Source organism: Microcaecilia unicolor, chromosome 7, assembly GCF_901765095.1.
Source record: "Microcaecilia unicolor chromosome 7, aMicUni1.1, whole genome shotgun sequence".
Classification (NCBI taxonomy): Eukaryota; Metazoa; Chordata; class Amphibia; order Gymnophiona; family Siphonopidae; genus Microcaecilia; species Microcaecilia unicolor.
In genome coordinates, this window is record NC_044037.1 from 266,919,668 (window position 1) to 266,991,756 (window position 72,089).

Below are 72,089 nucleotides of genomic sequence, written 5' to 3' on the forward strand. Positions count from 1 at the left end.
GAATTTTTTTTAAAAAAGCATATATATTCCACACCTGCAAAAGATTTAGACTTTCAAACTAACAGAAAAACTTTTGAATATTCCAACATTAATATCTACAATTGAAGAATAGCAACACCAAAGCTTCTTGTCCTATGTTCTTCATCTAGGTTGATAAATTGGAAATAGTCAAACATGTCCATAAAAAAAATTTAATTGGCAGTGAAAATGTGACAGACAAGCAATAAAGTGATGTCATGAGTTGGTAACTCTGTAGAAGTTGCTTTAAGAAGTATATGAACACGCCTGAATATAAACATTTGTAGGGCACAGCTATTTAAGTACATAGCAAAAAATAATGTGTATCTGTGTGAGGACTGGCGAGTAGGTGGGGTGGGGGTGAGAGAATCTTGCCACAGGATGAATAACTCCAGCTACTTCACCATTTTGGAGAGCACAACACTTTTGCCGACTTGAGACCAAAGGGAGAACAGTAATAACTGAATTGGATCTCTTTCAGGGAGAGAAAACTAACAACTTATAGCAGCAGCTTCAGAGAGCATTTTCCATCTCACAGATAGGCTGCAGAGAATACCTTCTCCTGCTTTAGACTTAGTCCCGCCCACCCTACCCCTCTACCCACCCACCCCTAGAGTGACATGTCTTATATAACCTCCCTATCAACCCACTCTTTACTTTTACCTCACCCATTTCTATTCTTCTATCACCTTCTCCCACAACTCCAACCAGAGTTACACCTATTCACACTGACCACCCTTCAACATCTTCTGTCCTTCTGTGACTGTTCTCTTGTGCTTGACTGCTTAAATATTTTAAATTTAAATGCTTTACTTTTTGTCTATTAGATTGTAAGCTCTTTGAGCAGGGACTGTCTTTCTTCTGTGTTTGTACAGAGCTGCGTACACTTTGTAGCGCTCTAGAAATGTTAAATAGTAGTAGTAGTAAATAGTAATTTGAGGAGAGAAATACCGATGGGCCTGAAGTTCTACAGTACTGTTTTCTAACCACTAGGTTACGTTGCTAGACAACTTTGGTATATATAGATACAGAGAGAGAGAGAGAGAGAGATCCTATGTGTTAATATCTGACTGATTTTATCAACTTATTCTTAATGACTCATGACTCATTATGATTCATTTACTAACATGCAGTAATGTATGTTATTTCCCCCAAGCCCCATTTCATGTATGGGGATCTATTAACGAATTCTGCACTTTAACAATCTTAGGGTCCTTTTACCAAGTGGCAGTAAAAGATGGCCCGAGGTGGCTATCCCACGCTCCAAGGCCACCTTTTACCGCAGTGTATAAAAGGGCATTTTCCAAATAGAGGCAGCAAATGGCCGCATGTTACTTAAAAATTTGACGCTCGGCCATTTACAACCAGAGCTCTTACCGCCTCCTATTTGGCAAGTTTCAAAGCGAAAGTGTGTGTTTGCTCTCTGATAATCAGTGCAAATCTCCTGGGTAAAAAGCATGCAGTCTCTTTCCAGGGGTGTGCTGGAGCGGGCTCTCACGGGCTCGCGAGAGCCGTTTGTTAATTTTTTAAGAATTTTGGGAGCCAGTTGTTAAAGTAGGCCTCCCCATGGCTACTTTAACAACTGACTCCCAAAATGTGGGCTTGGGCCCCCTCCTGAATTCTCGTTTACATTGCTGGCAGTGATGCTGGCCCCACTAGCCAAATAAATAGACTGCTGTTGCTCCCTGCTCCTTGTTTCTGACTCTGAGCATCAGGCTGGGACTTTTCATGCAAGCGCAAGAAGGTTCCATCATGCTGCTCAGAGCCAGAAACAAGCAGCAGAGAATGGTGGCAGTCCATTTATTGGCTGGTGGGGCTCGGCAAAGGTATACCTAGTGTGCCCGCACAAGGGAGGGGAGACTGAGACATGTATTCCCCCCCCCCCCCCCCCCCCCCCACACACACACACACACACACACATTTCAGGACCGGCTATGCCCGGAGAGAGAGCCCGTTGTTAAAAATTTACCAGCACACCCCTGTCTCTTTCCCAAATGTAACGGTTTGAAAATTGCCCTCATATGATTCCAGAAATCAAAAGAGATGTACCAAAGCCAAAAAAGGGTTCAGAATAAATATATATAAAAGCTGTTCAAAATATATTTTAAAAATGTGATAGATGTGCTCAGAAATAAGTAAATTGTGCCAACAGGGTAGCCTTATACAGAAGGGCAACCTACCTTTCAATCATTGCACATTGCAATAGCACCCTCAAAATTGCACTTTTCTTAAAAAGGAGCGCATCTCCACTGCAAAATCATAGTTACAGCTGTTGAAGATTTATGGTTGCAGTTCCCCTGAGGAAGCATTAGTGAAACATGGGTCCATGTTGGGTTATGGATTAAGTTTTGGCACTGAAGATGCAGCCACCTTGTTAAGCAATAAGGATACTGCATCGCTTTGATTTGGACACTATGATTTTGCAGCAAAGATAAACTTCTATTTAAGATATGTGCAATTTTGAGTGTGTTATTGCGGTATGCTCAGTGATTATCTATTGTGGTGTGCAATGATTGCCCTTCTGTATTGTTACACTATGGGCACAGTTAACTTTTTTGTGACATTATTTAAATATATTTTGTATATATTTATTGTGAACCTTTTTTTGTTTTTGATAATTCACTCAGTTTCATTGTTTTCAGTACGACTACTACTAATCATTTCTATAGCGCTACTAGATGTATGCAGAGCTAAACACTAATGGGCAAATGATCAAAAGCAAGCGCCAGCGCTAGAGGCTGCTAGCGCATACTAGCGCCAGCGTTTGCTACCGCCTCATGATCAGAGTCCTTGAGCGCGTGAAACAATGCGCTCTAGGGCTCTTTTGCGCAAGTAGCATGCAAATGCATGCTAAACAGGGCTTAGCACATTCATTGTCAATGATCAGCGGTCAGCGCGCCAAAATTTGGGTGCTGGCCGTGGCAAACCCTACACCAGCTCCGAGCTGGCATTAGGGTTTGCAGATCATTGGGGAGGAATGATGAGCCCTGTCCAGCATGCAGTTGCATGCTGGCAGGCCCCCGTTCCCCCCCCCCCCACAAACAAACCTGCCAACAGGGGGCTGGAGGTCCAGCAGACCTCTGGTTGCCATGACAATCCCACCCCCCCCCCCAGGTTCAGGGAGGGCTGGAGATCCGGTGGGTCTTCAGCCCCCCCCAACCCCCCCCCCCCAACCCCCCAGAAAATGGTCCCTGGTGGTTCAGTGGCCGTCGGCCAACCCCCTCCCCCTCCCAGTGAGCGACAGGGGGGTGGAGGTCTGGCGGACCTCCAGCCCTCCCCAACTCCCCCCCCCCCCCCAGCGTTGTCTTCTGAATCCCTGGTGGTCCAGCGTGAAAGAGAATCCCCTCCCGGCCCCCCTACATTAGTTGGAGTCTCCCATTTTCTGGGGATTTGAGGGGCTGGAGACCCACCAGATCTCCAGCCCTCCCTGAACCTGGGACCTCCAGCCCCCGTTGCTTGGGGCAGGGGTAGTCAGGGCCTGGTGGTCCCATGGACCTCCAGCCCCTGTGTTTGACAGGTTTGGGCTTTTGACAGCCCAGACCTGTCAAACAAGTGCGGGAGGATTGTGCTGAGCGCATGCTCAGGCACAATTCATCCGCACTTCTACCCCATGATCAGAGATAATTGCGCTGCTTAAATCTGCATGCATTATCTCTGATCATAGGTCTAATAGTGACCCGCGCTGTTTGGAACAGCGCAGGGCTTTTGATCATCTGCCTGTAAACGTGTAAGAGACAATCCCTGCTTGACAGAACTTACAATCTAATCAAGACAGGCAAACAGGACAAATATGAGATAAGGGGATTACTGAAGGTGGGAATGATAAAACAGATATGGGTACTGAACAAGTGAATAGGAGTTAAAAGCAGTCTCAAAAGGTGGGCTTTTAGCCTAGATTTGAATACAGTCAGAGACAGAGCTTGACCTACTCACTCAGGAAGTCTATTCCAGGCCTACATGCAGTAAAATAAAAAGAATGGAGTCTGGAGTTGGCAGTGGAGGAGAAGGGTACAGATAAGAGAGATTTACTTGATGAACGGAGTTCCTGGGGAGGAGTGTATGGAAAGATAAGAGTGGAGAGGTACCGAGGAGCTGCAAAGTGAATGCAACTGAGCTATACTCCTATTTTTTTAATTATTGTATATTCAAATATATGTTTAACCTTTGAATTTTATTGTAAACCAGTCAGGTCTAATAAGAGTGAGCAGTTTATCAAACTTTTTAAATAAACATATAATACCAAACATAAACTTTTGTTACAAAAAAAAAATCCCTTTCAATACAAAATACATCGGTCATTGCAGTTTAGGGTCCATTTACTATACTGCAGCAAGTTTTTGCATTTATTTATTTATTAAGATTTATTTACCGCCTTAGTTGCAAAAGCTAGTGCATGGTAAGTGCAAAGCCTCTGCAGTAAATGCAGGGGGTGTGTCTAATATCTGCTGTGAAGGCCACATGGCACCACTTTACATGCAATGGCAGATAGCACGGGTACCTGCATTATCACCGCATGTAACAGCCAAGCAAAACAGAAGAACAAAACTCCACACTTGCAGAATAACTACATTTATAGAATATATCACCCCACCTCCACCCACACACCTTCAGGCTCAGAGTGGGTTCTTATCACTTCCCATGTCCCATCACTTGCTAATGGTTGTCTAGTCAGGGTTTGTAGAAACGTTGGCAACGCGAGACTTTGCGGCAGTCTGTCCAGGCCTGCAGCTGTAAATCAGAATTGCCCACTCAGTGCAGGGCCTTGAGCACCCATGCGCTCAGGTTTGCTTTGACAGGAAGTTTGGAAGAGGCAGGACATAGCAGGCCTTGACCATGTATTGGGTGCTCAATGCTCCATATTGGCCACGTTGACTCTGGTTTAGAACCACAGGCCTGGAAGGACTTGGTGGGGTAGTGCAGTAGCAACTACAGTGCCCTAGAAAATATTATTTTCCAAACCCTTTATCTGTTTTAAACCTGCCTAATGTCTAGACAGGATACAGTAAAAATATACATAAATTGAAAAACACATGCAAATTTAGAATTTGAAATAGCAACAGAGGATCCTTAACTGGTTAAGAAGACGAGGACCGAAACCTAAGGATGAGAGGCTGATAGTTGCAGCTCAGGATTGTGGATTATGGACGAGATGGTTCATGGTGAGCATAGAACAAACTGGAACAACCAACATGTATAGATTCTGTAAGAGCTGGAAATGTTACTCATCTCATGGCTGGCTGCGAAGTGCTGACGGCAGAAAAGTTTTATACAGAAAGGCACAACAAGGTGGTGCATCTCATTCTCTGGAAACTGTGTAAACGTTATCCCCCCCCCCCCCCCCCCCCCCATTATTCAGTGCTATTTAACCGGCCAGGAATGGCTCCTGGCCTATTAAATAGCGCTTAACCGGTTATCCGTGAATATTCAGTGGGAGATAGCCAGTTATGTCCTGTTGAATATTCACAGTCCGCGATTAGCAGCTAACCGGTTATATCGTGATATAACCGTCTATCTGCTAATATTCAGCGCATTGCTGGCTACGTTTCACAGCCACATCGGGCCGCCAAAATAGCAGGCCTATCTTTGGCCAGTTTAAACTTAACTGACCAGCGTTGAATATTGGCTTGGCCAGTTAAGCTTAAACTGGCCAAAAATAAACCGGATATTCAGTGCCAGTCACCAGAAATGGCCCTGCATTGAATATCCAGTCTCGCCTCCGACTGCGGGAGTTAGCCAGGCTGCCTCCTGCGGTCTGAATATCTGCCCCTATATCATCAGTGTACTGGAAAATTGTAGAAAACAAAGATGTTGTGATTACCTGGGGTATCCTCATCCCAACAGATAAAAAAGCTGGATGCAAGAAAACTGGACATAGTAGTAAAACAGAAAAACATTAGGATGACATTACTCATAGAAGTATTAGTCCCAAGCAATTACTCTATGAATCACATGGAGAGGAGATCCTTAAATCAGGGGCATAGCTAGGTGGGGCCATGGGGGCATGGGCCCCCACAGATTTAGCCCTGCCCCCTCTACTTTTGACACCCCCCCGCCGCCAACCCCCCACCACCACTTTTGACCCCCCCCCCCTCCCGCCGCAATCCTGTATGTAGCCCCATGCAGGATGTGCATGCAGGACGTCAGGACTGACAGAAACAGATCAGCGAATGCGCCGGAGACCGGCGCTGAAGAAGACTTTGGCTAGTGGGGGTTAAGGACCCCAGCCAGCAAAGGTACCTGGTGGCGGCGGTGGGGGGGGGTCAAAAGTGGCGGGGGGGTCGGCAGCAGCCTAAACTGTGCCCCCCCCCCCCAGTTCGGGCTCTGGATCCCCCTCCCGCCGAGGTCTGACTACGCCCCTGCCTCAAATACTAGGAAATGTAGTCTGAGACCAAGAAAATGTGGAGCAAAGATACAGAAATATTTCCCATAGTTTTGGGTGCCACAGGCTTGATCAAAAAGAATTTCCCAATACATCTGGACAGGTTGCCCATACGTGTTACATCTTACGAACTCCAGAGGGTCGTTCTCCTTGGCACAATGCAAGTTCTATGACAAGCGTTAATAATAAATTTGAGAGACTGACATCATACTCCACATGCCCTGGCTTAGGAGTGAGGTTCATTCTTGTCAATGTGCAAAACTAACCTATTTGGAGAAACTGCCCCCCTGAGAAAGCGTAAATAAAATTAGATGTAGGGTGTCTTATGATGCTGCACTCAAGGCCAGATGAGTACTAAGATGAGTCCTAGGCAAACATTTATTTGTGGGCCTATAAGTGTGCATTGATTTTGTGCTTGTAACTTTTTAAACCCACTCACATGATTCCTGCCCCGATGATTATTATACCTTCGACCATGTCTCACAATCTCCTTATGCTCATTCCTCAATTTCCTCCTCTCCATCCTTCCTACTCCTTACCCCTCCCAATCTCTTCTCCTTTTGCTCATCCTATCTTTGTTTACCTCTCCATGCTCAATTTACATATCCTCAAAACCCTACTACTACTATGTTTACTACAACTTGTAACATTCTCCTTCAAGACTTTGTAATTCTATTTACTATGTAAGCCGCATTGAACCTGCTATGTGTGGGAAAGCGCGGGGTACAAATGTAATTAATAATAATAATACTCACTCACAACCTGCTGCCATACTCAGGACCAGTCCCTGCAGTTTCCCTCAGCTGCAGTGCAAAGATGGGTTCAGGGAAACTGTAATGGGAGCGTTAATGCAGTGAAGGAAGGCAGGCAGTGAGGAAACATGTCAGTTCAAGAGGCTTGAGGAGGGATTGGATCTATAAGAAGTGAGATAGAGGAGTGAGGCATGTTGGCAGCTAGAGATGTCAATGTTCAGCAGATTACAGGCAATCATATTAGCAATTGAAAAGGTTTTGCCAACCTCTGGCCTCCCTCAATTATAACAACTGATCGGCTACCCTTCCCTGATATCTGTCAAAAGATTACCATTCTCAAGCTGGAAACTTTGCAGATCTGTGAGCCCTAGGCACATGCCTGGTTTGCAGATGCATTAATCCTGCCCTATCTTTGCAGTCTGAAGGATAAATGGATACATCAGATGGGCCTTATGGTTTTATCTGCTGTCATAATCTGTGCCTGTGTGTCTAAGGTACCCTCATAACCTCTCTCAAATTCAATTAAAACTTGCAATTTGTAGTATAAGATTGATAGTATTGTAAAACAGAAAATCGGTATTAAAATCATCCTTAAAGTAACAAAGGATCAGTCAACTGCCTGAAATTAGGCATCAGGAGCCTCTACTCAAGGCAGTTGAGATGTTTTAATCTGCTTGTTTTAATAAAATGAATGTTATTATGAAGTAAAATGAGATGGTAAATAGTGGCAAAAAAGCTCATCCAAACTGGGTAGTCCATCCAGTTATCTTGTTCACACTGCTTAAGACAGTACTGAGTTACAGCTGCACTCTGTGTCTCTTCCACTGATGTCTCTCTGTCCCGCATGCTTCTCCACAGCCAATAAGAGGAGACAGTGGGCTGGAGTCAATTTCTACACCTCTCCTCTATTTCTCTCCTACAATGATTAAATGCCATCCTTTTTCTAATTTCCTTCTGTTGTATATAAACCGTTCTGTTGTTTTGTTGGGGGTTTTTTTTGGGGGGGGGGGGTTGTTGCTGTTGTTGTTATTTTATTTATTTATTTATTTATTTATTTATTTATTTATTTGTTACATTTGTATCCCACATTTTCCCACCTATTTGCAGGCTCAATGTGGCTTACATAGTACCGGAGAGGAGTTCGCCAACTCCGGTATGAACAAATACAAAGTGATGTTGTCACATTAGGGAATCGTAGAGTAGAAGAGTTATGTTATGTCCATTACGTGCTTTGGTTTCATTGTGTTGCAGAGTTCAAGCATTTAAGTTGGATCGGTAGAGTGTGCCTTTTTGAACAGGTTAGTTTTTAGTGATTTCCGGAAGTTTATGTGGTCATACGTTGTTTTCATGGCTTTTGGTAATGCGTTCCACAGTTGTGTGCTTAAGTAGGAAAAACTGGATGCATAAGTTGATTTGTATTTGAGTCCTTTGCAGCTTGGGTAGTGGAGATTTAGATATGTTCGTGTTGATCTGGATGTGTTTCTGGTTGGTAGGTCTATGAGGTCTGTCATGTATCCCGGGGCTTCGTTGTAGATGATTTTATGAACCAGGGTGCAGATTTTGAAAGCAATACGTTCTTTGATTGGGAGCCAGTGCAGTTTTTCACGGAGGGGTTTTGCGCTTTCAAATCACGTTTTTCAAATATAAGCCTGGCTGCCGTGTTTTGGGCGTCTGAAGTTTCTTTATGATTTGTTCTTTGCATCCCGCATAAATTCCGTTGCAGTAGTCTACATGGCTTAGTACCATTGATTGTATCAGGTTGCAAAATGTTTCCCTTGGGAAGAATGGTTTCACACGTTTGAGTTTCCACATTGAGTGGAACATTTTCTTTGTTCTGGATTTCACTTGGCTGTCTAGTGTAAGGTTACGGTCGAATGTAATGCCGAAGATTTTCAGGCAGTCTGAGATAGGGAGGGTGTAATTTGGGTTGTTTATAGTGTAAGGTTACGGTCGAATGTAACGCCGAAGATTTTCAGGCTGTCTGAGATAGGGAGGGTGTAATTTGGGATGTTTATATTTGTGGGGTTGTCCGCATTGTATTGGGATGAGAGGATGAGACAGTGTGTTATTTCTGTATTGAGTTTTAATTGAAATGCATTTACCCATGAGTCCTTGATGTTCAAGCTGAGCTTGATTTCGTTGGTGATTTCTGTCAGATCATGTTTGTAAGGAATGTATATTTTGACATCGTCTGCATAGATGAAAGGGTTTAGGCCTTGGTTGGATAAGGACTTGGCTAGTGGGGTCATCATTAGGTTGAAGAGGATCGGTGAAAGTGGTGATCCTTGGGGTACTCCGCAGTCTGCTTTCCACGATGATGATATGTTTGAATTTGATTTCACTTGATATGTTCTAGTGGTTAGGAAACCCTTGATCCAACTAAGTATATTTCCACCAATCCCGAAGTAATCTAGTAGTTTTAGTAGTATATTATGGTTTTACCATGTTGAATGCACTAGACATGTCGAATTGGAGGAGAAGTATGCTTTTTTACCTGTTGCTATTTCTTGCTTGAATTTGGCTAGGAGAGTAATTAGTACTGTTTCAGTGCTATGGAGGGGGTGAAATCCTGATTGTGATTCATGTAATATTGAGAATTTGTTTATATAATCGGTAAGTTGTTTGGTTACCATGCTTTCCATCAGTTTGACTACCAGTGGGATAGATGCTACTGGACAGTAGTTAGTGATTTCGTTTGTTTTTTTTCTTGGTATCTTTTGGTATTGGGGTGAGTAGGATGTTGCCATTTTCCTTAGGGAAGAGGCCTTGCTGAAGCATGTAGTTTAGGTGGGATGTGAGGTCTGTTATGAAGCGGTCAGGGGCAGATTTTATTAGGTAGCTGGGACAGGTATCCAGTTTACAGTGAGTGTTGGAGAACCTACTAATCGCCTGGGTAACTGTTTCGACGGTGAGGAGAGCGAAGTTTGACCAGGTCCAGTCAGTTGGGTATTCTCCAAAGGTTGGGTCCAAACCATTGATGAAGTTTTCGATGTCGGTATTGTCCTGAGGTAGCATGTTGCTTAGGTTTGCAGTTTTTTTCATTGAAGTATTTAGCAAGTTTGTCGGCAGATGGGATGTCTGTATTGGTTGTAGTGACCAGGGTGGTGTCTAGTAGTTTGTTCACGAGTTGGTATAATTTCTTCGCGTCTTTGTAATCTGGCCCTATTTTAGTTTTATAGTATGACCTTTTGGTCTGTATTTTTGCATAGTTGTATTTTCTTTATATTTGTTTCTATGCATTGTGTGTGTGTTCATCTTTTATTTTTTTTCCTTGCTTGCTCGAGTTTCCTGGATTGTGTTTTTAGTTTTTCAGACCATGGTATCGAGTTATGCCTATGTGAGGTTCTTGTTCGTAAGGGTGCAATTTCATCTAGTATGCTTCTGCATCTTTTGTCCAATTCTATGAGGTAGTATATGGAGTCCATTTGTGCTGTCCATTCGTTATTGTATATCTGTTGCCAGAATGTTTTAGAGTCTACTTGACCTCTTGTACTGTATGGTATGAACCCTTCTTCTGCCATTTTAGGGATAGGTTTAGTTTGTAGTGATCGATCCATGGTGTTTCTGTCCATTATCTGTTATTATTAGGTTCTGGTTTGGTGACAGAAAAAGGCAAGGTGCATGGTAGTCTCATAGTTAACATGCATAGGATTAGGTATAACTAGTCTGTTCAAGTCAAGAGATCTGAGTTGACCAGCAGGGGTTTAGAGAATGACCAAATTAGATAAATACAAAGGAACACCAGTGTGACACACCTTGTGGACTAAAGTGAGGATTTTGAAAAGAAAACAGAATTTGATCGGAAGCCAGTGTAACTGATATAATAAAAGGGATGCGTTTTCCCACCTATTAGTCTTACAAAGAAAATGAGCAGCACAATTCTGAAGTATTTGGAGCCTTTTAAGTTGAGATTGTGGTGAACCTGCATAAATCATGTTGCAATGATCCAATTGGGACACAAATAGTGTGGAAAGTCTCAATAAAACAAACATATTTGCTCCATATGCGACCACACCATTCATACAGCCCTTGCTATGGTGCTGGACCAGCTACAAGTGTGTCTTTCTCCTTTGTACTCTGCCATTTTGGCCAGAAGAGCTAACAAAATCCCCAGTTAATTCCTTCCAGCTCCCACTGATCTTTACCAGTGAAATCCTGAAAGGTTAAAAGTTGTTTTTAATTACCTAACTCCTTCGTGGGGGTTCCGGGTTGCCGTGGGTGCAAGAGAGCTGGTGGCAGGTTTAAGAAGCGACGGCATCGGGGCTGGCTAAAAAGTTGCCGCGGTTACTGCACTAACTGGAAGTGCATCTGGGTTTTGCAGGGAAGGGAAAAATAAATAAATATATTCCTGATTAACTGGGACAGGAATTGAGTTCTGGGGAAGCTGTGCGTGTGATTAGTTAATGTAATGAGCCCCGCAGTGATTTTCAGACTCAAAGCTGATTGAGTGAGTGAGTGTTGAGGCTAGTAGAGAAATATTTATGTTCTTAGGGAGTCTGATGACACTGTTAGAGGATCAGTTCAAGTATATAGAAATTTTTGTTGTGATTTCATGTATATGCTGATGACCGCTGTTCTAATACTAAGTGAACAAAATGTTAAGCTGCTAACTGACATATACACACAAACCAGGACTTGTAGCCACCAACTCAAAGAGAGTGCTTAAAACAGTTCACACCAGTATAATATAATACAATTTTTTATATATGTAGGGTACTCTACATATATAAAAAAATTTTATTATATTATACTGGTGTGAACTGTTTTAAGCACTCTCTTTGAATTGGTGGCTACAAGTCCTGGTTTGTGTGTATATGTCATTGGATGTTACCAGAGATATTGATATTGTGGATTCGTAAGCTGCTAACTGAGACATTTAACATTGATCCCATGAGAGGACAGTCCAAAAGATCTGCCCGTACTTCTCCTAACCTGCACTTCCCCAGCTGCAAAGGACTAAAATATAAACTAACACATGCGTCCAGCTTTTCCTACATGAGCACGCAATTGTGGAACGCTGTACCAAATCACCTGAAAACAATCAACGAAATCATTAACTTTCGCAAATCACTGAAAACTTACCTTTTCACCAAAGCCTATCACGAAAACCCATAACATATCATTACTCATTCCTCGCGATGATTGTCTTTTATAACCGCTTTATTAGACTAACTTACTATCCTGATATATCTGTCATATCAATTGTATTTTTTGTACCCTGATTTGGTGATGCCATAGCAGGTCTTTCTAAGCCAGATTGAGCCTGCAAATAGGTGGGAAAATGTGGGATACAAGTGCAATAAATAAATAAATAAACAGAACTGAGTGATCTATTAAAGAAATTAACTCACAGTGTGGTATGGAAGTGATGCTGTGAGGTGCACTAACTTGTGCTCAAGAGCTGAGAGTGCAGGTGAATGGAGCACATCTGAGTGGAGAACTGTCAGGCATGGCTGATACAGCAAAACAATTTGCTAGTTGTGAGGTTTAAGATAATAAGATCGGCGCAAGATTGGAAAAGAGAGAGTGTGCGAGATTACAAGTTGTACTAATGAAAGCGGGAGGGTAATCTTAAGGTCCTTGAAGTAACCTTTATTCTGGACAGAGCAATCAAAGGTTATTTTCAAATCTCTGGTGTCTCTAAACATCTTAGGAATATAAGTTTCTCTTATTAATTTGTGTTAAGTCAGGACAATAGGTACTCAAGTAGTCCAGGGACGCTAAAGAAAAGCGCTGGTACCCAGCGTAAAAGAAAGAAGAAGAGAGAAGATTTCCAAGAGAACTGGGAAAACAAAGTCAAGTGTCTACCACATAAAGACTAAGACTCGGAATTAATACAGAAAGTTGCTGGGAAAAACTGAAGGAGAAAGGGACAGACAGTTTGGAAATTTGCAACTTGTACTTACCTGAACCAGGGACCTGAGGGGTTCCTGTAGAATCTGAAAGACAAATAAACATAAAGTATCAAATTTTGAGAATTACTTTGCACTAAGAAAATATCTCCAGTAATATATCTACCAATAGAAAGTAGTACTTATCTGTCTTTTTGTAGACGTATGCTGTGATTGAGAATATCCTTGAAATCCGAAATATTCTTTGTGAGCAGTTCTTGCACCTAAGATGGAATGCACAAATGTTTTGACAATTGCTTGGTTCAATAATAGTTATGCCTTTACACCTTAAAACTAATTATATACTAAATATTTTAATGTTAAATTCTCTGGTTGGTGTGAGTTAATTTGGGGAAACCACTTTGACATATTTACCATCATTTTTCTGTAGTGTAATACTTTGCTTCACCACCAGGAAGTTTACACCAGGACTACTCTGAAGACTCACACAATCTTAACCAGAAATATTAGCATGGTTGCTGCATAAGCATCCAGCCTCCTAGGTCACCTGTGGAACCTGCCAGGCAGATCCAACTATGTGAGCACCTGTGTTTCTGTTAGGAAAGTGTATATGAGGCTATCATGCACCCTATACTCCCAGAAGACATTCTTGGATTAGGACAAGTTAGCTTTCAGAGCCCTAATTGGAATCACCATAGGAGGCCAGCAAAGTTCCCAGCCTTGCTAGTAGAAGAGAGGGAGGTGGTTGACAGCTGCAGCTGAAATTAGGAGCCGGTCAGGTTCCCACCCTCAATGACAGAAGAGAGGGATGTGGTCCACAGCCACAACAAGAACAAGGAGCCAGCAAGGTTGCTATTTTCATCAGAAGAAGAGAGGAAAGCGGGCCATAGCATCTACTTGAGTCGTCAAGGTTACTACTCTCCCTGGCAGAACAGAAAGACCTTCAGCAGTGTGGTTAGAAGGTAAGAGAAGAAAGGAAAGGGGATATGAACAGCTGTCTCAAATACCTCCAGCATTCAGATTCAGTCAGTACACAGTACACTATCCCTCCAGCATTTTCAATCAGATTTTCAGGATATCCACAATAAATATTCATGAGAGAGATTTGCCTGCACTGCATGCAAATTTCTCTCATGAATATTCATTGTGGATATCCTAAAAACTGGACTGGCTGGAGTGCCTCCAGGACCAGATTTGGGAACCACTGGCCTAGGTGGTTTCCATATAAGCATACATAATAAAACATATTTCAAACAACATACAAATAAACAAGGAATCTCATTAAAACCACTCTTCAATACATAACTAGTCAGAACAGCAAGGCATCATCATGTCCTCTTATAATCAGAAAAAGGCTGTCAGAAAAAGTTCTGTCTTGGAATATTTTTTTAAACTGTGAAATATTAGCCCAGAGACAGAGTTGGCCAGAAAGTGCATTCCGTAACAAAATCCTGCCACATCAAAGCCAGATGCTCTTGTATCAGCATGACATGCTTGCACCATTATATCCAGAGAAAGTCGCATAGCATTCTCAGACCTCAATGTCCTTCTTGGACGGTAAACATGCAAAAGTTGTTCAAAATTAAAAGGAGCGTTGGAATACAAAGTCTGATGCATTTGAACAGTGACGTTTCCAAATCTGGAGTGGAATATGGCTAATATAACAATATATTTTTTATATATGAGTACATTGAATAGACAAATCGTAGTTTTAGAACTACTGAATGAAGAAATTGCATATTTTTATTAAGTCACATTTGGGATATAATCGCACAGGAGAATGAAATGACCGATGGTGGTGACTGTCTTGGGATGTTGTATTCTAATGTTCAGTTTACCTATGCTTAATGTTTTCCTACTCCTGCTTGGTATTTTATTTATTTATGAAATTTATACCCCCCCCCCCCCCCCCCCCCCACACACACACACACACACACATTATCCCAAGCAACATCAGGTTCAATGTGGCCTACAAAGCACAGTGAAAACAAGCAAATGAAGAAAACAATGCATAATACATTACACCAAATAACAAAAGTACAAAACCATTCCAAAGATAACACAAACTTGTGTAGAACTGTATTCCTAAATTGAGCCTGGTGAAGTTCCCCTGCAGAAAGAAATTTCCTAAAGAGAAATGATTTCAATAATTTGTGGAATAGTAAGTAATTATCTTGATATTTGATGGTATTCGGTAGAGAGTTCCACCACACCTTGAAAAGAGAAATCAGCAGAAAGAACCAATATAAATTTGTGTGGAGGATTTTCATATTCCCTGGTTCTCAGGCATCTGCTCTAGCATTAGGCTACTCCTCTACTCCATTTACCTAGGAGGTCTTTTTCTAAAGCTTAGCTCGAGTTATCTGCAGCAGGGCCCATTTTATTCCTATAGGCCCTGCTGCAGATAACTCAAGCTAAAGACCCCCCCTAGCAGGGGCGTAGCCAGACATCCAATTTTGGGTGGGCCTGGGCCTAAGATGGGTGGGCAGAAGAACTCTGCCTTGTACCACAAGTGATTTGGTCTCTCTCTTTCTCTTGCATGCATGCCATATGGTCTCTCAAACATCCTCCCCTCTCGTGCATACCTTTTAAATAGCAGATTTTCATCGACAGCAAGCAGTAACTAATACACACTGCTCATGTTGGCCCCACAGCCTTCCCTCTGATGAAACTTCCTGTTTTCGCATAGGTGGGAATACATCAGAGGGAAGGCTGTGGGGCCGGTGCGAGCAGTATGTATCAGTCGCCGCTCACTGCAGGCGAAGATCTGCTATTTACAAGTTATGCAGGAGGGACAGTTGTTGGGCGTTTTCGGCTGGTGGGGATTGGGGATCACTGCCAACCACATCATAGGCGTGCTGTTACTGGGTGAGCCTGAGCCCAACGTGGGTGAGCCTGGGCCCACCCAGGCCCACCCTTGGCTACGCCACTGCCCCCTAGCTTGTTCTGAGAAGGGTGTTGTTTGGAGTGATCATGCTTGTGGTAGAGGGGGGGGGGGTTGCAAGGCTGAAGGTTTGTCTAGAGCACTTAATACACCTGCACCAGGCCTGGATCTGCCTTTGGAAACTGGGAGTAGGGCTTACCAGCTGCTCTTATCATGTAGATTATAGTGCAGTCATAATGGGCCCCTTTTACCAAGCTGTGACAAAAGCGGGCCAGCGCTGGCGTTGGCACGTGTTTTACAAGCGCACCGAGGCCCCCTTTTACTGCAGCTGGTAAAAGGGAAGTGTCACTTTCCTACAGGAAATGACCGGGCGGCAAGTAAAGCACTTGCCACCCGGCTATTTCGGAGGGGAGCTCTTATCGCCACCCATTGAGGTGGCAATAAGGGCTCCCACATTAACCCGGCGGTAACCAGGCAGCACTGCCCAATTACCGCTGGGTACACTGATGACGTGCTAGGGGTAGGAAATACCACCAGGCTGCTGTGGTAGTCTGGCAGTACTTCCTGTATAGCGAGCAGTAAGCCCGCTTAGTATAAGGAGCCCAATGTGATGAAAAAATCAGTTTATGAAATCTTGGGATTTCAGCAAATTTTGCATTTTTGAACAGGTGGTCTGGTGGAAGAGTTTGTGAACTTTATACGTGGAGGGGCATAATTGAACAAAAACGTCTATCTCCATGGGCGTTTATCTCCGAGAACGGGTCCGTGAAGGGGCGGACCGAACCGTATTTTCGAAAAAAATAGACGTCCATGTTTTATTCGACAATTTGTGAGCTGGGCGTTTTTGTTTTTCAGTGATAATGGAAAATGAAAGCGCCCAGGTCAAAAATGAATAAATCCAAGGCATTTGTTCGTGGGAGGGGCCAGGAGTCGTAGTGCACTGGTCCCCCTCACATGCCAGGACACCAACCGGGCACCCTAGGGGGCACTTTTACAAAAACAAAAAAAAAGGTAAAAGAGCTCCCAGGTGCATAGCACCCTTCCCTTGGGTGTTGAGCCCCCCAAATCCCCCTCAAAACCCACCGCCCACAAGTCTACACCATTACTATAGCCCTAAGGGGTGAAGGGGGGCACCTACATGTGGGTACAGTGGGTTTGGGGGGGCGGTTTGGAGGGCTCCCAGTTACCAGCACAAGTGTAACATGTGGGGGGGATGGGCCTGGGTCCACCTGCCTGAAGTCCACTGCACCCCCCTAATAACTGCTCCAGTGACCTGCATACTGCTGCCAGGGAGGTGGGTATGACATTTGAGGGTGAAAATAAAAAGTTGTGAAACGGCATATTTTGTGGTGGGAGGGGGTTTGTGACCACTGGGGGAGTCAGGGGAGGTCATCCTCGATTCCCTCCAGTGGTCATCTGGTCATTTAGGGCACTTTTTGGGGCCTTATTCGTGGAAAAACAGGGTCCAGGAAAAGTGCCCTAAATTCTCGCTAAAAACGCATATTTTTCTTCCATTATCGGCGAAAGGCGCCCATCTCTGATCGCCCGATAACCACGCCCCAGTTCTGCCTTCACCACGCCTTCGACACGCCCCCATCAACTTTGTCCGCATCCGCAACGGAGTGCAGTTGAAAACGTCCAAATTCGGCTTTCGATTATACCGCTTTATTCGTTTTTGTGAGATAAACGTCTATCTCCCGATTTGGGTCGCAATATAGACGTTTTTCTTTTTCAATTATAAGCTGGATAGTAACATAGTAAATGATGGCAGATAAAGACCTGAACGGTCCATCCAGTCTGCCCAACAAGATAACTCATTTTACATGGTATGTAATACTTTATATGTATATCCGAGTTTGATTTGTCCCTGCCTTTCTCAGGGCACAGACAGTTGAAGTCCGGCCTGCACCGGTTTTATTCTCCAAATGCCGGTGTTGCCACCCATGTCCACTAAGATTCCATAGATCCATTCCTTCTAAACAGGATTCCTTTGTGTTTATCCCACGCATGTTTGAATTCCATTACCATTTTCATTACTTAAACTTTAGTTTCTCTACCTCAACGACCTGCTATGGCATCAGCTCTTGCCTTTAGGATAACAAAAGTGTACCCTAATCAGAAGGTGTGAGCTTTAATTAACATTTTATCTGCTGCTCTTCTGTAAAACAATTGTCATGAGCAATACTAGCCCACCAGTTGCCCATTTACTCTGCATGTACTACAGTGCTACAGACAACAAAAAACAAAGGTTTAGAATTTGAGCTCATGTTTAATTTTGTGCTTTTCACTAAAGGTTTTAAAATAATAAGGACCCAGAGTCAGTAAGTCTTTTCTTAGTGAATTAGGCCCACTTTCTGAATGGAAGAAGGCTAATAAGGGCTAATGAGATCACCATGTCTGTGTTTGCCATCGCCTAATAGCTTTTTCTGGTTGGTGTCCTGTCCACACTACATTTTCAGTATCTAGTAGTTGAGAAGTAGGACCAGTTCCAGGCAGACTTCTACGGTCTGTGCCCCAAAAGACAGAGATAAAGAACACCAGTATTTAATCACGAAGAAGCAGAACCTGATTGGGGTGCCAGATTCAAGTCTGGCCACCTTGATGGGTAGACTGGATGGATCTGCTAACACTTACTATCAAACATATAAATGGCAAGAGGCGTACTCACTCGCAAATGCGCAGTAGAGACCCTCTCTGTCCCGCCCCCGCGTCAATACGTGATGACGGGGGCGTGACAGAGAGGGAACCTGCGCACCTGCCAGTGAGGGAACCGCCGTCGCCACCGCTCCCCCCCCCCCAGGGTTGCCGCTACCGCTCCACCCACCCACCCGGAGTCGCTGCCGCCACCCACCCTCCACCCGGCCTGGGTACCTGGCTTCACTATTCAAACCGCCGGAACGCAGCACACAGCTCATCTGAGCTGCCGTTGGCCTTCCTTACCTGCCTGTGTCCCGCCCTCGTCGACGTTACGTCACACGAGGGCGGAACACACGCAGAGAACAAGGAAGGCCGACGGCAGCTCAGATGAGCTGTGTGCTGCGTTCCGGCGGTTTGAATAGTGAAGCCAGGTACCTGGCCCGGGTGGAGGGGTGGCGGCGGCGACTCTGGGGGAGGGGCGGGGGCAGCAGCGACTCCGGCGGCGGCGGCGACCTATCCGGGGGGGGGCTTTCAACCCCCCCCCCCCCCTTCCTTTACTAGCCCGTTTTTAAGGGCTCAACGGCTAGTGTTACTATATTTCATTAGAGGGACCAAGTGGATTCTGATGGGGTGATTTTTTATGGGATCCACTTTAATCCAGAAAGTAGGCTCTATTCTTTCTGCTTGGAACTTCTTATTGTGTAGATTGAATAACTAGACTAAGGGGCCCAAAATGTAGTAAACTTTTGGCCTTACCGCACCTTTATTGCGAGAGGTGCAAAGCCTATGTGGTAATGTAGAGGGTGTATCCAGCATCTGCTCTACCATACAGGGTAGACACAGCACCACATTTGAAGTAGTGGGAGAAAGCATGGGAGCTTCTGTGACTGCAGAAAACATGGTGGGGGCCCAATCCATATATTAAAAAACAATGGAAAGCCATAGTGGAACACCCAATCAACCCCTCCAAACACCCCACCCCCCTGATATGATCCCCTTTCAATATCAGATGTCCCCTCCCAATCCACTCTTCCCTCCCCCCCCCCCCTCACACACTGAGGTCTGATCTCCTTCCATACCCCTTTTCTGGCAGGTCTGATCCCCCCTGACAATTATACCCCACCCCTGACAGTCAGAGGCAGGGGGCTAAAAAATTGTTCCATTGTCTCCCTTGCAGTGGCCATGGTGTAGTGGGTGGGGTTGGGGCATTAGGGGGTGTGTCACATTGCATGCATTTCCGTCTTGGGATGCTCCTGTTGTGACTACACTCCTAATAATGAATTACTCTGAACATATGAATGGTGTTCAAACCCCAAATGGTTCTATGAAATCATACCTGCAGGGGCATTTTTGAAAGAGAAAAGCGCCCATCTTTTGACACAAATCGGGGATGGGCGTCCTTCTCTCAGGGTCGCCCAAATCGGCATAATCGACAGCCGATTTTGGGTGCCCTCAACTACTTTCCGTCGCGGGGATGACCAAAATTCCTGGGGGCATGTCAGCAGCGTACCGAAGGCAGGACGGGGGCGTGCTTAAGAGATGGGCGTCCTCAGTCGATAATGGAAAAAAGAAGGGCGTCCCTGACCAGAATTTGGCTGACTTTACTTGGCCCCTTGTTTTTTCACTACCAAGTCTCGAGGGAGTGGACAGAAATCCAGAACTGCCCCAAAATCTCCAGCCTAGACCTGGGTAACTTGGCATATCTGCTCCCTCCCACCTTCCAGAACATCAGCAAATCCCCCCCCCCCCCCCCCCTTCCTCCAAGGATATCTCTGGGCCTTTCTGTCCAATCATTGGTGGCCTAAGGCGGAACAGGCAGAAATGAAGCCCACTCACCCCTGGCCATTACAACTGCCTCTTCAAAATGGCTGCCGCAACCTCTAGCTGTACTCTGCCCTTTAGATTACTTTTTAAAATAATTGAAATTATGAAAGCATTTGATTCACAAACAGTAATTTAAAAAGCACATTAAAACCCTTCATCTTCCTCAGAGTAGTCAACGATGGTGCAATCGTAGAACAAACTGTGGATCATAGAAGCCAGCTTTATGGGTGCTGAGGGTGCTTGACCACCCCCAGTATTGAACACACTGTTTGTGTCCAGAGAGAAGTGATTTCCATTGGGTTTAGCACCCACAATAATTTTGAAAAGCTGTTTCCTATGCTGTGGATGAACTCTGACTGGCAACAACCTCCATTCTATTCCAAATTCTCCTTTCCTATGGAGTCTGTGTGAAGTAAACTTGTGTCATTTAATTACTGTCTCTCTCTTGATGTGCTCACCAGTCATGGGTTAGTAACAATAACAGAAACAATAGCTTTGTTACTTTTCCTTTCTTCCCTTTAGAAGCTCCAGGACCTAATTAGAACCAAGGCATTTGACTTTATTTGATTTTCCTGGTTAACAATTAATGACCTGATTTAGGAAGCTTTCTTCCTACTAAATTGCCCTAGGCTGACTTTCTGCCATGTGCCCCGCTCAATTATCTTTCAGGACCCTAGACCCCCCCCCCCCCCCCCCCCCCCACACACACACACACACACACACACACACACCCTCTCTAATTGTTAATAATTAAAAATCAGTACTCATGATATCCCACACCTCCTCCCAGAGCAATTATATTAAAATGCATAATTGGATATAATACTTTAAAATATTAAACTTTCTTAAAATTAATGAGTATAGACCACCTGTGGCAAGTAAGACTCTCTACATAATCCTAGCTTAGGTATAGAGGAAAAGACTTCAGAGACTTGGTCACAGCTGATGTCTAGTTCATTAGAACAGCTGACCGGTTCGCTCAGCGTGTGTTTTAATCTTAATGCACACGCTGGCGAGTATCGTCATTAGTCTGAAAAACCTCTATTAACTATCTTAAATACAGTTTTATTCTGGAAAGTGCAATAGTACAATACTAGTACTTAGCTGTGGTCTGTATTGAGACTATTGAGAATGCCCACGCCCAACAGCTTGCATTTGGTCATTTCTGAGATGGGCGTCCTTGGTTTCCATTATCGCCGAAAATCAGAAACGACCAAGTCTAGGGATGACCATCTCTAAGGATGACCTAAATTTCAGGATTTGGGCGTCCCCGACCATATTATCGAAACGAGAGATGGACGTCCATCTTGTTTCGATAATACGGGTTTCCCCGCCCCTCCACCAGGACGTTTTGCGAGGCCGTCCTCAGCAAAACTTGGGCGTCCCTTTCGATTATGCCCCACCACATGCACAGATCACACCTTCAAAAAGGCTCTGAGCACATGTCTGAATCTTATGATCAGTAGCACCAATCGGCATGGTTCAGCATGACTGCTCACAGACTTCAAACATGTCTGTATATTTAAATATCAAATCAATTCCACTAATCCTTTTTAATTTTATCTAGGCATGGTGTTATTCGTTTCCAGTCTTAAAGACCAAGGAGGAAAAGCCTCAAGTGTCATGCAGTGACTCCGTTCTGCATAACTTAACTGTTTTCAAATTTACGGAGTACCCACTCTCATCATTGGCATAAAAACCTCCGTGCGTTCTTGTAGTCTCCTCAATATGTATTGTAACCAGGTGCCTCTCTTGTGCAGCCAGGCTCCCGGTACAATGAAGAAACAGATATCCACCAGTAACTTCAAACTCAAGGACTTTATTCCCTGCAGGTTTCTAGTACACAGTTCCAACAGCAGCATTCACCTTCAATCCTAAGCACCTATAAGCCACCTGAAAGTGTGTGGCCAGTAGTCCCCTTTAAGCAGACTGCTCTTAGCACATGTCAGGATTCAATATAGGCTACAGTCGGCTTCAGTCTAGGCTCTTTATCCAGGGCACCATAAACATTAGTTCAATTCCAAAGTCCATTCAATTCATCATCATAGTTAAATCACCAAGCAGCAGTTATACTTCTATTCTCTTCACCCTCATAAGGAGCTCCATATTTTAGGGACTTCTCACACCCAAGGGATTCCCCCTGCAACAGCTTCACTAGTAAGGTCAATACTTTAGGGACTTCTTCTTACCCAAGGATTCTCAGCCTGCCAATACTTCCAAGACTTCAGTACTTTAGGGACCTCCCTGCCCAAGGGTTTTCAGCCTGCAACTGCCTCTCAGACTTCAGTACTTTAGGGACCTCTCTGCCCAAGGATTTCCAGCCTGCAAATACTTCTCAGACTCCAGTACTTTAGGGACCTCCCTGCCCAAGGGTTTTCAGCCTGCAGCTGCTTTTCCCCTTCCTTGCTGCTCTCCCTGAACTGAACTGCTGAGACTCCTTCCCACCTGCCTAATCAATCCCTGGCTTCTGCCTTCACAACCAATCATTCTCCACTCATTAGCTTCTCTACACACCCATACCAGCTGAGTTGAGCATGAGCCTAATGAGGAGCTCCTGCACACAGGGCTTCCTCTCTCTCTTTCCCCCTAGGGGCAGCCAATCTACACATCCTGTCAGCTTATTCCCTTGTCTTCCCCTATTGGAGCTAGAGGTCCAGTCCGGGTTCCTCATCTCACCCCCTGGCTCCTTGCCTGCAATGCCTTCTGGGACTTGTAGTTCAGACTGAAACTGCCTTAACCCAACTATCCTGGATGTGACTATCAAAGTATAAGTACATAAGTACATAAGTACATAAGTAATGCCATACTGGGAAAAGACCAAGGGTCCATCGAGCCCAGCATCCTGTCCACGACAGCGGCCAATCCAGGCCAAGGGCACCTGGCAAGCTTCCCAAACGTACAAACATTCTATACATGTTATTCCTGGAATTTTGGATTTTTCCAAGTCCGTTTAGTAGCGGTTTATGGACTTGTCCTTTAGGAAACCGTCCAACCCCTTTTTAAACTCTTCTAAGCTAACCGCCTTCACCACTTTCTCCGGCAACAAATTCCAGAGTTTAATTACACGTTGGGTGAAGAAAAATTTTCTCCGATTTGTTTTAAATTTACTACACTGTAGTTTCATCACATGCCCCCTAGTCCTAGTATTTTTGGAAAGCGTGAACAGATGCTTCACATCCACCTGTTCCACTCCACTCATTATTTTCTATACCTCTATCATGTCTCCCCTCAGCCGTCTCTTCTCCAAGCTGAATAGCCCTAGCCTCCTTAGTCTTTCTTCATAGGGAAGTCGTCCCATCCCCGCTATCATTTTAGTCGCCCTTCGCTGCACCTTTTCCAATTCTACTATATCTTTCTTGAGATGCGGCGACCAGAATTGAACACAATACTCAAGGTGCGGTCGCACCATGGAGCGATACAACGGCATTATAACATCCTCACACCTGTTTTCCATACCTTTCCTAATAATACCCAACATTCTATTCGCTTTCCTAGCTGCAGCAGCACACTGAGCAGAAGGTTTCAGTGTGTTATAGACAACGACACCCAGATCCCTTTCTTGGTCCGTAACTCCTAACGTGGACCCTTCCATGACGTAGCTATAATTCGGGTTCTTTGGCAAAATTACTTTTTCTGATTTTTTAATTGCTTAGTAAACAGAAACTTATCTTTGCAGTGGCACAGTCATATTTTCTTCCCACAGCCAACAATGGCCAAGGTTTTGGGTCCTGCTTCAGGGTCCGTGGTCAGTGCGACTGGAAACAAATAACACCACGCCTAAATAAAATTAAAAAGGATTAATGGAATTGATTTGCTATAGTAATATGAGTATCCTTTTCCAGGCTCTGTCAGTGGTTTTGTATCAAACATATAAATGGCGAGTGACCGACTCACTCGCAAATGCGCAGTAGAGACTTCCCTCTCTGTCCCGCCCCCGCGTCAATACATGATGACGGGGGGGCGGGACAGAGAGGGAAACTGCGCCTCCGAGGTTGCTACCGCTCCCCCCCCCCACTCGGAGTCGCCGCCGCCACCCCTCCACCCGGCCCTCTCTTCCCTTCTGAACTTACACATCCATTCGCCGAACGCAGCAACGCATATCAGCTGAGCTGCAGTGAGCCCTTCCTTCTTTGCCTGTGGCCCCGCCCTCCTGTGACGTAACGTCAGCGAGGGCGGGACACACACAGGCAGAGAAGGAAGGGGCAGCTCAGCTGATGTGCGTTGCTGCGTTCGGCGAATGGATGTGTAAGTTCAGAAGTGAAGAGAGGGCCCGGGCCAGGTGGAGGGGTGGCGGCGACTTCGAGGAGGGGGGGGAGCGGTGGTGACCGCGGGGGGAGGAAAACCTCAATACCAGCCTGTTTTTACAGGCTCAACGGCTAGTATTTATATATAACAATGGAATACTTCTTTTCTGTGGCACCATGTTTATATATATATATATTTTTTTTTTATTTGTACCCCACACTTTCCCACTCATGGCAGGCTCAATGCAGCTTAGGTAGTTATTGGTACCTGGGGCAATGGAGGGTTAAGTGACTTGCCCAGAGTCAGAAGGAGCTGCTTGTGCCTGCAGTGGGAATTGAACCCAGTTCCCCAGGCCCAAAGTCCACCACTCTAACCACTAGGCCACAGGTGTTGCCACATCCAGTTATAGAGATATATATGTATATACAGACAGACCACAGTAGTAGAAAACAAATGGCAGTTAACTTAAAGGACCATTTGAAAACCCAGTAGAAGTGCTGTGTGAAGAGAGGCAGCTAGTTTTTAAAAATGGCACCGTGATATCACGTGACCTATGACTAGCAATCACAAATAGATCTTCAAAGACTGAATACAATCATAATGCTATCAGCATTTATCAATCAAATAAAAGACTCTCTCAACATCTATATTCAAGAAAAAGGCATATTAGCTGTCAAAATTGGAATAGCTGTGAAATTTAAAAGATGAAATTCTATTATAAGAAAGCTGGCCACTGAGCCTCCTGATTAATCCTCCAGGGAACAAACCTAACAATGCTCATGACAGGTCATTCCAAAGAGTGATTTTAACCCTGCCAACTTAGAATACTGATTTCCGGAACAACAACCAAAAAATCCTCTATGGAATGTGGTAGTTCAGGCCAACAGCAATGCAAGGCAAGACATTTGAAAAATTCACGCAAAGGAAATATTTGTTTCCAAATTTGTGAGTCAAGGTCTAAATGAGGTCTTTTCCTCCTATTTTTTTCATTTTTGTTTTAATTAAAAAAATGTTTTTTTTGAAGAATTAATGAATACAGACAAGGGAGAGAGTACTGAACTATAAGACCATATGAATATTATAGAAATTTCTCTACTGCACATGTATATGGTATAGGGATCCATATATTAGTTGGTTGTGTACAGGATTAGACAGCAGATTGGGAAACATTGGCCCTATATCAGCAGACATTTTAAAGTCTATATGAATCAGAATTGATCACCTAACCATGCACCTGCTCCTGTAGACAATAAACACACAAGTTTCATAGCTATAATTCATTATTATATAATGGTACAAAATGAGCACAGCGACCTCTTCATCTCATGTTAAACTACAGGTCACACTCGCCCTCTCCCCACCTCAGAATCAATTGGAAGTTGCTTTTCCATTTCGCTTAGAAATGATTATTTCTGGGGTGCGACTGCAATGTGCATTCTGATGGGGAAACCATCTGGCTCCAGTACAAAGGGAAGCTGGTTGCAGCACTGTCTACCCTTTTAGATTCTAATTTGAAAGTACAATATTCTGCAAACTTGATGCGGAAACTGAAAGAATGACAGCGCTTTGGGAGATAATTAAAGAGAGCTTGACTGATCTGTCCCAAGTGACTTGCTGCCAGGTCATTATCTTATTCGTAAAGCTGCCAGCATCCTGGATTAGCATTAGATTTTGCATGATACCATTAGAATTAAATCCAATTAGAATTGCCAGATGGGACCAAGTCGTCACACAGAGGCTGAGCCAGTCCTGGTTTCGTCCAGTAATTTATAGTTCTAACTACCCTATTAAAAGGAGACCTAAAGGCCTAGAATTTCTTTTTGATTAACTTTTACTTATTTCCAGATGTGGACACAGAGAAATGCTCTAGATCAGGGCTTCCCAATCTCTGGCATTCAAGAACAATTTCTTGTAAGAGGATCTCTAACCTATTCGGTGTTCCTCTTTTGATGCACTGGGCTGGACCAGTGCCATACTACATGCATTGACCTGCTCCCAGAAATAGTATTTCCCTTTCATGACTGCCAGGGGCTGGGGGGAGCTGGGCATATGGTACCTAAAAGCAAACACTAGGTCACAGAGCAGTTCCTTTATATTTTTAAAGCTCTTTTCTCATTAATGTACTGCATACTACTATTTCTAACACTACATTTCCCTGTTGAACAGTTTTCTATCTTCAAAGCGATTTGCCATTATCTTAGTTGAACCTAGCTGAAAAGAAAGAAGAGTGTTAATAAACCATAATGAATATTATTTTCAGGGGCAGCAATGTATTTTGCACACAGCCCTACACTGACCAGGACCCCCATTTCTTCTACTACCACCCTCGCTATGTATGCTGTTATCTCTGGGCAAATCAGGCCCACGCCTTCAATTCAGGGGCCAGCGAATAAAGCTACTGCAGGGAGAAGCATGCAGCTAGCGAGACGTCTGTGTGCATTTTATGGCCATGCAATGCAGAGAAGTGTTTTACACAAAAGATAATGTTGTACAAAGCCTTCTTTTAAAGATTAGCACCTGCAATGTTTAATCCCATGGAAATGCTGTTAGTAAACTAAACCATGTGAATGCAGAGAGGTATGGAGAAAACTGACAGGCTGAGCATCACAATGGGGTTGTAACACCAAGACAGAGGTAGCCTACAGCTTGCCTTGGGGCTCATCTGAGGTGAAGTGTGATACCGGTACTTCATCTCAGCTGACCCATATTCTAGTAGACCAACACCCCGACAACTTGACCCAATACATGAAAAGCGCAGCCCCCCAACCCAACCCACCTCCTCCCAACATAGAAAAATAGATCATATGCAAACTCTTTGTTTTATTTGCATTTCAAAATAGAACATTGTACAAGCATTTCACTTGAAAAAGAAAAATACATCTCAGAAATATCTCTCAATAATATCTCTAATATTAAACAATTATAAAACAGGGGTAAATCAATTTCAATATAGTTGTAATGTGTATTCCATACAATCTATTACAACAACTATGACTTATTGCAAAATCTTTATTACATACTGCAAAGTTTATATAAAAATAATGGAAAATATAAAATCACTTATATGTAGTGCCGTTATCCACACCTCATATATCACCACTAAATAATTGGCACCAAATACCCTTTACATTATACCAAATCCAGCCCACAACCCTTCTGCTCAGCGGGATAAATAAAAGTCTTAACAAGAGATGATGTACTTATCTCAACAGTCCTCAATGATTTCTCATGTCCACATCGCTCTGCACCAAACTGACGTGGTGCAGCCATTATATGTCCAACGTATACTCCATAATCAGTATATTACTCAATTGAGTCACTTTCAAAAGTGCAACAATCCCCAAAATGTTGTACTACTTATCATTTCTTTAGCGCTACTAGGCATACACAGCACTGTACACATTATATACAGGTACTTCCTCTGTCCCTAGTGGGCTCACAATCTTAGGTAATAAAAGATAAGAAATAAAGGAATGCCAATTGCAGATAGGAAAGAACAGATGGACTTTATCTAACTCATTCATACAAAGATCAGTTTCAAAAGCATTCATCCACTCCATTGAGAAAGCTAAATGGTCAAACATGCAAGCATACTCTGGACAACACAGGCATTCACACAACTGAAATCCAGCCCTAACCCACCACTGCAGAAACAAACCAGATCAATAGGTGAGTCTTTAATAGAGCACAAAAAGATGAATAGGATATTTCATTGAAGGTCTTGTGGCAAAGGGTTCCACAAAGCTGGCGAAATATAGTAGAACGTATTAGATCTTATGGATTCTCATCTGGCCTTCAAAGGGTGTGGGAGGACTAGTCTGTTATGTTTAAGAGAACTTAAGCAGGGCCACTGAGAGACAAGGCCGGGCCTGGGGCAAGGCCGCCCCACCTCCGCCCCCCTCCCCCCCCCCGCCGCTGCAGTCAGCGGTCTGAACTGCCTGACTCCACGGCTCCGGGCCCCCTGCATTCAATGCGGCAGTCGCAGATTGCCTCTCTTCTGGCCTTCCCTCCCTGTGTCCTGCCCTCATCTGATGTAACTTCCAGTTTCCGCGAGGGCGGGACACAGGGAGGGAAGGCCCGAAGGGAGGCGATCTGTGACTCCCGCTTCGAATGCAGGGGGCCCGGAGCCGAGAAGGCAGGCAGGTGAGACCGGGGACTGCAGCACCGGCAGCCTGACCCTGGTGTCGGGCCCTCCTTGGAGGCCTGGGCCCGGGGAATTTTGCCCCCCCCCCCCCCCTCTTGGTGGCCCTGAACGTAAGACATCAGGTGGTGTGTATGGGATCATTAGTGAGGAATGATATGCAGGAGAACCATTGTGAAGAACCTTGTGAGTTAATGTAAGGATTTTGAAGTTGACCCTAAATAAAATAGCTAGCCAATGAAGCTGTTAAAGGAACGGTGAAGCATGATCAAAGCAGGATGCTCGGCAAAGTTTACGTGCTGCAGTGTTTTGCAACGTCTGCAGTCTTCTGAGATTATATTTAGCAATCCCTTCATAAATAACATTACAGTAGTCATACCTAGAATGAAGAAAGGCATAGAACAGGGAACAAAGTACATCAACATCCAGCACATTACGAATTGATCTTAACTTATGTAGGGAAAAAAAAACCCTGTCTTAACCACATGAGAAATCTGAGAGCCGAATGATAAAGCTGAATCCAGAGTGACACCGAGATATCAGAAAGGTAAAATGGGAACAATGTGACTATCAAACAAATAAGGGGTGACAGTAATCCAACAGAGCTTCTATGGCATGATGCAGAAAGAGGTTTACTGTGGCAGTTAATTCGTGTAGTACGCTTGGTAGCACATTTTATTAAAATTAGGGCTGCACGTTAATTGCTGTTAACCCCGCAATTAATGAGTTATTTATTAGTCATGATGAAACAAATTAATTGCCGCTAATAAAATTAATCCACTCCTAGACTAACTGAGATAATATTTAACCATCTCTCTGACCTCATGTGTAACTTTCTTCAAATCAATCACCTTACTTTCAAATTCTTCCTACTTTCTTACACATCTATATGTTACAACTTTGCCTAACTCTTCACTACCAATTATAATGTTCTATTATTTATTGTGTGGTCATTGCAAGTAGTATACCATGCCATATTTTGTATTGTGTGGAGGAGTGGCCTAGTGGTTAGGGTGGTGGACTTTGGTCCTGAGGAACTGAGTTCAATTCCCGGCACAGGCAGCTCCTTGTGACTCTGGGCAAGTCACTTAACCCTCCATTGCCCCATGTAAGCCGCTTTGAGTGGGATAGCGCGGGGTACAAATGTAACAACAAAAAATTGTTACTTGCATATTTTTACTGCTGTAATTGCCTATTGCTCATGTTTGATCTATTCTTACTTTACACCGCCTTGAGTGAATTCCTTCAAAAAGGCGGTAAATAAATCCTAATAAATAAATAAATAATCACCCCACCCTGCACTTCCCTCCCTTACCGGCTCCCTCGTACCTTCCAAGTTGCTTAGAGAGCAGGGACAACATAGCAACGTCCATATGCTGCCTGCTGAGTGCTCCGGAGGCTCTCTCTGACCCATCCAGCACCTGAGAAAATAGGAAATTGCATCAGAGGGGGCGGGTCAGGTCACAGGGAGCCTCTAGAGGAGGCAGCAGGTAGCATATAGACATTGCTGCTCTGCCACTGCTCTCTAAGAAGCTTGAAAGATACAGGGGAGAGATGTGGACAGGAAGGAAGAGAGGGAGCGATGTTGGACCCAGGGGGGTGAGAGAGCAGATAGGCAAAGATATTGGACCTGAGCAGGGCAGAGGAGATGGAGAAGAGAGGGAGAGATGTTGGACCCAGGGGGTAGGGGTGGAGAGAAATAAAAATGTTGAACCAGGTTACAGAGGGGAAGGAGAGAGAGAGATGTTAGATAGGGAGATAGAGGGGAGGGAGAGAGGGAGAGATGTTGGATTGGGGAGGGCAGAGGAGAGGGAGAAAAATATGGACACAGGGCAGAAATAAGATGCTGGCAGACTGGACACGGGGAGGGAGGGAAGAAAGAAGGATAGTTGATGGACCAAGGGAGGTGTTTAATTAATCGTGTTTAAAAATTATAATCAAAATGCAGCCCTAATTAAAATGGATGGTAATGAGGCCGTTAGGTATTCCTCCGTGCTGCACCAAAGTAAACAGGCATACACAACACAAGAAATTCACAACCAAGTCCATGGCAGTGTACTGTAGAAGGGTTGGTTAATGCCAGTTATTCAGATTTACTGCCATTTTTTTTCCTTTCTTCTGCAACCATATATACCTGCAACTTTAAAAGACAGAATGGAAGTAACAGCTATGCAGGGCTGTAGCAGCAGCTTCACTGTATGCACGCCTGAAGAAAACGAAAGTGCCAGCACACATCAGTGCATGAACCAGAAGGTTGTTCTGCGTATAAATATTAGCCTCACACAAACTTTGTGTGCAAGAAAGTTTTGTGATGCTAACATTTACACTGATATGTGTGCTGGTACTTTCCTTTTCTTCAAAGATAGGCAGAGTGAAGCTGCCTTTTGTGTGCATGTGTCTGACAGGCTTTCCTTGGTTAGTGGGTGGGAGTGGAGGAGTAGCCTAGTGGTTAAAGCACCAGTCTTGATATCTAGAGGTGGCTGGTTGAAAACCCACTGCTGATCCTTGTGATCTTGGGTAGTCACCTAAACCTCCATTGCCTGAGATACAAAATTAGATTGTAAGCCCTCCAGGGACAGAAAAATGCCCAGTATACCCAGGGCATTTTTTGAGGGGGTACTGAGTACCGGCACCTTTTCCATTGTCTGCTAAAATTGACCCATGGACCCCAAGTTTTAATGAAAGAGCTCAGGCTCTACACACCAATTTTGCCTTGCCATAGATTCTGTGACTGGTTGCAGGGGGCCTGGCTGTTGTGGGGTGGGTCCCTCAGTGATCACCCCACCCCTGAAGGGTGGTCTAGCATTTGAGTACCGGCACCTTTTTTGCTAGTAAAAACACACTGAGTATACCTGAACCTAACCCACATTGAGCTACCACTGAAAAAGGTGTAAGCAAAATCCAAATAAATGAGGGAAAATGAATGAAGTACTGTGTGTTTTGAATTTGCATCTCATTAGCTTAGAGACATTTTTACCGAGCTGCAGTAAAAAGGGCCCGGCAGCAGCCCCTTTTGCCTCATGCCAGGGCCCTTTTTGCTGCAGCAGGTAAAAAGCCTGAAAAAACACATGGCCATGCATTAAGCTTGCTCTTAAGCATGGCCATGCCGCAGGGAGAGCACTTACTTCCACCCTTTGAGAGGTGGTAATGGCTCCTGTGCTACCCCGGTGGTAACCGGGCAGTGCCGTGATTACCGCTGGGTAGCCCCCGTGATATATTTTTTTAACCCAGTAGTGTTGGAAGTGGCGTGCGCTGGAGGCGGAACTACCGCCAGCGGCCACGTTGGGCCAGCAGTAGTTCCAGGTTGCCACGCGGCAAGCCCGTTCCTGCGCAGCAACCCTTTAGTAAAAGGGCCCCTTACCATAGCCGCCGACTCCGTGGGTGCTGTGGGTGCTCGAGCACCCCCAATATTTCACCCACAGGAAGTTCGTTCCCTCCCTCCCTCCCTCCGAGTTCCAGGGTTGTCCTGTCTATCTGTCTTGATTTAGATTGTAAGCTCTTTTGGGCAAGGACTGTCTTTTCTTCATGTTAAATTGTGAAGCGCTGCGTACGACTGGTAGCGCTATAGAAATGATTTATAGTAGTAGTAGTAGTCATCGTCCCCCCCCCCTCCAAGTTCCAGGGTCGTCATGCCTCCTTTCCTCCCTCCCTCCCTTCAAGTTCCAGGCCCCCTCCCTCTGAATTTTAAAAGTCATCTTGACTTACCTCATCGGGGTTACGGCAGCCGGCAGCAGCGGTAAAAAGCGTGCAGGCTCGGCGCTTACTTCAGTTTTCCCTTCTCTCAGCTCTGGTCCCGCCCTTGCAGAAACAGGAAATGAGGGCAGAACCAGAGCTGAGAGAAGAGAAAACTGAAGTAAGCGCCGAGCCTGCACACTTTTTACCGCTGCTGCCGGCCGCCATAACCTCGACGAGGTAAGTCAAGATGACTTTTAAAATTCGGAGGGAGGGGGCCTGGAACTCGAAGGGAGGGAGGGAGGAAGGGAGGGCCAACGACCCTGGAACTCGGAGGGAGGGAGGGGGACCCTGGAACTCATAGGGAGAGTGGAGGGAAAGGAGAGAAAGAGGGGAGGGAGGGAGGGACTGGAACTGGGAGGGAGGGATGGGGGCCTGGAACTCAGAGGGAGGAAGGGGGAGAGGGGGGGGGAATGCACCACCTGTAAAAAAAAAAAATTCAGCACCCCCAATCATTTTGAAAAGTTGGCTCCTATGCCCCTTACCACATCAGCATGGAATATTTTCTCACTAACCCTGCTGTAGAAGCCATGCACTCAGCCTTCAGAGCACAGCTCTGCAACATGCATCGACCCCCTAGTGTTCTAAAAACCTAAACCTCTGGCTTCAGCTTTAAAATCTGTCTGTCTCTGTATTGTGCAGCTTATATTGTGTGTTTGCCTGTTTTCTTGTGTGCACGTTTACTAGCATTATGAAAAAGATAAGCACCGGTAGGAGGCCTCAATTACAAATTTAATTTTGTGGGTAGTGGGGAAGGAGATATTATCTGATGCTAATTGTGCTTCATGTTTATTTATGTAACCATATGAGAAAAAAAAAAGTGATTGTGACTCCTGAGCTTCCATAGCCCAGAATCACATCACGTCCCCCAGCCCCTCCCCACTCTCTGTTTGTGCCTTTGCTTTAGAATAATTCAATCAGTGGGAACTCAGAAGAGATCATTCAAGCAGAGAAAGGAGAAGGACTCCTCCACATCCTCTCTCTTTTCCTCCTTTCATCTGCAGAGATGGAAAGCATGTTTATTCACATCTCTTACATTTAACAGCATTTTTCGTCTGGGGGGGGGGCGCTATTTTTTCTGAACTTCTTTTTAGAGAAACTTTGCAGCAGCAGCCACATAGCTTGCAGAGGAATTAATTCAGAAGCTGAGCTCCAGCACAAGTCCTCACCAGACTGAAACAGCCTCTTTCCAGTTGTCAGTTTGAAGCCTCACACACTGGCAAGTGATGGCAAGCACATTCGCTTTGGATATTGAAACGGTAAGCAAAATGGGTTTTTTTCTTTTGGAACAGGGGCTTCCTATTTAGAGGAAATACATACTTAACCTTGTAGGGCCCTCCAAGCGCTCATGAAAGCCGTGTTTGTTCAGATTATCCGAATTTTCTGTCAGTTTACCCAGATGATCGTAATATGTAAATTTAATACTCGGCCACCTGTGTCATGAAGCAATGTTGAAAGCCAGCAGAACTGAAGTATCTTATATTTCTGGTTTCAAGAGCTGAGAGTTACAGGTACTGGAGATGCCACAGGCAGAGAGCTGTGATTCCTCAATGACTAAGGACTTCTTAGAGTAACTTAGGGGGAAGTTATCAACATGGGCTACCATTAAAATGTGTTATTTTTACTGTTCATCCTAATAACTAGATCTCATTGGATAAAATGGGACCTGTGGTTCAAGTTACTGGTAAAATAATGCATCTTAACCATAGCCACTCATTGATCATTTCCAGTGCATTTTTTCTAGAGAGAAAGGTGCCGGTACGCAAATGCCAGGCAGGCCATCCTTCAGGGGTGAGGTGATCGCTGAGGGACCCACCCCACAATAGCCAGGCCCCCTGCAACCAGTCACAGAATTGGTGTGTAGAGCCTGAGCTCTTTCATTAAAAGTTGAGGTCCATGGGTTAATTTTAGCAGACGATGGAAAAGGTGCCGGTTCTCAGTACCCCCAAGTACCCCCTCAAAAAAAAAAAAAGCAATGATAATTTCTCCCTTAAGTGTCCGATCAGTAGCTCTCGCCCTTTTTTCTTTGCAAAATGCTACAGGTTCCTTTCTTACTGCTTTCTGGACCACTACATGAGCCAGTCACGAGAGAACTGTCTTTTCAGAAAATGCAATCGTTGCTTTAAAATAAGGTTTGCAGCCTTAAGAAATTTCTACTTTATGTTCCAAAAAGGACAGTCTAAAAAAAAAAACCAGTTCCTCGGTCCACTTTCTCCATGGTAATGACTCTCCGTTTATTCTCATTGAAGCCCATTCATGAGGCAGGATAAAAATCAAATCCCTGGGCTGGCAAGATGTGATGAGTACACACCATTGTTTTCATATTCCTATTGTACGAAGTGTTTTGAGAGTTCTTCTTAAAACTAGAGCTGGGCATTTCGTTTGCAACGATATGGGAAATGTCAGCCTCGTAGCTTGCTAACAAGCAGAAAAAAATTTCTGTTTTCTCATTTGTCACGAACAGTAGTACACTCTCTTTCGAAAGAGTACATACACACTATTTGGCAAAGAAGGTGGCCATTGTGCGTGCTCGAACTATCGTGCATGCGTGAACCACTGCGCATGGGCGCATAGTATGCACTGTTTCCAAAAGAGGCCGCAGTTGACGGCTGGGCTCCCATGATGAATAAATGGCCAAACGAAATGAACACAATGAATATTCCTAGAGCCGACCTGAAACAAAAATTTTCTGCTTGCCCGTCCCTATTTAAAACCTGAGCACAACAGAAAACAATGCAAGGACGGTACACTTCCTTTGGAAGAATAATAACTTCAGCAAGTAGATTTAGCAACAATATTTGCATTCTTTTTATAACATGGGGAAATGGGCCTTGATTGGAGGAAATATGCTGGATCAAAGCTAAGTCTGTATTTCTTTTCTACCTATGTATTGATTGCAGAACAGATTTGGAAGGAGTGCATGCAGGGCTCCTGCTCATCTGTTTTTACACCAAGCTAAGTGCAGTTTGTTTTGCTCTGGGTGTAGGGTTGCCAACTTTTTGACAAAGAAAAAACCCGACACCTGCACTGCTCCATGCCCTGCCCCTCCCTTGTCCCACGCCATCCCTTTCCACACCTACTGTTGTACCCTTCCACTTTGCCCCATCCCACCCGTCTGCAGCCAACTGTCCGCACTAGAGTTGCCAACTTGCCATCTCAAAAGCAAAAACTGCCGCATGTACATTTGTTCTCGGATTTATTTCACAAACCACATAACAGAAACAGAGCTCCAGGAACCAAACTCTGCAAAAAAAAAAAAGAAAAGCACAATCCAGACTGATATTGAAAACCTGTCATAATAAAGTAGCACTAATGTCCAGGACGGGGTCTGAGGAGTAGCCTAATAGAGCAGCAGGCTGGGAACTGGAAGGGCCCAAGTTCAAATGTTACAACAGCTCCTTGTGGCCACAGGGAAGCCATTTAATCCTCCATCGGTTTGGAATGGCCAAGGATGGCACTGGCAACCTCAACTCATTTAGGACCTGCCATCAAAACTATAAAATTTTCAGCAGCCCCATAAGCCTTTCAGAGGTCACTGCTTGTGGGCAGCAGGGACTACTAGAAAGAGAGATGCCCAGGACTCAAATAGCAAAAACCCCAGCAAGCAGTGTGTTCATGCCTGAGTGGCATAATGGTTAGTGATTTCCTGATATGTTCATCAGAAAGTGTGGTTCAGCCTGTTTCCCTTGCCCTTCCCACATTATAGGCAGAGAATAGCAGTGATTGATGCTTGTGTGTTAATATTTGGGGAGGGGGGGGGACTAGAGATCATTCCAGGGCTTCAGAGACTGCAGTTAATTTCCTGACTGGAGCCCCTCTTGTGTTTGTTTCTGTCTTAGATAAGATTACTCAGTGGAAGGCTGTGGGTGTGACGGGAGTGCTTACCTTATATATACAACTGCTTGAACTTTTGAGCAAAACCTGAAGGAAATCTTATTGTAGGATGACCTAATACTCAGAACAAAATGTACAGTTAATGGTGCTAACCAGTTTACCTGTGGATTTCAGATTTTTTTCTCTGTTAGAATTCTTTTACTGGAATAAATTCCCATCCTCTAAGATTCCTTATAGATTGAACTCACACCTTTTTTCAGTAGAAGCTCAAGATGTATAAACAAGCAAAAAAAAGTTTATTAATGGAAACCAAATTGCACAATACGTATATCTGCTCTGTTCATTTTCCATCTTGGAGTTTGCAGACCGTCTGCCTTTGTGCTTTCTTGGAAGCTCAAGATGTTACATGCAGGTACAAGGTGTTATAGCAGCAAAATATGGCGTACCATGAAACGTGCTGAGGTATCCTGCGGTAATTGTGCCATGTACGCACAGTACCCACGTGCAAAAAAAATGTATTTTTTGCTGCAGGGGTCGTATCTGGGGCAGAGAGTAGGCATGTTCTGCACTAATCGGTTAGCACAGCTATATTGCCACGTAATTAGCTCAGGTTCAACACACGGGTCCCTACCGCCTACAAAATAGGTGGTGGGAGGAGCTCGCACACTAATGGCCATGCACTAATGGGAATATTAGCATTTACCCATTATTGGGAAAAAAAATTGGCCATTTTACCCCAGAGGTAAAAATGGCCTTAGTGTGTGGGAATTACCACTTTTTTACCACTGTTCGTTAAATGGGCCCCTAAATGTGTCCAACAACTGAGAATAAGCAAGCCTTCATTTCACCATCATCAATGATATTTGGGAGCAAAAGCTTTGACTTTTCCCTGTTTGCAGTGGAACTGGCAGAACGTGCCTCAGAATGCGTTTGTTGTGATCACAAGTTTTCTTACAATTAGGGTATAGAAAATGTTGATATAAAGCTTATGAGACTAAAGAACTGCAAACTGGGGCCAGAATTTCTTTACAGCTTTGGCATTAACCCCCAGATTCTACATAACGTGACTTAACTGGCACGCGCAAATCCAGTCGTATTCTGGATTTCCAAGTGCAACTTAATTAGCTAACAAGCCAATCAGTGCTGATAATTGCCAATTAAGCAGTTATAAGTACATAAGTACATAAGTAGTGCCATACTGGGAAAGACCAAAGGTCCATCTAGCCCAGCATCCTGTCACCGACAGTGGCCAATCCAGGTCAAGGGCACCTGGCACGCTCCCCAAAAGTAAAAACATTCCAGACAAGTTATACCTAAAAATGCGGAATTTTTCCAAGTCCATTTAATAGCGGTCTATGGACTTGTCCTTTAGGAATCTATCTAACCCCTTTTTAAACTCCGTCAAGCTAACCGCCCGTACCACGTTCTCCGGCAACGAATTCCAGAGTCTAATTACACGTTGGGTGAAGAAAAATTTTCTCCGATTCATTTTAAATTTACCACACTGTAGCTTCAACTCATGCCCTCTAGTCCTAGTATTTTTGGATAGCGTGAACAGTCGCTTCACATCCACCCGATCCATTCCACTCATTATTTTATACACTTCTATCATATCTCCCCTCAGCCGTCTCTTCTCCAAGCTGAAAAGCCCTAGCCTTCTCAGCCTCTCTTCGTAGGAAAGTCGTCCCATCCCCACTATCATTTTCGTCGCCCTTCGCTGTACCTTTTCTAATTCTACTATATCTTTTTTGAGATACGGAGACCAGTACTGAACACAATACTCCAGGTGCGGTCGCACCATGGAGCGATACAACGGCATTATAACATCCGCACACCTGGACTCCATACCCTTCCTAATAACACCCAACATTCTATTCGCTTTCCTAGCCGCAGCAGCACACTGAGCAGAAGGTTTCAGCGTATCATCGACGACGACACCCAGATCCCTTTCTTGATCCGTAACTCCTAACGCGGAACCTTGCAAGACGTAGCTATAATTCGGGTTCCTCTTACCCACATGCATCACTTTGCACTTGTCAACATTGAACTTCATCTGCCACTTGCACGCCCATTCTCCCAGTCTCGCAAGGTCCTCCTGTAATCGTTCACATTCCTCCTGCGACTTGACGACCCTGAATAATTTTGTGTCATCGGCGAATTTAATTACCTCACTAGTTATTCCCATCTCTAGGTCATTTATAAATACATTAAAAAGCAACGGACCCAGCACAGACCCCTGCGGGACCCCACTAACTACCCTCCTCCACTGAGAATACTGGCCACGCAATCCTACTCTCTGCTTCCTATCTTTCAACCAGTTCTTAATCCATAATAATACCCTACCTCCGATTCCATGACTCTGCAATTTCTTCAGGAGTCTTTCGTGCGGCACTTTGTCAAACGCCTTCTGAAAATCCAGATATACAATATCAACCGGCTCCCCATTGTCCACATGTTTGCTTACCCCCTCAAAAAAATGCATTAGATTGGTGAGGCAAGACTTCCCTTCACTAAATCCGTGCTGACTTTGTCTCATCAGTCCATGTTTTTGTATATGCTTTGCAATTTTATTCTTAATAATAGCCTCCACCATCTTGCCCGGCACCGACGTCAGACTCACCGGTCTATAATTTCCCGGATCTCCTCTGGAACCCTTCTTAAAAATCGGAGTAACATTGGCTACCGGTACTACACTCGATTTTAGGGACAGATTGCATATTTCTAACAGTAGCTCCGCAAGTTCATTTTTTAGTTCTATTAATACTCTGGGATGAATACCATCAGGTCCCGGTGATTTACTACTCTTCAGCTTGCTGAACTGACCCATTACATCCTCCAAGGTTACAGAGAATTTGTTTAGTTTCTCCGACTCCCCCGCTTCAAATATTCTTTCCGGCACCGGTGTCCCCCCCAAATCCTCCTCGGTGAAGACCGAAGCAAAGAATTCATTTAATTTCTCCGCTACGGCTTTGTCCTCCTTGATCGCCCCTTTAACACCATTTTCGTCCAGCGGCCCAACCGACTCTTTGGCTGGTTTCCTGCTTTTAATGTATCTAAAAAAATTTTTACTATGTATTTTGCTTCCAACGCTAATTTCTTCTCAAAGTCCTTTTTTGCCCTCCTTATCTCCGCTTTGCATTTGGCTTGGCATTCCTTATGATCTATCCTGTTACTTTCAGTTGGTTCTCTTCTCCACTTTCTGAAGGATTGTTTTTTGGCTCTAATGATTTCCTTTATCTTACTGTTTAGCCACGCCGGCTGACGTTTAGTCTTTTTTCCCTTTTTTCTAATACGTGGAATATATTTGTCCTGAACCTCCAGGATGGTGTTTTTAAACAGCATCCACGCCTGATGCAAGTTTTTTACTCTGCGAGCTGCTCCTTTCAGTCTTTTTTTCACCATTTTTCTCATTTTGTCGTAATCACCTTTTCTATAGTTAAACGCTAGCGTACTTGATTTCCTAGTTTCACTTCCTTCAATGCCAATATCAAAACCGATCATATTATGATCACTGTTATCAAGCGGCCCTCGTATCGTTACCCCCTGCACTAGATCATGAGCACCACTAAGGACTAAGTCTAGTATTTTTCCTTCTCTTGTCGGCTCCTGAACTAGCTGTTCCATGAAGCTGTCCTTGATTTCATCAAGAAATCTTATGTCCCTTGCGTGTACAGATGTTACATTAACCCAGTCTATATGCGGGTAATTGAAATCCCCCATTATTATTGTGTTGCCCAGTTTGTTTGCGTCCCTGATTTCCTTTAACATTTCCGCATCCGTTTGTTCGTCCTGGCCAGGCGGACGGTAGTACACTCCTATCACTATCCTTTTCCCCTTTGCACATGGAATTTCAATCCACAGTGATTCCAAGGAGTGTTTTGTTTCCTGCAGAATTTTCAATCTATTTGATTCAAGGCTCTCGTTAATATACAATGCTACCCCTCCACCAATCCGATTCACCCTATCACTACGATATAATTTGTACCCCGGTATGACAGTGTCCCACTGGTTATCCTCCTTCCACCAGGTCTCAGAGATGCCTATTATATCTAATTTTTCATTTAGTGCAATATATTCCAACTCCCCCATCTTATTTCTTAGGCTCCTGGCATTCGCATATAGACATTTCAAACTATGTTTGTTGTTCCTAAGTACATCATGCTTAGTACTTGACAGTATTAATTGGCAATCTTTTGTCTGATTTTTATTGTTATTTAAAGATACCCGATCTACTACAATCTCTTTTGCAACCTCACTATCAGGATACTCTATCTTCCCTGTTATGGTGATATCTTTGAAAGATACCAGTTATTGACACTAATTGGCATTAATTAGAATTTACGCGCACAACTGTCTACGCGCATACTGTAAAAAGATGCACATAAATTCTAATGCACAGAGCTGAAAAGGGGGCATGTCCATGGGCGGGTTGTGGGCGTCTCTAAAATCTATGGGGGTCTTTTACTAAGTCGCAATAGTGTTTTTAGCTCATGGTACAAATCAGCTGGTGGTAAAAACCGAGATGCCTATTATATTCGTATGGGCACATATAAATTCGATATTCACCCAATCTACTGAATGTCGATGCGTCCAGGTTCCTATATATCACCAAAGTGGAAGGCGGTGACCTCAGTGATGCCGCTCAGCGACTAAACTCAAACGCTGAGACTTACACACCTGTGTCGTCATTGGACATCCACCTCCACCATAACGTTCTATTATTTAATATTTTGTGCATTTCTTATATTACTTATGTTGCTTAATGTCAAATTAACAAATACTCATCTTATGTCTGTCGGCCATAGGGGTACAGTGCTCCTTGCAATAGATTCCTCAAGGAGGTCCCCTAGAATTAATCTCCACACAGCCTGCTGACTTAATGCCCCGCGGTCAAAATGGTTATATGTGCCTATTGGGATCCAGTTGAAGATTTTTTACCGTTTGGAAGTAGATTCATCAGTATTATATTCCTATGGGCATCTCGGAGTTTATCGCCAGCTGATTTCTACTGCGAGCTAAAAATGCTACTGTGGCTTAGTAAAAGACCCCCATGCATGTTGTTATAGAATACACCTGGTCCATGCCTAATTTAGTCCCGAGCTTTTACACCAAGTTTTCAGAAACGTAGCCAGGTTGAAGGCATGGAAGAGTGGACAGTGGACCATAGACGGCACTGGAGAGTGTTGTAAATGTGACGGATTATGTAAAAAAGAGGCACCGGTGGAAGTCCGTTTGGGGGAGGGGCCGCTCCCCTGGCACTTCCCCTAGCTACGCCTCTGCTAGTTTTACTTGACGTAAATGCCCACTGTCACAGTCTCTCCTGGGGTGTCGCAAGTGACATGGGCACAGTCGCTGATTGTGAGCCCTTGTGCTTATCCTAGAGCGGAAGTTCCAGGCCCAAAGGCATGGGATCAGTTCTAAAATAGGCAGTCGGAAAGCCCAGTGCTTCACCTGTGATAGCCGCTGTTTCCCAGAGGTTGAGCCCCTGGGTGCAGGCAGCTGGCAGGACTTCTGGAGGATCTGGGCATGAAGGACTACCAGGAAGGGAACCAGACTAGGCAGCAAGGGAGCGAGGCAGAGAGCCACCGCAGATAGAGTCAGGTCTCAGCAGAGATCCATGCGGTCAGCAAGCAGGAAGCACAGTCAGATCCAAGCAGAGGTCTGGGCAGGCAGCAATCAGGAATCAAGGTCAGGTCCAAGCAGAGGTCTAGGCAGGCGGCAGTCAGGAAGCAAGGTCAGGTCCAGGCAGAGGTCTAGGCAGGCGGCAGGAAGCAAGGTCAGGTCCAGGCAGAAGTCTAGGCAGGCGGCAGTCAAGAAGTAAGGTCAGGTTCAAGCAGAGGTCTGGCTAGGCAGCAAGCACAGGAGAGAACACACCAGCGCAACCAACAAGGTAGTAGCCGAGGCAAAGAAGCAATGCAGGGTTCCTGGTTTTCAGCTGAAGGCGTCTTGACGTCACTGTAGATGCGCCCAGACTCTAGGCTTACTTTATAGAATACGCCTAGGCATATTTTTTTTCCACATGGATTTTTTAGGCATGATATATAGATTCTAGCCCTAAGAGGGTAATTTTTATAACCAGGCAACTAGTTGAAGGAAGCAAAACCACACCTATTTCAAGACCATCTTATAAACATAAGTAAGCGTCCATTTTTCTTTATAAAATTCTAGCGAAAGCAACTGAAAATGAACCTTCATTTATCTATAGTCTGTGTAAATCACCTTGCCTATATTTAAAAAGAACACATGAAGTTTATAGTATTCAATAATCCACACATACAGTTGCTTGCACTGCTACATTCCACCTAAGCTCTGCCCATGTGAATGCCCACAGTGAAAATGCGTACCATGAAAGGTATTAATATAGAAATAAATATTTTCCAGAGAAGGGAAAACAGTAATTGTGACAAAACAGGGGTTTGTAAGCCTATAAACTGTATTAATTATTTCTTGAAGTGTATGTCTGTAGTTTGGCCAGCAGGTAATGCATATTTTATGTTTAAAGCTGTTACAGAGAAATGATTGTTCCTTCTTTAGTTTAACACAGAGAGGAATTAACCTGCAGTGATGTGGCCAGTTACTTTTTAAAAATGTTGTTTTGGGCTCTGATTGGCCCAGGAGCTCAATTTCAGTCTGGAAATGCTGGATTTTTCTCCAGTCTCAGTTTGGAAGTAAAGAGAGAAAGACCTCTTTACTGAGACCCTCTGAGCAGTTATATTCTGTAGCCTGTGAGCAGCTGTATTTCCTGTACTTCCCAGGCACTATCCAGGTAGTGATAAAATGTTTAGTTAATTTTATAATTGATCCTTTTTCAGTTACCTGATAGGTGCCTCTTATATTTTCATCTGTTTTTTATATTTCACTGTTCAATATTTTTAATGTCAATACATTTTTTAGTTTATTGACTCTGCTTTTCTGGACTAAGAATCCTGGTGGTTTGTGTGTTGGGTCTGTGAGTGCATTCTAGGAACTATGGGACCACTGGGCGTGTGGCCCCAGTAACCTAGAAATCACCAGGGATAACTTGAGAGTGGGAGACTCACCCAGAGGTGGTTGGGACCCAGTTGGTGAGAGGTGTGTGCTAGTGTAGAGCACATGCCCAGGTGCAGACAGACCTGAGCTCTGCTGGAGATAGACCCTCTAAATGGCCGCAGGGTTAGCCCCAGGCGGGTGGTTAGGCATTTCGTAACAGTAATAGTAGAGGACATGAATTGAGGTTACGGGGTGGTAGACTTAGGAGTAATGTCTGGAAATTCTTCACGGAGAGGGTGGTTGATGCCTGGAATGCCATCCCGAGGGAGTTGGTGGAGAAACAAAACAGGGACAGAATTCAAAAAGGTGTGGGATGAACACAGAGGATCTCTAATTAAAAAAATGAATGGTATAAAAAACAAAAATGGTTATATGTGTGTTTGCATATCGAGTGGCGCTTTAGATGGCGACTCCAGCTGTGAAGAACTAAGGCCGGAACTGGGCAAGCTTGTACAGTCTGGGTCCCGTATATGGCAATCCAGTTTAGGATGGGCTGTAGAGGGCTTCGATGGAAACTCCAGCAATTTGGAAGATGAGGACAGTGCCAGACAGATTTTTACGGTCTGTGTCCTGCAAATGACATGATGGATTTAGATAGGCTGGAGTGGGCTTCGACAGCAACTTCAGTAGTTGGAACCTATGGACAGGGTTGGGTGGACTTCTTTGGTCTATGTCCCAGAAATTCTAAAGAAACAATGATCAAGTATTTTATATAACACAAGAAGAGTAAATGCTGATCACAGATTAAACCAACTCGGGAGATGGTGCGAGAAAATGCTTTATTGATTATTCAAAGAGACCCAACATGGTCCGTGTTTCAAGTATTTTATATCACATGCATTGTTGGTTCAATCATGAATTGAGAATGAGTGTGACTGTTGGGCAGACTGAATGGAACATTCAGGTCTTTATCTGCCGTCATTTTACTGTGTTATGCAAATGACACATGTACATTTATGCCGGTCGGTATTTTATTTGTTGCCTTATGAGTAAATGACTAGAATACCAACATTTATGTGTGTTGTTTGCTCTTTGAATTATCTCTTTCTTTCTGTACAGTGCTGTGTACACCTTATAGTACTATACAAATGGTAATAATAATAATTTCCCTAGTTTGGAGCCAAGAATAGACAGCTTTGCAGGATAGTTGAGGCAATGTTCAGAACCGGAGAAGAGCAGCAGTATGATCAAAGCCCCCCAGTTTCCCAGGGCAGTCAGAAGTATAGTGTGAAGCAAGAACATGAAAATTCTACTGCATACATTTTAAAATCCAGCACCAGATTTGCATACATTTCCATAAGCGTTATTTTGGATATGCACAAAAATATCAGTTTTGACTGAAAAACTTGCATTTAAAAATATTTTCCTTAAAAAATCTTTCTGATCTTTGTTGCTTGCTTCTGACCTCGTTTGTTTGTCTTCCAGTCCTTCTTATTTCTCCTGTTCCCTGTCTCTCCAATTAAGCCCACCCTTAATTAAGCAGCCAGCCTCTCCCACTTCTGCAGGTATCTCCTCCCTTCATTCCACCTCCTCTTTTCAATCTATGGTTTGTTCCCTCTTTTCCTTCCTCTTTGTCTGCCTCTTCCTCCCATGTCTTCCATTCCTCCCTTTTTATCACTCATTCTCTTTGGTCTTTATCAGTGGCGTTCCAAGGGCGGCTGACACCCAGGGCGGATCGCCGCAGCGCCCCCCCCCCCCAGCAGCATGCACCCAGGGCGGACCGCACCCACCGCCCCCCCCTAGGAACGCCACTGGTCTTTATTCTCATTAATAATGTCTCTTAACTCTTGTTTTCCTTCCTTCATCTTTCCTCCTGTCTCTGCTGCCTACTTCTCATATTTCCTCCTCACCTGCTGCTCTTCCTCCATCGATCTATATCTTCTTCTGTAGTGTCTCCTGCCACCCATCCTGCTGTCTCTCCTAGACCATATGAGTAGTAGGAAAGAGACAGCCTAAGCAGGTACTCCCCCAATTGTGGGGGGGGGACAGAGATGGTGCACCTAAGGGGAGGGAGAGGCAGAGATGGTGCACCTGGAGGAAGGAGAAAGAATGAGAGGAAGAGAGGGTGCATCTGGGGGAAAGGAGAGGAAGAAAAATGTTGGATCTGGAGAGGGGGAGAAGAGAGAGATGTTGGATCTGGGGGGATGGAGGGAGAGAGGGAGAGATGTGGAACCCAAGGGTGGGGGCATGACCCTTATTGCCCAGGGGCCAAGATCCCTGTCAGTCCGCCCCTGCTACATAGAATAAAATGGGAGGCTTGGAGCATCAGAAGCAGTTTCCACTTGAAGCAGATAACCCTCACCTTTGCCACTATATGTACATAAGAACAAAAGAAAAGTCCACCTGAGGTTCATTGAGCCCAATATCCTGTCTCCGAAAGTGGCTAGTCCAGGTTGGCAGATTCCCATCTATTACCCATATCTAATGTCCAGAGATGAATAATGGCTCTTCCAAGTCTACATGGCTAACTTCTATAAACTTTTCCTCCAGGAACTTGTCCAGTCCTCTTGAATCCTGCTATGCTTGCTAGTTCTTTGTTAAAGAGAGTGAAGTAATCTTAGGACCTGTACTATGGCAATGTTCTCTCCAATCTGTGTAGCATTATTCCTGCCATGAACTATGTGGGGCAGGCAGATCTCACAAGACTTACAAACTCACCTGCACCCTCTAGCACAGTTCAAACTACTAGGTGGCTGCAGAACACATGACAATTGCAACGTGGGTGGCAGTCGCCTACTCAGTTTTGAGGAAACATTGACTACTACTGCAATCAAAGTACTGAGCACTTCTGCTCAAAGCAAACTTGGGACCTGCAGTTACAATCCTAAACAAAGGAGGGGGAGGAGAATCTGCATGCAGCAACATTTACAACCCTAACCAAAGGAGGAGGTAACCTGCACAGATTGGCAGTTACAATACTAAACAAGGCCATTGTGCAGGAAAACCTCCATGGAGTGAGAGTTATAACCCTCAACAAGCATAGAGGGGGGCAAACTGCGCTGAGCGATAATTATATTCCTAAACAAAGTCATAGAGGGTGGTAACCTGCACAGTTTTAACCCTAAACAAAGGCACAGAGGCGGGAAACCTGCATGGAGCAACAGTTATAACCCTAAACAACATAGTAACATAGTAGATGATGGCAGAAAAAGTCCTGCACGGTCCATCCAGTCTGCCCAACAAGACAAACTCATATGTGCTACTTTTTGTGTATATCTTACCTTGATTTGTAACTGTCATTTTCAGGGCACAGACCGTACAAGTCTGCCCAGCACTATCCCCGCCTCCCAACCACCAGCCCCGCCTCCCATCACCGGCTCTGGCACAGACCGTATAAGTCTGCCCAGCACTATCCCCGCCTCCCAACCACCAGCCCCGCCTCCTTCCACCAGCTCTGCCACCCAACAAAGGCATAGAGGTGGGAAACCTACATAGAGCAACAGTTTTAACCCTAAACAAAGTCATAGAGGTGGGGGTAATCTACAGGGAGTGACAGTTATAACCCTAAACAAAGGAATAAGGTAAGAAACCTGCATAGAGCAACAGGTATAACTCGAAACAATGTCATGGTGTTATAACCTTAAACAAAGGCACAGAGGCGAGAAACCTGCATGGAGCTCAAGCGTACCAATTGTGGGGCAGTAGGGGCAGTCCACCCCAGCTGCAGGCACCAAGGGGATGCATGGAGCAGGCATGCGGCTGTCAACTCTGCCAGTCCCCTGCCCCGGAACAGGAAGTTGACGTCAGAGGGGGCAGGGGACCTGCAAAGCCGATAGCTCTGTGCCTGCTCCGTGCACCCCCTTGCTCGGAGGAGGGGGGTGCGCCGCCCCCAGGTGCAATCTAATGCAGGCATGCTGCTGGCATGGAGCAACAGTTATGACCCTAAACAAAGGCGTAAGGTGAGAAACCTGCATAGAGCAACAGTTATAACTCGAAACAAAAGCATCGAGGGGGATAATCAGCATGGGGTGACAGTTAAAACCCAAAATTAAGGTTTAGAGGGAGATAATGTACATGAAGCAAGTTATAACCTTTAAAAAAAAAAAAAAGCACAGCGGGCTACAACCTTATTCCACCTTAATGAACAGACTAGGTGGGCTGTATTGTCGTTATCTGCCATCATTTACTACGTTTCTCTGTTACTATAACTGAACAATAGATTTCCTTCAAACTGGTGCTGTGTACCCTGATAAGGGGGAAACAATCTCATTCAGATGGGAATTTGACTTTCATGGTTCCTGAGCTTCCCACAGCTGCTCAGCTGGTATCACGTTTGACAACAATCACCCTGCAGTGTTTCTTGATCCCATATCACAGTTCCATGGGCGGGATGGGAATGGGGGGGTAGTATTCCTCCTCCCCCCAAATGCGGGCATTAATGCTGAGGTGATCTCCATCCATTTGACTTCCTTACCCTTTGCTCCCCCACCCCACCCCTTCCCAAAGTAAGCAGGCAAAGGACACCGGTTTCACAATTCTATACTTTTTGTTTAAGGTAGACATAGAGGGAGTCATTTTGAGAAGCCTGTTTTGCGTACAGAAAAAGGTTTTTTATAAAATTGTGCAGCTACATATCTATGGGAAGTGTATTGTAAAATCAGATTCTTACAACAAATTACTTTCTTATGCATTATTCTTTGTTATGTATCCTCTACTGTTTATTGTAAACCACATTGAACTCAAACTTGTTTGGGGTAATTTGGGATATAAATGATCAATAGGTTTTTCCAGGGGCATAATTTGAGGACTGAAAAATGTCCTGCGGTAGTGTAGACGCGTGTTTTGGGCGCGCACACAGAATTTGGAGTGGAGGAGTGGCCTAGTGGTTAGGGTGGTGGACTTTGGTCCTGAGGAACTGAGTTCAATTCCCACTTCAGGCACAGGCAGCTCCTTGTGACTCTGGGCAAGTCACTTAACCCTCCATTGCCCAATGTAAGCCACATTGAGCCTGCCATGAGTGGGAAAGTGCGGGGTACAAATGTAACAAAAAAAAATTTATTTTTCAGCGCACCTACAAAAATTGCCTTATTTTTATTTTTGCCAAAAATGGACGTGCGGTAAAATGAAGATTGTCGCACGCCCATTTGGGGTCTGAGACTTTACCGCAAGCCATTGACTTAGTGGTAAGGTCTCGTGCGGTAACCAGGCGGTAATGGTCTACGTGCGTCAAATGCCACTTGACGCTCATAGTTGCCACACGTCAGAAAATAAAAAATATTTTTCAGATACGCATAGCGGACGCGCACCAAAATTGAAATTACCACAAGGGCCACGTGGTAACCTTGCGGTAACTCCAATTTGGCACGCGTTGGGCACACATAGGCACCTACGCGGCTTAGTAAAAGGGCCCCTGAGTGAAGTGGAGGTGGGTGGAGTTGTGTTGTTGGTTCATATTTTATAAAATACTTGTCTACATGCCTAACATGCATACCAACATGTATACCTTATTCGGAGCAGGTAAATTTGTGTGTAAGTCTGTGAACTATTGGCAGTGAATCTAAAAGCTTATTTTACAAAGATGCATAGAGGCCAATGTTGTCTTTATAAAATATTTCCTCAATGGCAAAAACATCTTCACACATGGTGTTACTTCACTGTAATATTTAAGAGTATGATTTCCCATTAAGGGCCCTGTTTACTAAGCAGCGCTAAGGGCACGCTAGCATTTTTAGCGCATGCTAAACGCTAAAGATACCCATAGGAATATATGAGTGTCTCTAGCATTTAACGCACGCTAATTTTAGGTGCGCGCTAAACTTAGTAAACTGAGCCCTACGCAGGACCATCGACAGACTGAGCCAGGCCCGGGGCAAGGCTGCCCCTGGAGCCCCCCCAGCTGCTGCCCCCCCCCCCCAATCCATACCACTGTCGCCTCCCTCTCCTGCTCTCAGGCCACCGGCACGCCCCTGGAGCCCCCCCAGCTGCTGCCCCCCCCAATCCATACCACTGTCGCCTCCCTCTCCTGCTCTCAGGCCACCGGCACTGCAGTCCCATGTCTCCACCCGCCCACCCTCAGCTCCGTCGACAGCCCCCCTCCATTCGCCACCGTGACTGGGCCCCCTGCATTCAAATCGGCAGCGCCTCACCTCTGTGTGAAAGCAGCAGATCGCCTCCCTTCAGGCCTTCCCTCACTGTGTCCCGCCGTCATCACTTCCTGTTTCCGTGAGGGCAGGGCACAGTGAGGGAGAGCCTGAAGGGAGGCGATCTGCCGTTTTCACACGGAAGTGAGGCGCTGCCAATTTGAATGCAGGGGGCCCGGTCACGGTGGCGGACGGAGAGGGGTTATCGGCGGAGCCGAGGGCAGGCAGGTGAGACCGGGGACTGCAGCACCGGCGACCTGGGAGAGAGAGACCCCGGCGCCAGGCCCCCCTTGGAGGCCCGGGGAATTTTGTCCCCTCTGCCCCCCCTCTCTGCGGCCCTGGTCCTATGTGTTATAAATTACCGTGTGCCTCAGCAGTGCCACTCACTATTGATAAGGCTTCACAAATAGCAAGATTTATAACCCCCACCTCCTTGGCAACAAGGTTGAATTACCCTTTAATCAGCTTTTATACTCTTTTTAAATATTACATGTTAAATATATAAAGTATCTGTTACTCATCTGTACTGATCATGTTCTCTGCATTTAACTGCCGGGTCAGGGACTGATTATTCGACATGGCTGCTCATGTTTTTCTGAGGGGCCCCATTTACTAAGGGCTAATGTGCAGGTAGCACACACCAAATTGACACTACCGCTAGTTGATTAAAGGGTAATTCAACTCTGTTGCCGATAAGAAGGTGGGTGTTATAAATCTCACTATTCGTGAAGTCTTCTCAATAGCAAGTGGCATTGCTGAGACAGACAGTCTTTATAAAATAGGCATTGTTTTGGACTTCTTACATAGGCTTACTGTTATAAAATCAAGCCCAAAATCATTAAGGTTGATAGCAGATACAGACCGAAGAGTCCATATAATCTGCCCAAAATACTTTCTCTAGTAGATAAGGTGTGGACAAATATTTACAAAACTTAATCAGTAGGCCAAAACTTTTAGGAGTCTCTATTTTGGTTTAGCATTTTTCTTCTTTATTTCTATTCTTGTTACATTTTGCTTTCTTTTTCCTCTCTCTCTTTCTCTCTCTAGGAGCACTTCCTCCTTACTTGCCCTTCTCTCTAAATCCCAGATCTATCCCAGTATCTTCCTATCCCTTTAGAAATGCTCCTGCTAGGACAGAGTGAGCCCTGGGTGGAAAAATTGAAATAGACCTTCCTATAACACCATCACTTCCAAGGTAGTGGGGACCGAGGAGGAGGAGGAGAGAGAGGATGCACATTTCCCAAGACTGACATTAATAAAGTCAGAAAAATATGCCTTTTTCTACATTTGTTGTCTGAGCATTGCGTTGGTCCTGGTGTCTCTCTTCTGCTTTTCATTTCCTTAATCTCCCCTGGATTTTCTGTCCTTTTGATATTTCTTCTGTATGACCACCATCCATCTTTCTTGAGTGCCTCTATCCATCCTCTCCAGATTCTTCCCACTGTGTCCCTTTCCCTATGATCCCTCCAGAGCTAGCATTTTTTGTTTCCCTGGCCTTCTCCAGGTCTAGCTTCTCTCCTTTCTCTTCCTCTCCTTTCTCTTCCCTTCCTCCTGTACCCACCCTCTGTGGTCTAGCATCTCTCCCTCCCTCCATTGGTTCAGCATCTCTTCCCTGGTGCAGGCTCTCTCTCTCTCTCTCTTCCCTCAGCTCCCCCCCCCCTCCCCGCGATCCAGCAACTGCCCCCTCTCTTCCCCCTCCGCCTTGGTACCAGTCTCTCTCTCTCTCTTTCTTCTCAGCTCCCCCCCCCCCCTCCCACCAGGTCCAGCATCTGCTCCCTTCTTCCCTATCCCCTTTCGTCCAGGTCTTAATCTCTTTCTCTCTCTCTCTCTCTCTCTCTCTCTCTCTCTCTCTCTCTCTCTCTCTCTCTCTTTTCCTTCAGCTTCCCCACCCCAGATCTAGCATCTGCCCCTATCTTCCCCTCCCGTTTGATCCAGGTCTCCATCTTTCTCTCTCTCTCTCTGTGTCTCTCTCAGCTCCCCATACCAGGTCCAGCATCTGTTCCCTCTCTTCCCCCCCTCCTCTTTGCTCCAGGTCTCTCTCTCTCTCTCTCTTCCCTCAGTTCCCCCTCCCAGGACCAGCATCTGCCACCTCTCTTCCCCTTCCCTTTGGTCCAGGTCTTTCTCTCTCTCCCCCCTCCGCTCCCCCCACCCAGGTCCAGCATCTGCCCCTCTTTCTCTCTCTTCTTTGATCCAAGTCTCTCTCTCTCTCTCTCTCTGTCCTCTGCTCCTATCCCCAAGTCATACTCCTCTTCTCCTCTTTCCTCCCCTAGTGTGGTGTCTCTCCCCCTCCCATCCCTCCTCCAACATGGGTCTGATATCTCTCCAACAATTCCCTCCCCCCCAAGCAGGTCCAGCATCTGTATACCTCCCCCCCCCCCCCCCCCCCCCGAGAGAGGGAACCAGTGCACCTCCACCTTTTGTTTGGCTTTCCCCTTCTCCTACCTCCCCTCCCACCATCCTGCAAACACTGAGGTGGGTCATGGCAGAGCCAGCCTGAGCCTTTCCTCTGTGCATTCTACCTCTCTGATACAACTTTCTGTGTGAGGGATGTTGCAGAGGAAAGGCCCTTCCAGACAGAGAGCAGCATTTAGCACTGCCTCTACCATGACTTGTTGCAGTGTTTGCAGGGAGGAAGGGGAAGAGGAGAGGAAGGGATGGTGAAAATTCAGCTGGCCCCTGCCATTGGGTGGTCCTGGCATTTTGCCAGGCTTGCTCAAGCTACGCCTATGACCTCAGCCCAGCTACTACTGCCACATTGCACCCAGGCCCTGCTGGCAGCAGCCATCACACCCCTCCCCAGCCTGGGTCTCACTGGCCTCTCTTCTTCCAACAGATCACAGGCCCTGTATTTTAGTCATCTAGTTGACCCAGCCCTGTGGATTTCCCACTTTGCCATAGACACTCAGGCTTTTTTTCTGTTCTCCACAGCAAAGCATCTTCATTCCTCGGTTCTGTTACTGTTTTTGTTTCTAATATCTAGTCCCACAGATGGTGTTAAAAAGTCACTCCATGATATATAAACTTTGGCAGCTATTTGGAGAACATTTTACAGAATTGATGGCGCTCCTCCAAGGACAAATACAGATAGGTTCAGTAAAACCAAACCTGTTTGGAAAAAAAAGTTCCTTTAATATTCTGTTCTGCATTTCTTTCAGACTTCCTTCGAAAACAGTACAGATGACATGGGATCTGGGGACTTGGATGGCTTAATGGAGCCATGCTTCAGACAAGAAAATACCAATTTCAATCAGATCTTTCTACCAACCATCTTTTCCATTATCTTCGTGATTGGAATAATTGGCAATGGATTGGTTGTCATAGTCATGGGCTACCAAAAAAAATCAAGGACCATGACTGACAAGTACAGGTTGCATCTCTCCGTGGCTGATCTCCTCTTTGTCTTCACCCTGCCATTCTGGTCTGTGGAGGCAGCTGTGGGCTGGTACTTCAAAGATTTTCTGTGTAAAGCAATTAATGTTATTTACACTGTCAATCTGTATAGCAGTGTGTTAATTCTAGCATTTATAAGTCTAGATCGTTACTTGGCTATTGTCCATGCCACCAACAGCCAAGGGGCAAGAAAATTGTTAGTGGAAAGAGTGGTGTATGCAGGTGTGTGGCTCCCAGCTGTTCTTTTGACGGTACCTGATTTCTTTTTTTCTACTGTTAGTGAAGAAGAAGGACGCAATGTCTGTAACCACATCTATCCTTCCGAGGACTCTGTAAAGTGGCTAATTGGTTTTGGATTTCTGCACATCATAATGGGCCTCATCCTTCCAGGTCTCATAATCTTGACCTGTTACTGTATTATCATTTCCAAGTTGTCAAACTCCAAAGGGCACCTAAAGCGCAAAGCTTTGAAGACCACCGTCATCCTTATCCTTACCTTCTTTGCCTGCTTGTTGCCCTACTATCTTGGTCTTGGCATGGAGACATTAATGTTGCTTGGAGTGATCAAATCTAACTGCAGCTTAGAGGACAATGTGCATAAATGGATCTCCATTACGGAAGCCATAGCCTTCTTCCACTGCTGTCTGAACCCAATTCTGTATGCGTTCCTTGGTGCCAAGTTCAAGATGTCAGCCCAAAATGCTTTGACCGCAGTCAGCAGAGGATCGAGCCTCAAAATGTTGTCAAAAAAGCGATGTGGGCTGCCCTCAGTTTCTACAGAGTCGGAATCATCAAGTTTCCAATCAAGCTAACACAATCTCCTGCTTGCTCCTTTTCTGTAATGAAGGACAATGTTTTAAGGAGTACAACAGACTGGTTATGTACAGTTTTTATTTTCAGTGAGAATTTGTTGTTGCCTACTTGTTAGTTGTTCCTGTGAAATTTAACTGACTTATTTATATTAAATGTGCTCATGTATTATGTTGAGTTTTAGGTGAATCAGGGTTAGTGGCTATTTGATTTGTTCACAAAAATATGTTTCTAGTACCTGTTGCAGATTCATGTCTATTGTAGATATTAGTTAAGGCGTCAATATATTCAGCCAGCAGTGGACAGTGTTTCTTTTAAAACCTAACTGTCATTGGCTAAATTAGACCTAGATATTCACTGCTGTGCCTTATCCAGGCATCAGTACTGACTATCTAGGTCTTTCGTGGTGCCTGGAACTTTCTAGGTATGGCATGCCGTAACAGCCTAGCTAATTGAGTAAACGGTTTGTAATATCCAATGCATAAAAATGAAGAGCAGACCGGTCCTACCAAAGTGTGGTCTTTATTCACTACATAATTCAGGTGTTCCATACAGATGTCTGATATGGCCATGTTTTGCTTGAGGGGCTTCATCCAGGGCAATAATTTCCAATCTGTGTAAGTTAAAAGTTTTACCAATATAGTACCAGCATCGCAGATCCGAATTACTGCTCCAGCACTAACCATGGCTATCGGAGCTGATATTCAGTGAAATATAACTGGGCAGGAGTCTCCCCTACCTAGTTAAATCATTTTGAATATTGACCCCTAAGTGTTTCATGAAAGCAGAGCTGAAAAAGTCCTGGAAGCCAGGTCATCTAATGCCTAAATTTCAAGGGAAAAAATCTAGGAAAATAAAATATGATTTTTTAAAAACTAAGGGGTCCTTTTACTAAGATGCACTGCGGTAGTGTAGACATGTTTTTTGGGCGCACGCAGAATTATTTTTTAGCGCACCTACAAAAAAATTTTTTTTTTGTCAAAAACGGACGTGCGGCAAAATGAAAATTGGCGCTCATCCATTTTGGGTCTGAAACCTTACCGCAAGCCATTGACCTAGCAGTAAGGTCTCACGCGGTAACTGGGCGGTAATGGTCTACGTGTGTCGAATGCCACTTGACGCGCGTTCCTACCACGCACCAGAAAATTAAAAACTATTTTTCAGACATGCGTAGCGGATGCTTGCCAAAATTTAAATTACCGTAAGGGCCCAGCGATAGCCGGGCGGTAACTCCAATTTGGCACGCATTGGGCACGCGTAGGTAAGGGCCCCTAAGGGCTTTTTTTACAAAGTCACGCTAGCTACTTCCATGTGGCAAATGAGAGGAAGCCCATAGGAACTGAATGGGCTTCCTCTCATTTGCCACGCTGAGAATCGCTAGCGTGGTTTAGTAAAAGAGGCCCTAAATTAAAAGATAAATAAAACAACAAAAAAGCCCAGGCACAATAGCAACAACAACAAAAAAGGAAAGAGAAAATGGAAGAACAAATTGCCTTCAGTTCCTTAAAATTATTGACTCTTGAGTTTTCTAAGCATTTTTCCATCCCTGAATGAAACAGTTCAAGAATAGAAAATTTTAGAAACATTTACATTTTCAATTCATATTCAAGCTTTTGTCAGCTCCAGTTTGGTTTGCATATCTTATTTAATATTGCATTTACATAACCAAAGTCTCCTTTCTTGCATTCCCTGATGCTGTTCACTTTCCACTCCAGAATTTGTTAAAAACTGAATGTTTTATTTACTATGTTTGTTAATAAAATAAGGTTAAAGTACACAGTTTGTGTGTGGTATATATTTTCTGTGAAACAAAGGCGTTCCTTTTATTCAGCAATTAATAAAACAATATTAGGAGTACAATCACACATTAAAGCTGGACCAGTGTAAATTCTACACTGGAGATGGAATAATTAGCCAATCAGATACAAGAAGAAAGAAAAGTTACCTCACAAATGCTGACAAAAGAGATAATTTCATAACAGGGTGCCTATGTGAAATGCCCTAATAGTCACATATTATATTCCTATTTTACATTAGGATTTACACGCACAAATCGCTAAGCGTATTCTGTAATGTGGTGCGCCTAAATTCTAAGTCGTATAGTTGAAAAGGGGCCATGGGCGGGGCATGGGCATTTCTAAAATCTATGCGTGCTATAGAATACACCCGCTCTACGCCTAATTTAGGCATCGATATTTATGTCAAGTAAAACATGGCGTAAATGGCTGCGACTACATCTGGTCACGTGGAGAGGTGCTTGGTGTTTTTCTATCTACCGCGCAGAAATTAAAATTTAGGTGTACTTTACAGAATACGCCTAGGCATATTTTGTTTCCACGCAGAAATTTCAGTTGCCATATATAGAATCTAGCCCAATAAGTGCAAAGCCTGTGCTCTGTATGTGTTTCCAGCTTGTTCCCATACAGTTACCACACAGAAAAGTTCTTGACAATGCAGTAAGATGGCAATTCTATAAATTGGTGCCTCATTTTAAGCAAACAAACCAACAAAGAGGAGGAAAAGGACCTCATGAAGCCGTGAGGAACAAAACCAGTGAGGTAAGTCCAAGGAGGATAAAAAAAGATGCTTTATTAAGAAAACGTAAAAACGACCCAACATGGCCGTTGCGGAAACAAGAAATGAGGGCAGGACCAGAGGCAGAACTGAGAACGAAGAGAAGGGAAGGCAGCCCGCTGAAGCGCCGACTCGCCGAGCTTGCTCGCCTTTCACTGCTGCCGCCGGGACCCCGGTAAGATGACTTTTAAAGTCTGGGCAGCATGCAGGAAGGCGAATGGGCAGGCAGTCTCTGTTGAGGGAGATGGGAGAAGAGGTCGGGCAGCTGGCTGGCTTCTGGCTGGGAGCTTCCGGTTCCAGCTGGGAAAATTGCAAGATGCAGCAGCAGGCGCCCCCCTGCGGTGCTTACCCCGCTTACCGGGTTGGGCCGGCCATGGACTTACCTCACTGGTTTGTTTTGTGCCTCATTTTAAGCACCACAAAGGGGCGCACATAGCACAACTGCCGTTATAGAATACTAGCATAAGTCCGTATTTATGCGCCTGATTTTAGGTGCAAACACTTAACGACAGTTCAATGACTGGTGTAAATTCTCATGCCTAACTGTAGGCGGTTAGAGATGTAAATACTATTCTATAACCCGCGTGTGTGACTGCCTGACATACACCCGGCCTACCCATGCCTCTCCCAGGTTTATACCTACCTTGAAGTTGCACACTCTGGAATCTGAGCACATAACTTATATAATACCGATTAAGGCCAGTTACACACATAGGACCAGATTCTATATATGGCGGCTAAAAAAATATCGGTGCTGAAAAAAAGACACTTAGCGCTACTCTACAAACCTCACCTTAAGTTAGGTTCAGTTTATAGAATATGCGTAGTGCCCGTTCCCGTGACTAAAATTTAGGCACAACCATTTACGCCAACTAAAACTTTGTGTAAATGCCCATGCCTAACTTAGAGACGGATTGGGCATATTCTATAGCAGTGCAGGCAATTTGTAGGAACATCCATGACCCGCCCATGCCCCTCTCATGGCCATGCCCCCTTTTGAGATCCTTGCATTAAAATTTAAGCACACCACTGTACAGAATGCGCTTAGAAAGTTGTGCATATAAATATTAATTAGTGCCAATTAGTGCTGCTAATTGCTTGTTAGTGGCCAATTACCAGCGCTGATTGACTTGTTAATTAAGTTGCATGTGCAATTTGGCTGCACTGCCAAATTGTGTGCACAACTTTAATTGCCACATATAGAATCCAGGGGGGTAATGGGTAATTGGCGCCAATTAGTAATAAGGCCAATTATAGCTTTCAACACTATCAGGTCATTAAATTAAGTTATGCAGCCAACTGACCTTATTCTATCTAGCATGTGCAAATTTGCACAACAGTTGCAAATTTGGGCATGCAACTTTCTAGAATTAGGAGGCCTAGTGGTTAGGGTGGTGGACTTTGGTCCTGAGGAACTGAGTTCGGTTCCCACTTCAGGCACAGGCAGCTCCTTGTGACTCTGGGCAAGTCACTTAACCCTCCATCGCCCCATGTAAGCCGCATTGAGCCTGCCATGAGTGGGAAAGCGCGGGGTACAAATGTAACAAAAAAATGCATAGGAGGTGAGTCTCAATTGAAAGTAAATTCTGAAACAAGGGGACATAGGGTGAAGGTGAAAGGGGACAGAGTCAAGTGTAATGTAAGGAAATATTTCTTTGTGGAAAGGGTGGTGGATGCATAGAATGGCCTCCCGGTAGAGGTAGCGGAGATGAGGACAGAATCTGAATTCAAGAAAGCAAGGGACAGGCACATAGGCTCTGCAAGGGAGGAGAAGAGATAGTAGAGATTAGTAGATGGTATGGATGGGCAAACTGGATAGATCACATGGTCTTTATCTGCTCTCTGTTTCTCTGTCTCAGTATAAAAGTTTTAAAATCTTTGCCGTAGACTTTCTTACATCAAGGATGTTCATTAACTAGTATGAAGGTATCAGGGAAACTACAATGTAAATATAGAAATAGGAAGAAAAATTGCTTGAATTTTATGTGCATGCATTAAATGTGTATATATAGCCCACCTATCACCTAGACAGTTATAGTCAGTTCATACAATGATGGTGAAGCTCACGCCGAACAGTGCACAAATAGCCAGTTCCGAACTTTCATTTAAAGGAATCTTTTTTTATATTGTTTGGGAAAGGAAGTAGCCAGAGGAAGTATTTCCTTGCATTAGGTATGCCTAAAAAGTACTCTGAACAACACAACAATGGTGCCATGGAGGATGGTGGCCTTTTAAATAATTCTAAGTACTGAAACTGGGGAACACTTCCACTGATAACCCCTGTTTGTTTTTTCAAAGGATACCACTCCCTTAGCATTTGTTTAAAAGGGGAATGGTAAAGGAAGGGGATTTATGAATTGAGTTCCTGACTTGTTTGTGTAACTGAAGTCCAGGTCTTTTCATTAAAAAAGTATGACCATTTTAAATTAATGCACATATCATCTATAGATAGATAGATATTGTATACTCACACACGCTGGCAGGTAATATAAAAGAAATTAAAGAATAAGAATAAGAATTGTAATCATAATAACTGTAGAGCAGGGGTTACAACCCAGTCCTCGGGACACAACTAGCCAGTCAGGTTTCCAGGATATCCACAATGAATATGCATTAATATCTCACACTCTATCAGTTATGCTTCACACTTGTTTATTACTTACTAGCCGTTAAGCCCGTAAAAATGGGCGAGATTTCCAGCTACCCTTCTCGTCGCCGCTCCCTCCCCCCTCCGTGCTGGGCCCCCTGCACTGACCTGACAGCGCCTCTCACCTCCGTGTGAAAGCGCTGCAGGCAGCGCTTCCACATGGAGGTGAGAGGCGCTGTCAGGTCAGTGCAGGGGGCCCGATGCGGAGGAGGGCGGGAGCGGCGGCAGAGATGGGGGGAGGGGGGAGGTTGGTGCGCGCGATGTTCGTTTCCAGGCGGCAGCGTCCAACAGTGACTCCGACTCCGTTTCCCTCTCTGTTCCGCCCTCTGGCGTCATCACATCTTGACGCGAGGGCGGGACAGAGAGGGAAGTCTCTACTGCGCATTTGCAGGTGAGTCAGTCACTTGCCGTTTATATGTTTGATTACACATATTGAGAAAACTTGCTAATACAAAACAAGTTTTCTCAATATGTGTATAAGTGTATAGGTGTAAATAAGTGCATGGTGTAGGGTGAATGAGTATGAGTGTGGAAGTGAATGATTAGTTGCAAAATTTGTATAAAGTCATTTTGTATTAAGTAACTGATAGAGTGTGATATATCAATGATGTAGTGTTCAGTTATTTGAATAAGTTGATTTAGCCCAGTTGTGAGCATTGTTGGTGCAATGAATATGCATGAGATAAATTTGCATGCACTGCCTCCATTCTATGCAGATCAATGTTATGCATATTCATTGCGGGTCTCCTGAAAACCTAACTGGCTAGGGGTGTCCCGAGGACTGGGTTCAGAACCCCTGCTGTAGAAGAATCTTATCTTACTGAACAACAAAGCTATAAGCGCATTTCCACAACATATTACAAAATATATTTGGGTTAAACTGTGTGTTTCCTAGTGTACACTGAGGCCAACAGGAAAAAGGGAACGTCTCAACAATATTTTTAAAAGATAATGAGCCTAATACTTAGCTCTACTTAACAAGGAAAGGCTGCGTAGTGCTGACCAGGTCATACCCGGATTTTCAGTGGCATATAGCCAGATAATGCCACTGAATATCCAAACAGATCATCACGTCACTATCCAATTGTTTATTGTTTTATATACCACTTTTCACAGCAAATCAAAGTGGTGTACATTATTAAGTAAACCCAAGAAGCAGAATGCCATTAAAAAAAAAAAGGAAAGCCTAGCATAGTAGGAGAGGGCAACAGAAAATTGGAGGGGGCAGGGGTGTGGGAGGAGAAAGAAATATAGGGTAGTGGATTAAAGCACTGGACTTTGGGTGACTAGTTCAACAGAAGTCCCAGAAAAGCCTGAGAAAACAAATGAGTCTTAATAAGACCCCTGAATTTCTTATGGGAGGTTTCAGATCTCAAAGGCAAGGGCAGTAGAGGCCGACCTAAATTGGTGGTTTTGGTTTCGGCCAAAACCGAAAACATGGCTGATCTAAGCAGCTCAGTTTTGGCCACAACCAGAACCAACACCGAATACTTGGTCTCCTGCCATCACCTCTGCAAGATCGTTCCCTCGATTCAGCTTCCCACCCGAGAGAAAACCCATCCCCCTCCACCATAATGCCTATCAACTCCACCTACCCTTCCCCAGCCTGCCCACCAACTTCACCCACCTTCCCCCTCTCTGGGCCTACCTTCTAAAGGCACTGGTGGACTAGTGGCTTCCTCCATTGCTCCTGCCCCCAGTGGCTCTGTGTTCAAAATGAGCACCACAAATTCCTGTGACAGCCTCGCAACACTGCCATGGGAGGTCACAGCCACCATTTTGGAACTGGGAATAGAATAAGCAGAATACTTCTGGAGATTGCTCCTACTTCCAAGGACCTCCTGTGGCAGTCTCTCAAAACTGCTGCAGGACGTCCTGGCAGCTATTTTGGCTGAGGAACCTGTGGGGGCAAGAGCAACTGAGGACCACTCTTGCCATGAAGAAGCCACTAGACCACCAGGCCATTTAAAGCCAAGGTAGGCCCAGGGAGGACTTTCAGGTAGTGGGAGGGCAGAGGGGTTAGGGTCAGGCGGCCGGCCCTCTTCCAAGGGGGAGTGTGGTGGCAGCAGTGGCCTGGGAGGACCTGTGAACCGCCATTTTCAGGTTTCGGTTCTAGCCAGAACCAAAAAGCTGGTTGTGGTCAGCCTCTAATATAGTTATATTGAAAGGATCTGCTTAGCACTAGCAAAAAATGGGAAGTGATGAATGAACGAAATGGTTTTCCTGTATCTCAGCTGACAGATTCATGACGCTGTCGCGCAACAAGTTTTCTGTCTCTCCCTAATGACCACAGTGAGTTGATGTATGGTGACATCTGGAAAACAGATCAAGAAACAGGTGAGCATGCACATTCAGATGACCTGAAAGCACTTCCAAATAATAAAGAAAGGCCTCATTTAGTAAGCTGCACTATGGTTTCGCAGTTACTGAACAGTAATTGTCAAAATTAACATGCGGCAACTGCAAAACCTCTTTTGTTAATTGTTGGGGGCATTCCCAGCATTTTGCCATGCAGTTAACACAGAGAAAATTACACTAGCACACATTAACCGCACATCAGATAATGCAGTTCAGTTAGCTACACCTCTTGAGGGGGTGTTAAGTGCTCTGCATTTGCTGTCATATTAATAGTTAACACAGGGCAATGACTTCTGTGTTAAAACTGTAAGGTGCAGTCCCAACCCATTTCCTGTCCATTCCATGCCTCATTTGCATTAGTTATTTAATGTGGGAATTATCATATGCTAACTGTTAAAACATTGCATTTACCATTAATTTGGGCCCATGCTGTTGCTGAGCAGTAATTCCCACATCGAACAGCTAAGTTTTGGAGGACATCACATGGACCATGTTTCGGCTAACTGCCCGCATCAGGGGTCTATAAAAGAAAATTATCTATTTATTTATGACATTTATAACCCACATTATTCCAAACAAGTTCTGTTTCAATGTCACTAAAGATAAGCATTTGCAAAAAGTACAATACAATTATTACATCATACGTAGCAATAATACAATACACAAACTTCACTACTATTGAATAACAAGAGTAGGGTTCCAAGCATGCCCAAGAGCTAACAATTACAAGTGTGAGTAAGGGATTTACTAAACAAAAATGCTTTCAACAGCTTGCAAAATAAGAGGTAATCAATAACGTATCTTAATGGATTTGGCAGATAATTCCATATCTTCGTCCCTTGATAGGGTAAAGCCTGCATTATGAATAGATTTATAATGAAGCACCTTACAACTTGGGTAATGAAGGATGAGATAGTCCCTAGATGTAGGAAAAGCATTTTGTAAGGACAGTTTTATCAGGTTTTATATGTAGCAAGGAAATAAACCACACAAAATTTGATAAACAAGTATACAAAGTTTAAAGGTAATCTGAGAATTTATTGGAAGCCAATGTAATTTAGTCAGGAGAGGAGTTGCCTTGGTATAACGAGGAACTCTTCATACAAGACAGGCAGCAATGTTCTGCACTGATTGAAGTTTCTTGGCTAAAGAGTACTTTAAACCTGAGTAAACGGCATTACAAACTTATCAAATTTAGGGGTCCTTTTACTAAGGTGCGCTAATGATTAGCATCATTAAATTAAATCTAGATTGAAAGCCCACCTCTTTAACATTGCTTTTGACTTGTAACCACTTGCCCCACCTACCGTCCTCTCCTCTTTCCTCTACACATTAATTTGCTTGCTTTAATTTTTTTGTCTATTAGATTGTAAGCTCTTTGAGCAGGGACTGTCTTTCTTCTATGTTTGTGCAGTGCTGCATACGCTTTGTAGCGCTATAGAAATGCTAAATAGTAGTAGTAGTAGTAATGTACTAAATTATAAGAAGCCCATTATATTCCTATGAGTATCTTATCATTTAGTGCACAAAGGACCCCTTAAATTACATAGATAAAAGACACAAACCATGAAAAGACATAAACTAAGACAAGTCAGATCAACATCAAGAATACCTTTATAAATAGGCTTTAAAACATAGATATAAATACATGTTTTAGGGCTCATGGGGAAAAGAAATTGCAGCCCACTGACCAATCTACCTATGACAAATCAAACAGGAGCTAAGATGGTTCTGAGTGGAGGAATGGCCTAATGGTTAGTGCAGTGGGCTTTGAGCCTAGCAATCTGGGTTTAATTCCCAATGCAGCTCCTCGTGCCTTGGGTAAGTCACTTAACCATGTGTTGCCCCAGATACAAGAATTTAAGATTGTGAGTCCAATAGGGTCAGAGAACGTACCTGCATATACAATGCACAGTGTTGACTACCTCTAGTAGTGCTATAGAAATGATTTGTAGTACAATCCAAGGTTACTGTAGTATTCCATTCCCAGTAGTTTCTCTCATCCAATGAAATGCCTTTTTAATTTGCTTTTTCTGGTTTCCTGATTCTAGCGTTCTTTCTTTTGTTTCAAAGGACCGGACAACTTTTTTTCTTTGATATCTTGGTCCTCCTACTTGTTACAAATTTCTGTTTTGCAGCAAATCAGAGGGGCTGCTGGCTGAAGTTACCATAACTCATCAAAGTCTAAATGTGTGAGTTCACAAAATGAATAATTCTCATATTTGAACCCTGTATTCCAACGTGTAAAATAAACTTAGCATAACACCTTCAGGACAATACACACTGTTTTCAAGCTGATTTGCTGTAGATATAAGGGAGAAACTTGTTTTCAAATTAGAACTCTATAGTGCTCAAACATAATCTTAACAGTGAAGACTTATGAGGTACTGTAACATTATGAGGCCCTGTTACTAAGCCCCGGTTCACTAGACCCTGCCTACTGTGAACCAAAAAGCACTGCTGTCGGATGCATTGAGGTGTCCCACATTAGTGTGCCATTCAGCATGTGCTAATCCTGCACTAAAAAATCATTTTTATTTTTTACCGTGGGAGGCATTGTCAATGGGCATAGAGTAGGCATGCCCTGCACTAATCAGGTACCATGGGCACACTGCCTTGCACTGCCCAATTCGCATGGGGTTAGCGCGGGAGCCCTTAGCGCCTATAAAATCGGTAGCGGTGAGGGCTCCCGTGGTAGTAGCGCATGGCCACTACAGAAAAATAGACAAATGTGGCCATTTTACCACCATGCTAAAAGTGGCGGCAGCGCACAGGAAACCCATATATTAACAACAGCGCCGGCCACTTTTTAGCACGGCTCAGTAAAAGGGCCCCTTTGAAAACTATGACACACAACACAAGAACTGGATTAGTTCATATAAAAGTCTTTTTCTCCCCCAAAATCTCTACACAGGTCCATCTGGTTTTCAGACCCATTTCTAGCAAACATACATCAGCCAAAAATCTAGAAGCTTAAAGCTACTTCCCAACTCTATCGTCCACAGTTAAGATTAGACATCCACTTCTATTTCTCTCTCCATCTCACTTTTCTCTCTGGAGCACCCGCGGGAGGTGGTGGAGATGAAAACGGTAATAGAATTCAAACATGCATGGGATAAACAGAAAGGAATCCTGTTTAGAAGGAATGGATCTACAGAATCTTAGCTGACATTGGGTGGCAACACCAGTAATTGAGAAGCAAAACCAGTTCTGGGCAGACTTCTACGGTCTATGCCCTGATCGTAACTGAATAGATATGAATGGGCTGGAGTGTAAATTTAAGGGGCTTCGAAGTTAGCTTCAGAACTTTTAGTACAAGAACAGTACTGGGCAGACTTCTACGGTCTGTGCCCTGAGAAAGGCAAGGACAAAACAAACTCGGGTATACATATAAAGTATTACATACCATGTAAAATGAGTTGATCTTGTTGGGCAGACTGGATGGACCATTCAGGTCTTTATCTGCCATCATTTACTATGTTACTATATAAAGGTCAATAACTAAACACCCTAGAATGAGCCATTATAACACACCCTATAGGAGACAGAAAATAATATCATCTCACAATCTGCTCAAGCCAACTGCTTTATGTGCTCTTCATGAAGCTCAAGTACCTAGTAAAGAATTACAGAAATAAAGGCTAACTTAAATCACACTGGCCGTTTTCAGCAGCACTTAACTAGATATTACCACTAACTAATGCCAAGCTGGACCCAACAGCTATCCAGGCATAAGTTCATAAGAGTAGCCATACTGGGCCAGACTGATGATCCATCTAGCCCAGTATCCTGCTTCCAATAGTGGCCAATCCAGGTCACAAGTTCCTGGCAGAAATTTAAATAGTATGAACATTCCAGAATCCCAAATAGTAACAAGATTCCGGAACCCCAAATAGTAGCAACATTCCATGCTACCAATCCCGGGGTAACCAGTGACTTCCCCATGTCTATCTTAATAGTAGATTATGGAGTTTTCCTCGAGGAAATTGTCCAGAACTTTTTAAACCCAGATACATTAAATGTTACCACATCCTCCGGAAACAAGTTCCAGAGCATAACTATTCATTGAGTGAAAAAAATATTTTGTTCTATTTGTTTTAAAACTGTGTTATATGATATAATATTTCATTCTGCCAACTCCCAAAAGAGGTTCAAACCGGATTACAAAACAATACAATAAAATACAGCAGAGAAAGAACAGAAATTTATACTAATAGATATTTCCTAAATAAATATGTTTTAACTCTTTTTGAAAATTCAAGTAAGAAGGTGAGATTTTCAACACAGGCAAAAGAGCATTCCGAATCTGAAATGCCTGATACATGTAACTTCATGGAATGTTCCCTAGTCTTGTTACTTTTTCAAAATCAATGTACATTTACCTGTTCTACTCTACTTGGTATTCTGTAGACTTCTATCCTATCCACTCACAGCCATCTTTTTTCCAAGCTGAAGAGCACTAACCTTTTAAGCCTTTCCTCATATGAGAGGAGTTCCATTCCCTTAATCATTTTGGTCACCATAGATATTCATGCCCATATAAGTGCTAGCAGGGCAAATACCCACTTAACTTGCAAATGCCCACTTAACTTACATAGCATGTATTTGCAAAGGGAACATATAGAGGGGCAAAGCATGAGAAGGACATAGGCAGGGCTCCCAGCTCCCACTTATGCACATAACTTATAGAATACTATATGTTACGCACACCCCTGCTGCATTTAAGCCAAGGAGGTTTAATAAGACAGGAGACGGCATGAGCCTATCTGGCCCATTATGTGGGCTGAAGCTTGCCGCCATATTAAGTGACCCAAAACTTTCACAGACACTATTGAAAAACAATAGCAAACTTGTGAGGTTTATATCATTTTATTAAACCTCCCTGGTTTTGAATTCTTTCTGTTAGGAAGGGAGTTGGGGGGGAGTTGGGGAGTTTTCAAAGGGTTTGTTTTGGTTACACCAATATGGTGGGGGCCGGGGGAAACTGGCTTCAACTTTTTGGCATCATGCCATATCCTGTCTTATTAAACCTCCTTTTTTTTTAGCACCCACACTTATGCCAGTTGTCTAGGTTACGCTTGTATTCTATAACAGAATCTAGGCACCTATGTTCCATTATAGAATAGGTACCTACCACGTGGCCTCAAGGTGCCTAAATGAAGGTGCCCTGTTATAGAATTGCCCCATAATGCAGTCCTAACTATGCCCGGTTAGGTATCCGGGTATACCACTGAATATCGGCCATACCCATATTACTTTTGGACACTGCCAAATATGTGAATATTCAATGCCAGTAACTGGATATGTGCCAGTACTGAATAACTGAAACTAATTCAACCAGCAGTGGCCAGCATTTAAGAAAATACTGGATATTGACTGGAAAGTTTTACTTCCTCAGTAATCAACTCCTACTGATTACTTCCTTGGTAATTCAGAATCCTGTTCTCCTCTATCATACCAAGGGCTGGATGGTGGGAGGTGGTCCACCACAAGTGCAGGCAGCAAGGGGGTGCAGTGCCCCTCTGACATCAACTTCTTGTTCTGGGGCAGGAGACCAGCAGAGCTGACATCTGCGTGACTGCTCACTACACCCCCTTGCTCAGAGGAGGGAGGGTGGGAGATGCACCTCCAACCAAAGTAGGTACACCACTGCTGCTCTCTGTACTGAACTCTGACCTGCAAGAATTTATTGAGGTGCACCCACCCTGCTAGATAAGAGAACAGTCAAGGAGGGAAGATGTTACTACCACAATAATAACTAACAAAAAATTGTTGAGAGGTCTATGCGCCAAGAAATTTCCCCAGAGACACAAAGGTGGTAATTTTATAAAATGATTGTCCCGTGTAAAGCTTGTTTGATAGGCAGAAACGGGCTTTTATAAAAGTGCATAACTGTACATGTGCATAAATAGTAGGCATATGGAAGGAGTTCACTTACTTTTCTGCGATCTACATGCAGCTGTTCTCAGCAGTATAGTCTAGGCAGAGCAGAGATGGAGTTGCATTATACCTACATATTTATAAAACACATGGGTGCACATAAATCCAAATTGTTGCCAATTAATGCCAATAATTGATTATTGTCAAGGTGACATCGGGTCTCCATTATGTACTATTCACCGAAGCTGATAAGCTAAGTATTAAGTTGGAATCTAAAGATGACAATAAGTGTGGAAGAATTAAGACAAATGATATAAGTGAATATTATAATGAAAAAATAAGTTAAAAAAACTAAAATTGGGGTAGATGAGGATTGCGGTACTGCCTTTTAAACATGCTTGACTCATAATTAGCCATTACAGAGGCAGACACGCTGATCTGATGATCCTATTAAAGCACCTTTGATTAATTAACCATTGTGTTTGAATAAGGACGTAACTCATGTGAAGTTGAGTATAATGAGATAGAATAATTGATTATTCGCATCCAATTATTGCCACTAATAGACTTGTTACTCATGTACCCAAATTTTCGTGCACAATTTTATGTACCATTTATAGACTTGCCCCATATAACTCCCAAGATATAGAATTGGCCCCAGAGAGTGTATATAAAACATTTATGCCATTTTCTGAACAGGTATAAATTTGTGTGTGAACTCATTTTTTAAAGGCACATAGGTGCTTATTAGTGTGGAGCTTAAACAATAAAAAAAATATGCTGATTTTTAAAGGTCTTACCCCCTAGAACTGTTCTACCTTAGCTAAAGATATTTGCCTTTTATTTGAATATCTAGAGGTAGCTCAATCATCTCAAAGTTAATGAAAATAAATTTATTAACAAAAATACAGAAACACAAATTTGATTTATGAATCACTTCTGAATCAATTATGCAGCATATTCAGACAAACATTTTGCCACATACAAGTCTATAATACAGCAATGCTGTAGAAAGCAGCAAAATTAGTGTAGTCCTGCCAATGTCAGTTTCTTGCTATCAGTGCTGCTCAATAATTTGCAATAAGAACTGAAGTTGTGAGACACCTTTTGTCATGAGGCCATTGTATTCTTGAACGAGAGCAACATCACATTCAGAATGATCATTCACCACTGTAATGGCACACACTATCTCCACAGCCTGCTGGAAATCTTCTCATGACTCCCACATGTCTGGGTCTACATCAAGAAATGCATCTGGAAGCTCCATCATTTGAAACAATGTCTTAGACTTGATTGAGACAAAATCTTCAAGGTTCTTATCCCTGAGTGACTCTAGGTCCAAAGTGATTCGTTTGGTATGACCCTGCTCAATGTCATCCTCATTTTTCATGGCAGTTACCATCAGCCTCTTTGTTAAAGTACTTACTTGGCTGTCAAATAGGGCCAGCCCAACTAGTTCTGGCAACAAATACCACAAGTGTTTGGAAACGTCTGTGATGTAGCCTTTGATATTGCGCAGTTGAATGCTGAGTAGTTCAAAAGTGATTTCAGCAGCAGAAAGTCATTGTACGGAGCATTTGTTGTGAGAGGAGCCATTATTCAAGCCTTCAGATAGACACGTAATGCAAATACACACACATCCTGTAGTCCCTTTTACTCTTTCAGTGTCAGTGAATTGGCCTCAAAACATCCAGATCTTCAGAGAATAAATTACCTTTGACATCCAGTGAGCATGATTCATGGCCCCAGGTGCCATGAATTGGACTCCTCTTGCCGGGACAGCTCCAAGAAAGACAACAACAATCAATTCCAAGAATTCCCTGTAGTCATCTCTTGGCTGACTCTCTTCCAGATGTCCAATTGTGAACTCGATGGTGCTTTCTCTAATGGTTTGAACTAACCCAAATACAGTCTCATTCACCGTTCCTATTTCAGACTTCTCTTGATCAATAAACGGCCTGTATTCTTGAAAGCTCTTAAAGGGGGGGGGGGGGGGGTTACCTGTTCAATTTGACAGTCTAATTTGGTTCACAACTGCCCATATTCAAGAATGCCTTATGCATGTTGCAGAATTATTACTATTTGATGCCTTCAGGACATCAATGTTGTTGAGTTACCAGTAAATGTTCACCAATTTAACTGATGTTTTGCCTGAAATGTTTCTTCATATATACAAACAAAATTATGGGGTAAGAAAGTCATTTTTACAAACTTCAAAAATAAGCTTAACCCTAGTGCTTATATTATCTTTATATAAAAGGGTTAAAATAGACCCCTTTTTGGATTTCTCACATATGTGTCCAGTTATAAAATTACTCCCTTCAGTTCATTATGCCCATATGTTTCTATGAATATAATAGCTGTTTATGGGAAAGGTAGATTTTGACCCCAAAGTGTATAGCATTATTATAATTGCATTCCACAGTCACAGTTATGTGTGGGTTTATATAGAGGGGCATAATCGAACAAAAACGTCTATCTCCATGGGCGTTTATCTCCGAGAACGGGTCCGTGAAGGGGCGGACCGAACCGTATTTTCGAAAAAAATAGACGTCCATGTTTTATTCGACAATGTGTGAGCTGGCCGTTTTTGTTTTTCAGCGATAATGGAAAATGAAAGCGCCCAGCTCAAAAACGAATAACTCCAAGGCATTTGTTCGTGGGAGGGGCCAGGAGTCGTAGTGCACTGGTCCCCCTCACATGCCAGGACACCAACCGGGAACCCTAGGGGGCACTTTTACAAAAACAAAAAAAAGGTAAAAGAGCTCCCAGGTGCATAGCACCCTTCCCTTGTGTGTTGAGCCCCCCAAATCCCCCTCAAAACCCACTGCCCACAAGTCTACACCATTACTATAGCCCTAAGGGGTGAAGGGGGGCACCTACATGTGGGTACAGTGGGTTTGGGGGGGTTGGACGACTAAGCATTAAGCAGCACAATTGTAACAGGTAGGGGGGATGGGCCTGGGTCCACCTGCCTGAAGTCCACTGCACCCCCTAACAACTGCTCCAGGGACTTGCATACTGCTGCCAGGGAGGTGGGTATGACATTTGAGGGTGAAAATAAAAAGTTGTGAAACATCATTTTTTGTGGTGGGAGGGGGTTAGTGACCACTGGGGGAGTCAGGGGAGGTCATCCCCGATTCCCTCCAGTGGTCATCTGGTCATTTAGGGCACTTTTTGGGGCCTTATTCGTGGAAAAACAGGGGCCAGGAAAAGTGCCCTAACTTCTCGCTAAAAGCACATATTTATTTTCCATTATTGGCGAAAGGCGCCCATCTCTGATCGGCAGATAACCACGCCCCAGTTCCGCCTTCACCACGCCTTCGACACGCCCCCATCAACTTTGCCCGCATCTGCGACGGAGTGCAGTTGAAAACATCCAAATTCGGCTTTCGATTATACCGCTTTATTTGTTTTTGTGAGATAAACGTCCATCTCCCGATTTAGGTCGGAACTTGGGCGTTTTTCTCGTTCGATTATAAGCAGGTCAGCGTCTTTCACAATGAAGGTAACCGTAGCACCTCACATCCAGCAGAATATATCATTAAAATTTGTACCGTCAAAATGGCAGCTACACTTTTACCAAAAAACATTTATCCATTTGCCTGCTATACACTCTTTCGCCAAACATCTCTTAATGCCAGTCATGTGACTACATGAATCAATTACTTGGACATCACAGCTCAGCACAGGCACTCTGTAACAATCTCCCTCTTATAAAACCTACAGTAGAAAGGAAAGTCTTAATAAACACACTCAAAAATAAAAGGCCATGCGCTTTCACAAGCAGCTTTTGATAGCATTCGGTTTGATCTTCATTTCCTAGCTCTTCACAATTTCTTTTAAATGGGTCCTTTCAGAGGGTAGCCTAAAGGAAAGCCGGTTAGAACAATGCGTAACTGAAGTATAGACAGGTTCCCCTCAGGTTATTCCTCCATCAATGCTGGCTTCAGCATCGAGGAACAGTGGAGGAATGCAACCCAAGCAGAATGCTGGAGCATGTTTTCGACATCAGGAGCTCCGTAGCACATGGAGACAGTTATATTCAACTTCATGATATTTCTGGGGAGCGCATGTCACATACAAATTCTCCATTACGGTAGGTTTGGGGCTACTTGTTTCCTAGCGACAAGCCTGAAAAACCTGGCTAAAGTTTTCTTGCAGTTTATGAAAAGTGCAAACTTCATTTGTCTTAGGTTATCTAAGGGAAGTTTATGTTTATATGCTTATTAAAAATTTACTATACTGCCCAAGCTGACTGGCAGATCCGGGAGGTTTACAAATTTAAAAATATAATGAAAAGGAGGAAAGGAACTACAAATATTCAATAGGAAAAAAAAAAACCAAGCAACCAACATAGAGAAGTCATAATGACATTTTTTGGTCATTTTGAACAATTTAATATTAAAATTTGTGTCAGGGATTATCTGTTAAGCTTCACTATAACTGAGTTTATATCCTCCCTCCCCAAAAAAATACCCAGTCGTAGTGGTGTGTTCTGTACAGTAGGGACTATGTGTGTGCTAAGTATTTTTCCCAGAGACACAAAGGTCAAATCGGTCAGGCATAGATCCAGTCAAGGCCTAAGCAGAACAGAAAGCCCGAGGCTTTGCTGCAGACCTTTGTAGATGATCAATTTTCCCCGCTTAACTTGCATTCTACTTCCTTGTTTCCAGGTGCTTTTGCTGTGCTGGCAGACAGAAATGCAGCCTTAGCAGACACTGCAACACTATTCTTTGACTATTTATTATGGTACACTATACTCATACATTATACATATCCTCTCCTCCAATGAGAATTTGCTTTATTTGAGTTTTGGAACACAATAATATGCTTTTGTTTACCAGATAATACTTTTCACATATGGCTATTAACTTCTGGTGACTCTAATATGGTCTATCTAAATCTGCACTACCCAAGCTGTAAAGGTCTTAAATACAAATCGACTTACGCATCCAGCTTTTCCTACATAAGCACACAATTGTGGAAAGCATTACCAAAAGCATCGAAAACGACGTACGAC

At 44.0% G+C, this 72,089-nt stretch overlaps 1 protein-coding gene across 1 annotated transcript; it reads left to right on the plus strand.

The window, feature by feature from the left end:
- Window positions 1-33,418: 33,418 nt before the first annotated feature.
- LOC115474875 (C-X-C chemokine receptor type 4-B-like) lies at window positions 33,419-54,526 on the plus strand. Its single transcript, XM_030210571.1, has 2 exons — window positions 33,419-33,723; window positions 52,563-54,526. Exons 1-2 carry the CDS (start codon window positions 33,691-33,693, stop codon window positions 53,607-53,609), a joined length of 1,080 nt encoding a protein of 359 aa, XP_030066431.1. The 5' UTR covers window positions 33,419-33,690; the 3' UTR covers window positions 53,610-54,526.
- Window positions 54,527-72,089: the final 17,563 nt, after the last annotated feature.

Coding starts and splice junctions, on each gene's coding strand:
- LOC115474875 (XM_030210571.1), top strand. CDS start 33,691: ATGGCAAGCACATTCGCTTTGGATATTGAAACG. Junction 33,724..52,562: donor TCGCTTTGGATATTGAAACG/GTAAGCAAAATG, acceptor CATTTCTTTCAG/ACTTCCTTCGAAAACAGTAC.